This window comes from Nelusetta ayraudi, unplaced genomic scaffold (assembly GCF_046127955.1).
Source record: "Nelusetta ayraudi isolate G7.1 ecotype Tasmania unplaced genomic scaffold, CSIRO-AGI_Nayr_v1 ptg000048l, whole genome shotgun sequence".
Lineage (NCBI taxonomy): Eukaryota > Metazoa > Chordata > Actinopteri > Tetraodontiformes > Monacanthidae > Nelusetta > Nelusetta ayraudi.
Genome location: NW_027466098.1, coordinates 4,933,460 through 5,005,548, shown reverse-complemented (window position 1 = coordinate 5,005,548; position 72,089 = coordinate 4,933,460). Strand labels below are relative to the sequence as shown.

General features: G+C 45.5%; 1 protein-coding gene and 1 long non-coding RNA gene across 3 annotated transcripts; one reads left to right on the top strand and one right to left on the bottom strand.

The window, feature by feature from the left end:
• Positions 1 to 16,055: 16,055 nt before the first annotated feature.
• lhx1a (LIM homeobox 1a) lies at positions 16,056 to 24,331 on the bottom strand. Its single transcript, XM_076036052.1, is given in 6 exon segments — positions 16,056 to 16,527; positions 17,742 to 17,907; positions 20,005 to 20,288; positions 20,978 to 21,034; positions 21,037 to 21,173; positions 23,155 to 24,331. Coding segments are annotated over 6 exon segments (1,194 nt in total). The 5' UTR covers positions 23,325 to 24,331; the 3' UTR covers positions 16,056 to 16,147.
• Positions 24,332 to 24,385: 54 nt separating this feature from the next.
• LOC142895199 (uncharacterized) lies at positions 24,386 to 34,910 on the top strand. Of its 2 annotated transcripts, none has more exons than XR_012928190.1 (2): positions 24,386 to 24,741; positions 34,405 to 34,910. It is a non-coding gene; the product is annotated as an uncharacterized LOC142895199 (long non-coding RNA). The 2 variants fall into 2 exon arrangements; XR_012928189.1 differs by having other exon boundaries at positions 24,507 to 24,741; positions 34,402 to 34,910.
• Positions 34,911 to 72,089: the final 37,179 nt, after the last annotated feature.

Genomic DNA, 72,089 nt, shown 5'->3' with positions numbered 1-72,089 from the left:
CCTAGATTGAAGCGCTGAAAACGACAGGCAGCTGCAGTTCTTATGCCAGGCCTGATGTGGCGCTGTAAGGGTTTTAACCTGGATTTAACCTTTGCTGACACATTAACCTGTGTGAAAAAGGGGTCACCATTTGGTTTTCTTTTTGCGTATTTGTTTTCTTTTTCTTGCATTAAACGCAAGACCTTGGAATTAATAACGATGCATTTAATTCCACAAAAGAAAAACAGATTATATGAACAACAACCACATACTGCCTTTGAGAGCAAGGCAAAAAGAATCGTCAGTGTAGAGTTTTAGTTTAATTTTCTCAGCGTGATCTTTAAGCTTGTTCTTTTGTGCAAACGTGTGCAAGTCTCGTTTGAAACTGTTGCAACCCAGCCTGCAGCCTCAATGCAGGCGCACTATTCAACTCCGAACCAGGGCCCTGGCTCAGGCCATCGTCGTAACAGAGAGCAGCTCCTAATGCTGAAAGAAAGCTCACTTTGACTCAGCATTGATCACCACTCTGGAGTGATTGGAACCAATGCAAATAACGGGGAAATGATGGACACTGACTGCAGGTGCCTCAGCCCGGCCTGGAGGAATTAGTCTTCAAGCCTGCAACCTTACACAGACCCTTTATCAATGTCTGCGGACCCTGGGCCAATTTGAATGTGACTGAGGCACTCAGTGGACGTGACATTGACGAAGGAGGCCCATTGGAAGCCATGGTTCAATGACTCATTATGGAGGAGGCCACGGGCTGTGTTTTCCGCGTTTGATACAGCACCGGCCTTTAAAAGGACTAATTGGAGTGCAAATGTGTCCTTTTGTCTTGCATCTGTTTTGTTTGCTCTCATCGCATTGCAAAAATTAGCTGGCGCCACATCGGCCATTAATCTCAGTTTGTGGTACGCAGGCAACAGGTTACAGAGAGGAAGCAGCCTGCGCAGTCCAGGGATTATCGGGGTGTATCAATAGTTGGGGAAGTGATTCTAAAATGAGAAAATAAAATGTACTGACGCACTGATTGTGAAATATAAGACCGCGTCGTCATGACCTGCTTGTTAGGTACCAAACAGTCCCCTGCAAACAGCAGGGACGCACAACGGTTTTACACACCTGCAGTGAGAACCTGCCAATATCAATTCCGGGAGATCAGAGCCCAACAGTCACTCAAGTTGTTGTAGAATTAAGCGACTGTCCCAAGACAGATGGAGCACGAGGTCAAACAGACTGTCACAGACTGAGCTTTCACTTGAGGCACAAGAGATTTTATTGTGGCCACATTTCCCTGGTTTTCCTGAACACTCTCACTCCTTGTTGTCAACTGAAGGACCCTGTTTCCTTTTGGCTCCTTAAAGACACACTGGAACTGATTTGCTGAATATTTGCATATGCAAACACATCAACTAAGGTCATTGCGCATGCAAACTAATGATGAAGCTGGTCCACTAAGGACAGGCGCAACGAGAACTGTGTCTGACGCACGATATGAATATGAAGATACAGGCACAAAATATTGGAGGGAGGGAGAGGTTGCAAATAGATTATTTAGGGCGTGTAGTGTGATTTGCCAGAGCTGAAACTGATTGTGGCCGCTAGTATTAGTATTTAGTGGGACAACCGATTTGGACTGGATACACACACACACTCACACACACACACACACACACACACACACACATATATATACATATATATATATATATATATATATGTATATATATATATATATATATATATATATATATATATATATATATATATATGTATATATATATATATATATATATATATACATATATATATATATATGTATATATATACATATATATATATATATATATATATATGTGTGTGTGTGTGTGTATATATATGCATATACAGTATATGTATATATAATTTTGAATATTTAAAAAACGGTGTAGTAAAGCTGCCAATTGAAACGGTTAAAATGCATGAATGATAAAAACTAGAAGCCACAGAGTTCACAAGGGAAAGTGAACTGTCGACCACAGAAAAGAAGGCAAAGACAGAATATTTATAACAAAAATCTCTAGACACTTTAGTGATATGCCCTTTGTGGCTTTCGGATTTCTATGAAACGTTTTCTTCTAAATTCGAACAGCCGGTCTTCTTTATTAAAAACTTTGGCAAGGGTAAAAAAAAAAACAGGGGGGTGGAATTGCCATCTAATTAATTATTTCCAGCTTTTGTTTCTCATTAAATGCATGGTTAGCCTACTCTGCGAAGGTGGGTGTGTCGCGACAGTGCTTGTTTTACCAGAGCGGACACACTCAGTGAGCAGCAGCTCGAAGTGTCACATCCCTGCATCTACAAGACACGTGACGACAAGCAGAAGAAACAAAGAGAAGTTTGGTCAGAGAAAAAGTCTCGCAAAGTGCTTTAAAAGCAAAGATGCACAAACTGCAGCCGTTGGAAAGTGCAGCAACGGAAACGGTTGCCTTCTTATTGTTTAAGTGGTTTGTTTGTTTTTCCCCACTGCTGCCACGCAGTTTGAACGATGTGAATGCTGTTTATGCATGCCGCCATCCCGGCAGCCGCCTGAACCGCGAGAACGCCACGCTGAACGTACGCGACACATACCGCGAGCGAGGAAAAGAGACCCTAAGCCATGTCCTATCTTCTAACTATGATTAATGACTGCCAACTGTCATGCATGCATCAAGAAGGCAGCCATACATCATGCAATAACTACAGCTGGCAAACACTGACAAGTACACTGAAGCCGTGCCACGGCGCAGACCTAATAGCACATTGAAATGTTCAAGCTAGTTTGATTTAATATTCAAGTACATGTGTTGTAAAAATATTCAATATGTACATTTTTGGGGGCAAATTAGAAGGTGAGGGGGTAAAAAATACAAGCGTGCATGGATGCTTATACACACACACACACATACACACACACACACACACACACACCTCTATTCTCATGTAATCCGTCATCTTGCCTATGGTTTTAATTCCTGTTAACTGCATGGTTGCATGCCGCTGCATCGTTCATTCTAATGGAATTGAATAACAGAGCTGCTTGGCTGCACTTGCACAGGCCTCTTTTAATTGGAATGAATGTTTTTTTTTTGTTTTTTTTTTTTTTACAGAAATATTCAGGCCAATTTTTCTCGGCTTAAAGACAATGTGTGGCTCAAACTCAAGTGTGTTTTCTCCCACACTGCAGCCATGTCAAATAAAGACAGGAAAAATACATTGTGTGAATTAAATGTCCGCCTGGCAGACTTTTCCTGATAAGAAATTTAAAGTGCGGCTGCTTCCTGTATTTATGTTGTGCATGGCTTGGTTCACAGTTTGTACAAACAACAGTGTTAGATTTTTAACTTATTACACCTTCTCACAGACACTTCTCTTTACTTATCTACACAAAAAAATGGATGCTGCAAAAAAAAACAGTTATCAATTATTAGGCTTTGTGTAATGCAAGTAACACGATGACCCATCATGTGACCTTGAGTTGTGCACTCAAGTTTATGTGTTTTTGTTGTTGTGAAAACACCTATCAGCTGCCTGCATGGGCCAAAATTTTAAACTGGTTTCAACATGTGTATATTTGTTAGACTAGATACTCAAGTTTTTCTGAACTTCCATTTTCTGTCCTGCAGAACTGCAGGAAGCCTGTTTATCACTGGACCAACGTAAGCTATGTTTACAGGGACACAAATAATCGGAATAAATGCCCAAATCAGGAATCGGAAATTTCGGAAAGAAATTTCATTCCAAAAGTGAGAGGTGGTTTATGCCAATCATTATTCACACACACACACACACACACACACACACACACATTTACATATATAAATATATATATATAAAGATGTTCAGTTTTGTATGTGTTCCACTGTTTCCACTGCGAACATGTTATACCTCCCCTTTTAAGAGGACTACAGAGACTCCGGAAAGGTGTAATATCTGACGATCTATCGCGCGGTCAGGTTACTAGAGCGCAGTTTGTGCTTCTGACTCCTCAGGCGCCTCATTTCTGGGCGTTTTTGTGTCTGCATATCATTAGTACAAAAACCTTTGTGGATGCGATGCAAAGGTGGCGGAGATCACGGCCGCAAAGACGCCTCAAGTCGCACCCCAATTTACCGCTGCACTCCCTTCTTTGGGGATCTGGCCCTAAAAATGGAAATATTAATAAAATGGAAGTTGCCTCTGACTTGGTGCCATGTGCATATCAAAGCAATGGGGTTTTATGTTGCTGTCAAGCTTGTAGATTTTCACTCAGAAGACTTGACTTATTGTTTGACGCAACTGCTAGCAGCATCTCTTGTCGTGTAGACCTTGCTTGTTTTTTTGTTTTGTTTCGTTTTTTTCGTTGCGTTAGCATCATGTTTCTAAAAGGAGACCCAAGCAGAAGTGTCAAAAACCTGCATTCTATCATCTGGCCAGCAGGGGCTGCTGAAAATGGTTGCAAAAAGACTAAAAACAACTGTCTGTCAATATGGAAAGGAGCATTAAATTCGTACATACATTTTTGTTGGTCTGAATCGCTACCACAAACATCATTAAATAGGCTTTGGTGTGCATTTTTTGGTTAATCTCGGGAAAAAAGTCGTAAGAAGTTGTGGGTGTGGCTACAGTTTCAAGGGGTAGTCGGCTTGCCAGAAGCTGGGCGGGTGGCTATTGGGGAGCGCGCTGCATTCACACTCCAACCATTGCTCACCTCCGGTACCACCCACACATCCAAACAGTGGATCATCTGGTTTCAAAATGAACCTGAAAGCTAAGGTGGAACTGACCCAGAGTGGGTAAACCAGTGGGTGACATCATGATGACTTCACCCAGCTTTATATACAGTTAATGTTGTTTCCCGAGTCACTTTAGTGAATCTAAAAATACTAATAACATAAAAAAACATTAAAAATATATAAAAAGTTATCATTGTAATTTTATCACGGGTTTATCATTTGTTTGGAAGTTCAGTGTTCTACATTTCACACATTAAAAGTTTCCCTTGAAACGAGGCGCAAGGTGCAATGTGTTTCCCCGTGGCTCATGAGTCCAGGTGCTCTAGCCTCTATCCATCGTTTTCAAAGAGAAACTCACCCTGTGGGCCTTCCAGCAGATTCAGCACTTGCCAATGCCTGCTTGAGTTGGCTGCTTCTCACCGTAAATCAGGGTGTTACTTTGATGACTGATGTAATCCACTGAATCTATTGACCTGATGCTCAAACAGAAAGCATAATTTGTTTATTGCCTCTCTCTGCATGTTTTTTTTTTTTTTTTTTTGCCCATTCTCATTACTGTATATGTACACAGAGCACTCAATACTCATCAGTACACACAGTGACAACTTAGGGGCCAGATTAGTGCATGTGTAATATCCACCCTCAACCAAAGTGAATTAATTGTCTAATGGCTTTGAATTGATCAGCCATGTCTTTAGGTTTGGGCTGCAAATCTCCCTCTAATCCAGGTATTTCCCTTTCAGGATAAGCACGGGATTGCTTTAATTAGCAACATGGCCATGTGTGTTGGGCATAGCAACATGGCAACGAACACCTGGAGCTGAAGTTTCAATGTGTCTGGGTGATAAGGGCTTTCTTTGGCGGTGCATTTAGCCCCTTGCTCAAACACACACTATGCTTAAGTGGGAAATAAGCTAAGCTGGCAGAAAATAACTAAAATCAATTTGCCCTTGAGGTTCTGTGTGTCGTGTGCAACTCTAAAGCTAGGAGTGTTATAGCTTTGGTGTTGTGACTCGGGGTTTTCCTCGTTTATGCATGATATTGTATTCAATGCCAGAAAATTTGAGGATTTAATAATACAATTACCCTAAAAAGGTTTGTGAGTTAGAAATTATTTTAAGTAGCAACGTTGCTACGTCTCGCTATTTTGGTTTTTTCCTCTGAAGGACTATGTTATGATGTCTCAAAAATGGAAATTAGCTCTAAAGCAAGTCAAAATCCGTCTCAATTAGTTAATTTCTTTCCTGAGAACTGACCTGGATGAGCAGCAGGGAGGTCAACACGGTCCGTCAGGCTCTTATAAATAGATGGGGATGTGGGGGGGAAATAAAGCCACCACTGTAAACTATAGAGGTCAATTTGACCCATTCAAACATCTGCAAACAGGAACAACTGGTACATAACAATGAAAACTTCCAGGCTTATTGAAGTGACACAGGCAAGAACATCTGTTTTTCAACCCCGACCTCTTTACAAAGTTAAACTTCACATCCAGTTAAAGGATATTGACATTTAGATACTGGCTAAGCCTTTTCTTGCCTTTTCGCCTTCGCTGGCCTCTGCCGCCGCGCGCAAAAAACAAACACGCTTTGCAGGAGCGACGTCTCAGCGCCAAGTTCGTTTACAGAGAGGCAATGGACAGCATCGTGACTGGAAACGCTGCACATTGGCGGGGGAATGTGCGCCGCGCTGGACAGGCAGGCTCTGTAGCGAGTAATTAAAATTACCCCGAACATTGTTGGTCCACAGAGCCCGCTCATTCCGCCGCCTTCTGCTCGGTAATACAGGAGTATCTGCAGCTGCAGCGAAAGAGACCAGAGAGCCGCTTCTGCCGAGAGGTTCCTGAATTCATCCGGCACAATGGCTTTTTCTTTCTCACAAATGATTCGTAGTCGTAATAATTATTATTATTGCATTATTGCTATTGGGTAGCCACCTGACACAGTAATGAACGCATTAACTTAAAATGGACAAAACATTTTTCTCACGGGTCAGCCGCAACAGCTGCTCTGCAGAGCCGAGAGAACCCGAGACTCAGTGCCGTGTGTCTAAAAACATTTGGAATAAAACAGTTGAATATTTGCATCACAATGGGGGAACTCGTTGCACTCTCTGGAACAGAAATGCACGTCCGGCGACAGTGCAATAGCACATTTGCGCGCGGGCGTGTACGACGGCAGCGACCCACTGACGCGAGTTGTAAACAGATATCGGAATTAAGTGTGCATTCCGTGTGATATCATGGTCGGAAATTGCTGGTGCAATCATATTCAAACAGCTCATTGAGAAAACCCTTGCCCCCGGCGAGAGAAAAAAAAATAGAAAAGAAATCACAGCAGTTGGTCCCCCAATATGTGAATGACAAATGAATATCACTCAGAGGGTCAGATGGTGTAGACACACTCCATGCTCTGTGCTAATCAGGCCAACCTACAGACCCCACATACCATCAGGACTTCCTGCAGGGGAAAATTAGTACTTTCCACTTTGCTAAACGGGTATACTTTTCTCCCTGGGTGAGCGCATTGTTTGTTACATGGGCAATTTCTTTATGTAAATTGTTCAACAATGGCTTACATACCAATTTGAGGTAAAACCTTCCGTTTTAGACCAATTCGGAATCGCAAATGAGAGGCACATTTTCTCGGGAGCGAATGCAGAAATTATCTCGGCGTATATGCCCCCTCCACCCCCCACCCCCCACCTCATCCCACCCCCTTCCCTCATCAGTAAAAAGTAAAACTGAGCGAAAGTAAGGTCCGCTCAGAGTGCACAAGCGCACGCACCCAACATGTGATTTGATAGTGGAAGAACATGGAGATTATAATAGCATTATTATAGCATGAAATAAATGTCTTCTGTTCAACAAGCAACCTTTTGTTGCATGATTTTTTTTGTTTTTATTATGTGACAGTTCAAAGCGATTACCACTTGCATTATGAAGCTGCACAACTGACTTAAGAGCTATAAAAAAAAAAATTAAAAAAACATCAGGAGGAACCTGGGTTGAAAATGTTTTTATAAAGGGCTACTTTTAAATGAAGGATGTGCCATATAATGGGGGCACCGTTAAGGGAGGCCAATTTTCAGTCAGAGGGCCCAAAAATACCAATCACGCCCCTGGCCATAAGATGCAAAATACCCAAAAACTATCCGGCAATGGGACATATTTGCAAAGGCTGGCCAGTTTTCACTTAGTATCCAATCTGAAGTTCCAACACTGTTTTGAGTCATTGCTCTAAACAAGCAGTGCTCATTTCAGCTCATCCTCCCGGCATGTTGCCTCATCCTCATTTTCAGTTATGTCAGGGTTGGTGTCCAGTAAAAGTGACCGCAGTGAAAGGCCTCATTAAACAAGTACATCTCTCTACAAATCACTGTGTGATGTGAGAAATAATATGCAGCCTTCCGGCTATCGCGGGGGTCTGCAACCAAGCAGCTCTCGGAGCTGCATGCGGCTTTCTGCGCCTCTGCAGTGTCTCTCTTTAGCGTTGAAAAAAAAAACAAAACAACAACAACAACCTAATAACATGGAAATACATTTTAGCCATTTTATAGTCCCATTTACATGGACAGGACTTTTTTTTTTTTTTAAAACCAAGCATGTTAAGAAAAGCATTTGTAAAGAAAAAAAAAAGAGATTACACGAAGCCGTCTCCTAAAATAGTACACGGAAACGCTGGACAGTACTTAGGCCCTATGTGGCGCCGTGGTTTTAATCCATGAAGGCGGAAGAAGAAGAAAACCTGACGCACGGTGTGTTTACAGAAGTAGCAGCTCGCTAACATGGCACGGCGAAGACGGCGAAGAACGCACTCAAAAAGACGGTGTGGATAGACGACAAAGTTGAACTTCCGCTTCGAGTTATTCACTCACTCTGTCCGCCACGTTTGCGTCGGTTTTTGCGCTAACGATGTGCAGGCGCAAAAACGCCCAGAAATGAGTCCGAAGCGCAATTTGCGCTCCGTTAACCCTGCTGCATTTCACGACCTAGATCGTCAGATATTGTAACGTTGGTGCAAACGTCGGTCACCGCACACCAAGGAACTCACGCCAAGAAGAAGAGACAGTTGCAAAAAATTCCCACAGCCTCTTTAAAGGGCAGTATAATGCCTCCTGGCTCCATGTTTTGATGGTGAATGTTGCCGACCCCAGGGCTATCGGATCATACTTGACTAAAAAATCTGTTCACAGAGGTCGCATTGTAAACTACTAACCAGAGATAGTTTTCTCATGATCGACACTGTCATGGCCACGTCTAAAAGGTCTCCTTCAAGAAATTAAATCAACCTTAAAAAAAAACCCAGAAAACAACCTTACGGATATCATCATCTCTCAACTCACGTCATAATTATGTCCCAACTCAAACAGACCATCAGCAGTATTCGATTCTTTGGGCAGGTAGTAGATAATACTGCAGAAAGTATAAAGTCAATGCAGAATATATGGGAGAATCAAACACAGGGACTCAGGAAAGAAGTGTGGGTTCTGTTCTAAATTCAAAACAAGAATCCAAATGTTTTGCCAAATCCAAAATGGAATTACTTCTACACTGGTTATATATAAACACACAAAGTAAGGACATTTGTGTCTGGTAGATTATTTCTTGATTGTAACGATGCTTCATGGAAATAAGTCATGTATAGTTGGAAAGCCTGTTTATTCCCCTTTTAAATGGTGCCACACTTGTTAGGAACATGCATTTGTGGGGTGAGCAGCAGACTTAAGTATCTGTGTTGCGCCCATGAAAAATGTGACAACTCTTCTCTGAGTCAAACAGCTTATTCTGATGTTGCTATCGCGCTGGTGTCGACAACCCCTGCACTGGAACCTGAACATGTGGAGGAACGTTATGTTCCGTGTTGAGTCCAGATTCTGCCGACTGCGGGTGGATCGTAAGGTAAAAGTAGGTGGAGAACGCTATTCTGATTGCTGCACTGACACAGTAACATCTTTTGGTGGAGGCAATGTGATGGTGCGGGGTGGCATCTCCCTCACAGGGAAAACAAGCCGTGGCATCATTGGAGGTAATCGCAATGCAGAGAGACATCGAGATGAGATTCTGCAACCAGTGGCAATCCCATATCTCCACAGTCTTGGAATCCAAACTCCATCCTCCAAGATGACAATGCTCGCCCCCACACGGAGCGAGCTTTATCAGAGACTACCTCCAAAATTTGGGAGTGGAGAGGATGGAATGGCCTGCCAGCAGTCCCGAGCTCAACCCCATTGAACACTTGTGGGATCATCTTGGCCGTGCCGTTCAGAGTGACCGACACAGCCACGTTTGGCTGACTTGCGACAAAGAATGCGATGCCATCCCACAGCATGCGGAGGAGATGCCAGGCTGTTGTGGCTGTGTATGGTTCTTCCACACGCTGCTGAGGCTCCTGTTTGTTCCATGAATAAATTGTTACATTTCCAATGTGTTTTCTTTCTTCAAATTTCAATCATCCAAATCCCCCAAACAAGAGTCAATGGCAGAATGAGCTGTTGGACCCGGCAGGGAAGATTTGTCACATTTTTAATGGGCGCAACCCAGATACTCAGCTCTGCTGCTCACCCCACAAATGCATGTTCCTTACAAGTGTGGCACCATTTAAAAGGGGAATAAACAGGCTTTCCAATGATATAAGATTGATTGTTACAACAAAGAAATAATCTATCAAACACAAATTTCCTTGTGTTCTGTATATACTATACTGTATATATATATATTACATATTTTCTCCTTTTTTTTTTAACCCACTGAACTGTGTTTCTGTTGTTTTTGTATTTGTGTGAGGCTGTCTTTAATGCCCAATGTGTGTGTGTTTTAAATCAATAGCCGTGACAAAAGACACATTTCTGTTTTTACCTGAAACTGTATATATATATACGTCACAGATGTAAAAAGTCAACATATTTAGTGAGAAGAAATTCCTAGAAAATTCCAAATTGAGTCCGAGCCTTTTTCTCGCATCTTTTCTCTCACACTTGAACACGCTGAAGGGGAATGTGTCAGATAGCGGGACGACGCTGTGTGCGCTGCGTACACAGAATATATAGCCAATTAGGAAGTGACACCATCAGTTCTGCGCTGTTCTGCATCTCACACTAGGACGACATGGTCATATGAATTGCGTTGTGCGTTCATGACCAGAAAACAAAAACAAACCTCGGGTCCCTTGAAACGGAGTATGAATTGAGGTTATTGTCATTATTAAACATTATTCAGCATTAATCCAAGTGAAAGTGCTGCATTCCAGGAAATTTGCCAGCTAGGTGAGAAACAGCTGCCCCACGGAAAATCCCAACCTTTTTCTTTTTCTTTTTTTTTTTATCTAAACGGCAATTTACAGTCATTGTAGTGAAAACATGGCTTATGCTGGATATATTTTCTTCTGGGATGTTCACCAGGCAAATTTAGCTTTTCTCATTATACCTACAAGTAGAAAAACGAAAAGAAAAAAAGTCAAAACATTTTTTTTTGCATTTCTTAAACTGCTGATTCCAGTGCTTCCTATAGATAAAAACCATCCTTGTACATTTCACATGTAGAAAGACAAGAGAGCTAATATCATTTTTGGTGGAGGTGTACAGCATGGGAGTGCAATTACTGTATATTATATAACAATGTTACTTTCCCATGGTGAGAGAAAACAAGCTGTTTGCTTCGTTTGGCTGTATGAGGTGACATGTAAATTTACGCCAGAGTTGATTGCCTTTAGTGTAATGTTTCTGAACAGATAAATCAAAATTGATTCAAGATTCAACAGCCTACTTTATAGCTTTATAGCTGCTTGTGTGTGTTTTTTGTTTGAAGAAAACACAAGCGCAAAACTTTTGGACTTCCTGGCCCTTCATCACAAACATGTCATATTGACTTGAAGATTTTAAGAATAGTTTTTTTTTTTTTTACATTAAATAATGTATTCATCTATTCTAATGAGATAATTCTCAACACATATCCAAGCCATTGAACATTTTGTCTCGGACTTGTGCTCTGCGTGTGTAGATAATTTGTAAGAGCTTCTTTTTCTGATTTGGTTGCTGAGCACGACTCTACAATACTTTGCTTTGCTTCTTTCCAATCCTGCAACTATTTTCATTCAAAAGCTGACTGTGGATTTATTTTAACATCTATTATTTGGCTAATTCCTTTTCTCTAGACAAGAATTCTGATCAAAAATCTGAGGTAAAAAAAAAAAAAAAAAAACGGTCCCCGTTAAATTTGTTTTTATTTCATTCTCGTGTGAATTTCCCTGAGAGTCCTTGAGGTACCGGGCAATTTGGACCAACTCGGCTACACAGAGGCACCGATATTAATCTGACACTGTTCCACATTGTTTTGCTTTGTTTTGTTTTTTTGGATAACACTTCAGTTGTAAAAAGAAACGGTCCAATGAGTTAAACATCACCATCTGTCGGAAGCGGGAGGTGGGTGTGGAAAGAGCGGCGAGGTGCTAAAACAAACAGCTCCGCTTATCAGCCCCACTAGGCGACTCTGCGTATCACCAACTTGCTGAGCGTTGAGCCGGTGGCTCAGGGATCAGCCGGTGTCTCCTCACTCGTGGGCCAAGGAACTAACCCTCCCCTGCATGCTTTCTTCTTTCATTAAAAAAAAAAAAAAAAGAAGAAAAAAATAATAAAAATAATAATAAATCTGATGACAGGAAGGTACATTCATAGCTGAGCTTCTTTGCTGTCAAACCTGACAGCCAAATGCTTCTCTTGTGAAGGCAGCGGCTAACCCTGGCTAAATCACACGATTTGTTGTTTGCCTGCCGGGCTTGATCATCCTTCATCCTTTTGCTTGGATCAGTGTTTTAACGCCTATTTACACCCTAAACCATTTTGCCCACCAGTCCCTGTTTTCCTCCTCCTTTTAAGTATTTGCCCACCGCCCCTTTCCTCCCCACCACCACCACTAACCCCACCACTGCATGCAATCCGTGTACAGTGCTTGGGTCCCGGGGGGGGGGGGTTGTGTGTGAGGTCTCTTCAAAACGCCCTGACTCAGTCATTTGAAGCCCGCTCAGTTCTCCTTCGGCCCGTTTTATTTTATTTTTTTCCTCCCCGGCGCCGGACGACAAGGTCAGTTTGCACCAACAGCTGATGAGCGATCAATAGCAGATTTGAATTTAAAGAGCCATGGCCCCGGGGGCGGTCAGTTGCCGGTGCGTGGCCGTTGCCACGGGGGGTTGTGTGTGTGTGTGTGTGTGTGTGTGTGTGTGTGTGTGTGTGTGTGGAGAGGGAGGGGGCAAAGACCCGAGGCTCGGCAAAGACCTATATCCTTCCACAGGCCCCTCCCACACTACCCCACCCCCCTCCTCCACCCCCAAGCTTGGTTAACTCTCGAGACCATGATTAATTCATGGTGGATTAGAGTCTGGAAGGCCGAGGAGAGAGAGAGAGAGAGAGAGAGAGAGAGAGAGAGAGAGAAAAAAAAAACTGGAATAGCGAATACAGTCCTGACTGTGCGGCGCGCGGGGTCTGCTGAGATAAAGGGTTCCCCCAGATTCGCGACCGCAACCCCCACCCCCACCCTGACTCTTAGCATGAATCTATTTCCCGCAACCTCCAGCTGAAAGATCACGCTTCAGTGTTTAGGACACTTTGATCGTTATTACGATATGCGTTGGTTAAAACAAGTCAGGAGAGGCCTTCACCGCCCCCTCCCCACACACACACACACACACACACACACACACACACCGCAACCACGGACGCTAAGCCACGGGGAATAATAATGTCGGAGCGGGCTAATAAAAAGCATAACAAGCAGGAGAGCCGCGGTCACGGCAATTCCATCATCGCCCTTCACAGCCGCGCGGCTAACCAGCTCATGATTAGCCGACGACCTCGAGGAACCGGGAGGAAGATTCCGAGGCCGGAGCCGGGAGAGGGAGAGAGGGAGCGAGAGCGGCAAAGGTGAAAGTATAAGTTGTGAATTCACTCCCCCTTGTGTTGACTGCTGTCAGCCAGCGAGCCCGAGTGCCTTCACAGCCGAGAGAGGACAGACATCAGCAGCAAAGTTGTCGGGTTTTTCTCTCCCTCTTCCAGGTCTCGTTTGAAAGCCGTGTTCTGTTTGTCCTCTCACGCTGCGGCCCCTCGGTTGGCACTTTTGAGATTAGCATCGATTCAAAGTGCAAAGCGCAACTCGAGTCTTTGCATCCGTACACCTCTTACTCCGACTTGCCTTTACCCCCCCCGCCCCCCCGCCACCCCCGTCTACTCCATGGGTCTTTTCATCACTTCTGCGCAAAGCCGCACGTCTCGATTTCACTCGGCGCTCCTGAAAGACGCTAATGGGAATTAGGAAATGTTTACCTGTCATGATGTCTGCACGGGCCAATTATTTCACACTTGCGTAGACAAATAAAAGCATTCATTACCAGACGAGTGACAGTGGCCTGATAAGGACTTTACCAGAGAGTCCTGTGATGTCGGGCTGCCCTGACAATGCATAATAATGCATAATACCAAATTTATGTTTTGCTTTGTTTAGTTTTTTTTTTTTTAACTGCAACATAGCTGCACCAAAGAAAATCTGTTGATAATTATATTTTCTGGTTTTATTAGAAACACATTTTTGTCAACATGTTGTATTTATACAGTGAATGGTCTAATATGCACTGGAGGTCACATAAGCTTAGGTTTATTGGAACAATAAAAGACATACCATGAGGGCTTGATATTCAAAGAGATGTAGCAGCCGCTAGCCGCATATTCGACCATCAATTCTCAATAGTTTGGATTTTTCTCGTCTGAAGACACAAAAATAAAACCTGTCTAAGTACGTGATATTAACAATTTCATGAGTGTATCGCCAGTAGACAAAAAAAAAAAATGAAATAAATCCAGAAGTCAATTATCCCCTTTAACACTTACATTTCATCTCAACATGTTCTGCCGATGATGGTGCAAAGCACTTCACAATATTTGTGCTATTTTTTTTTTTTTTTAAATTTGGCAAATGTCTACTTAACTTATGTTTTTATTTTTTTTCCGACCTTTTTCTGTAAACAACATCTTGTACAAACTAGCACAGTGAACCACAACCCCAGCAAATTAGTCTTTATCTCCATACAATATAAATGAAAATCAATACAAAAGTTTGGTTGGTTGCTTGGAACATTTTTTTTTTTTTCAGTGGATTTGCGAGGTTCTAAAACACGGTTTATCGAGACTTCTGGACTCCTGAATTAAATAGGTTACGTAAACAGTTGACTGTTCTAAGTCCATTTCAGAACCCCAGTAGAAGATTTTTTTTTTTTTAGAAGGTAGACTTCATTTCGACATTTCAAGTTCACTTCCGTTTTTAAATAAAGGGTTTGCAATCCGTTGAGGGTTTTTTTCTTTTCTTTTTTTAACCGTTTGCCTTTTGAAGGCGGCCTTCTTCTTCAGATTTGGTGGCAATACTGAAACCGATGCGAAAGGAAAGGAAACAAATAGTCTCAAATAGTCCGGACGGAAAGGGAAAAAAAAAAGAAAAGCTGTCGTTTCCTCTGGCCTTCGGTAACGTGTAGTGTCGAAAAAAGTGTCAATATGGCAGAGCCTTGAGAGGCAAAGAGGTCTGAGGAGCTTCGGAATAAATACAAGGGACGAGTCTTGTGCCTCGAACGTGGTTCTGAACGCCCGCTCAGCCTTTTTTTTTTTTTTCCTGTGGTGCCGGATCAGCACACAACCAGCTGTCAGCCCCTTTATTCTCTCTCTGTAAAGCTATTGAAGTCTTTGACAGTAGCTAATGATGTTTTCTGTGTTTGGGGACGTACTATGAGAGATTTCAAAGGGGGGGAGGGGAGTGTTGGGTCGGCAGGGGGGGTTTGGTCGCTTACACTGGGCCACTGACAGGAACCGGATGGGGCGACAGGGGGACCAGTTGCGGGGGCAAGAGGGGCAGGAGGGGCCGGAGTGGTGGGGGACGGGGGGGGGACGAATGGGGGCAGTTCAGCAGTCTCACCCATCCTTTTTTTTCCCTCCCTTTCTCAGTTTCTCACCTCAGTTCTTTTTTTTCGGGGGGTGGGGAGGGTGAACGCCCAAACAATACTGAAGACGGTGCACTCGGACGTGTTCCGGCGTCGGAGGCCCCCCCCCCCCACCACTTCCCACCAGAACCCCACTCCCCCAAGCGAGAGAAAAAAAAACCCACCAAATCACCAAATCAAGTGGAAAATTTCAATAAATAAATATGAGAACACCCAACAGAAAGCGACTCGACGCCGCCGTTGCCCCTCTATAACCCTGTCGATATCTGCGTCCCCCTCCCCTGCTCACATCATAGCAGCCCCTCCCCACCCCCCACCCCCACCCAGGGGGGCTCCAACATCAACCCCCCCCGCCCCCCCGGTAAAGAAAGGACGGCCTCCCTCCCTCCCTTACCGGATCTCGGAAAAGTCCCGCTCTTGTCGGGGGGTGGGGGGTCGGGGGGGGGGCAAAGAAGACAAAAAAAGCTACCACACGGTGCCCTCGTTCATTTCTGAGGGCGGGTGTGACAGGTGGTTGCTGTATCCGCTGCCGTTTAGCGACAGTGAGGTAAAGGGCGGGCTGGGGCCGAACACCTCGGACGAGATGCCGTGCAGGGGCCCCGGGATGCCGGGCTCCGGGCTGGGAGAGTCCCCCGGGTGGTGGGACATGATGTCAGAGAAGCGCTGCACGTCGCTGGAGGGGTGGTGCCCCGGCAGGGGGTGGTCCATACTTCCCAGCGGGGTGCCCGTGGGGCCTGAGGAGGGCACGAAGGGGAGATCGACCGGGGTCTGGGCCTGGGAGGACGGAGGTCCCTGAGGGAAGAAGTCGTAGTTCGCTCCCGGGCCGTAGTACTCACTTTGATAATCTGCAGATCCGAGAGGGAGAGAGAGAGAGAGAGAGAGAGAGAGAGAGAGAGAGAGATAGCGTTAGCGGAAATTGTTCTGAGACACCGAAGGATTCGTTGGAACGTACATATAAGCGGGGTTTGTGTTAAGAGAGGGGGTGTGGGAGTAGTGGGGGGGGGGGTGCCCTCGCCGTGCCAGATTAGTCACAGAGCACGTTACACTTAAATTCAAACTGCAGTTGGGTGGGGAGAACAACGTGGCGGCGAAATTAATTAAAACGAGGGCCATTTCACCAGCGATTCTACCTACTGAGACAGGTTTTTTTTTTTTTTTTATTCAGCAGAATATTAATGAACTTTTTTTTTCTTTTCTTTTCTTTTTTTTTTTCTGCACCGAAAAGGACAAAGCCTGAACCACAAGGGAACTTATCAGATATTTTAAAGTAGAGTGTTATCAAATTACAGAAACATAAGCTAAATGTTAACACTTGCTCTTTGGAGAAATAAAAATGACAGTAACAGGAAATGTGCAAGGACTACATCAAATATTAATAATGGATATTCATTTAATATAAACATTTCTTTTCAAAAAAAAACGTGAGTGTAATTAAACAGGTGGTAAGTTAAGGTAAATTAAGTCGGAAAAAAAGTTTTATCACGCATTTCATTAAACATTACAAGCTGCATTTTGCCAACATTTTAACTCATTTCCACGCCATCTTTTCTACACCTGACTGCTTCAGCGCTCCTCTACCTGGTGCTCGTATTTTCTTCAGTTTGAACTCATTTATTTTATACAATGGTCCGTTCCCAAAACTGAACCCAAATGAACGTTGCGATTGTGTTGAAAGAGATTGTGTAATTAGATCGGCTCGACTACCAACTGACCAACACAGGCAACCTCAAGGCGCTCGCAGCACCCCTAATGGAACGCCTCAGCTGGTGAGACGCGGAGAACACAAAACGAAACCGAAAACAATTTTTTTTTTTTTTTTTTTTTTTTTTTTAAGCAAACAAAGAAAGTGCGTGACGGACTGTCTGCCATCTGAAACTAGAAAGCGGGGAAATAAGAAAAAGGGGGAAATGGAAATACTACAGATATGATTTCTAGAATGCGAAAAAAAACAAACAAACAACCAAGACGATTCAACGTCGTTCTTTTCTTTTCTTTTCTTTCTTTTTTTTTTTTTTTTAAATATATATAAATAACTGTATATTTCCAGACTCGGGCCTACCTCCGTAGTAAGAGAACGGGCCGTTCGGGATGAGCTCGCCGGGCTCTAGCCGGTCCACCAGCGTCCTCATCCGCCTGGGGCTCCGGAAGAAGGCGTGTCTCCGGGCGCCAAGCGCGCTCAGCTGCTTCATGCGCCTCTCTTTGGAACGACGGTTCTGGAACCAGACCTGGAGCGAACACGCACACACAAACGTGCACGGTTAATATTAAAATAGTAATACTAAATAATCGTGGTGGGGAGATGAGAGGGACGGCGTTGGGTGGGGGGTCTCGGTCATGTCGCACGGGAAACGTGCAGGGGGGGGAATAGCCGCTTGACGCCATTTTGATCAGCACGTCAATATTCCGGAGGGTGGGGGGGGCTGTGAGGGGGGCGGGGGGGTGGAAGAGGAGGGTGGGGGCGGGGTTGTGAGAAATGGAAGCGATGGGGAAGAGCGGGTGAAAGAGTGCGGCTATGCAAACAAACAAACAAGCAAACAAAAACCGGCGCACCAGCCCCCGTTGTGCAAGCCCCCGCGGCACGAACACACACACGCGCGCACACGCACACACACGCACACACACACACCTTCCAGATCCCACCACCACCGCCACGCGAAAAAGAAGAAGAAGAAGAAGCAGGAAAAAAAAAAAAAAGAGCGCGTAATTAGGTGTCATATTTACCTTGGCACCTGCACCGCACGCTCCTTAATAGGGTAAATAGCTGTGTGTGCGCGCGCGAGCGTGCGAGCGCTCTTTCTTTTTTTTATGTGGCGAAGGCGCGTGAGCACGAGCCGGTGCGTTAAATCCGCGGCGCTCCGCGGCTGGAGAGGAGGACTGCGCCCAATTACCGTTACAGGAGCGAGCGTCACATCTAACCTCCCTAATGATCCTTTAACCCTCCATTTACTCCGACCGAAGGCGGCGGCGGCGGCGGCGGCAGCAGCGGCAGCAGCATCAGCGGGGGCTTAAAGTCTTCAATTAATACTTAATAGGAGGGTTGTTACCAATATATTACCGGGCCGTGGGAGGTTATCATTTCCTAATCTATAGGCCAGCTTCCTTTAATTACGCCCCCCCCCCACCCCCCTCTTTTCCCCCTCCCTCGTGTTCATACATATTAGATACCTCTGCCCCCCCCTCCTCTCCCGCCCCCTTTTACTTTATCGCCATAAATCTGCCGTGATCAACCTTTCTTTACCTTTGATCTGGCCCGCAACCGTATGTCCACACGGTGGAACTTTGACCGAGAAAACAGAATTATTAAAGGAACCGACGAGGAAAAACCGCAAAAGCTCGACCTTTGACCGTACATAGGAAATGTATTTCCCTTTTGAAATAAATGTGGCTGGATTGCTAAAAATAATAATAGCGACGACAGTGTAATAATAATAATAATAATAATAATAATAATAATAATAATAATAATAATAATTAGAAATCGCTGCTCTTTGTTCAACGCGGGCGATGTCACTCGGGGTTGTGGGGAGACGGTCCGAGGAGCCTCGAACAGATTTCTGCCTTTCCACTTGGCTGGAACTGCTCACAGCAGGACTAAATGTGGTCGCAAAACGTGACGGCAGCGCCGTGCCAGCGTCCCCCCCCACCCCCCACCCCCCACCCCCGATCCCCCCCACCCACCCCACCCACCCCCGCGCCCCCTCACGCGCCAGTTGGCGAACTTGGCCCCCGCTCGCGCGCCAAGAATCAAAAATACCCATATAAATTACCCCGTTTTCCAAATCAACCCCCGTGCGTCCGGCCAATCTCCGGCTTAATGAATTCAATGTGATATCCACGCGGTTTTGGGAAGGGGGAATGGAGGGGGTGGGGGGGATCCTCTAATGAGCGGGTGAGAGAGGGGGGGGCAAGGTGTGAGCGTGCGTGCGTGGGGTGGGGTGGAGTAGGGGCACTCAAGATGGGATGAGGCCTGCGTGGCGTTGACGCCGTCAGAAAAAAATAAAAAATAAACAAACAAAAAAATACATAAACTATAAGCTGTTCCATCACACCTTTTTAATGGGCGCGTGCCAGACCTGTCAATATTATTAATGTATTAGATCATTCAACGATATTTTTTCCCAACCAGGAAGCTTCAGGAATGTTTCGGTGATTTACTTATTTTTTTTATTTTTTTTGGAAAGGTGGATCAAGTTTTTAATTGCTTTTTTTTTTTTTTTTTTTTTTTTTTTTTTTTTTTTTGTTTTGTTTTAACACACTAGGCAATAATGGCGTCATCTCCAAGAACACCCCCCCCCCCCCCCCCCCCGCCTCCCTGTCCCTACCTGGATGACCCTCATGTTGAGGCCGGTCTCCTGCGCCAGCTGCTCCCTGATGTGTCTGGTGGGTTTTGGGGTGGCCGCGAACGCCGCCTTCAGCGTCTCCAGCTGTTTGGCCTTGATGGTGGTCCGAGGGCCGCGCCGCTTCCCGCCCAGGTTCTGATCGTCGTTCTCGTTGTTCACCGTCTCCTTGTCGGACAGCGCGGCTATCTCCGTGTCCTTCAAGACCACGTCGTCCTGCAGCGGGTCTTGGGAGTCCGGCGATAAACTAGGGTCGCTGCATGCCGTCACTGCCCAGAAAAGAAGAAGAAGAAAAACAATAAGCATTACAACGAATTATTTTTGAACCATTCCGGAGGAAAAATAGAATCGCGTTTGTGATTTAGTTTTTTTCTCTCTCTCCGCTGATTAAGTGCAGCCGAATGCAAACGGTAATCACTGTTTAATACGTCCGCGGTGGTCAACTGAAATGGGAATGAACTATGACCTCATTATGGCGCAAAATATTCAATCATTCTAGGAAATAGCGGGATGTTTCCTGAGGGGCTTTTGCCGCTTTAGAAGACCACTTACGGACACGAGCCTCAGTTTGAGACGAAGCCACGGTTCGAATTAAACGTTAATAAAATACACCCCCACCCCCACCCCCACCCCAAAAAAAGGGGTCAAAACTGCAATTGCGTAACAATCCAACTTCCAGATTTATAATCACAGCTTCGACTGAAGACCTTTATCCCAAGACTGTGATGGAATATATATGTATATATATGTATGTATAAAGGCTGAAAGTGAAAATAGTCGGCTTTTGAGGAACGAATGATCAATAGATGATATTCTGTGGGAGCCGTCTAAGTCCTGGTCATGGAAATGATGAAGCCACTGCGGGGCTGAACACATCACATCCATCACAATTTATCCTGCCGCGCACAGGCGCGCACACACGGGGCAACGCAGCGCGAGGGGGGCTTCCTCGGCGTACCTGAGAGGAGGTTTGTGTCTTTGACAGCGGTGTTGTTCATGTAGTCGTCTTTGCACACTCCTCGCCGGTGGAGAGCTGCTTATTGCACATCATGCACGTGAAGCAGTTGAGGTGGAACACTTTGCTGCGGGCTCTCCGGACCAGGTCGTTTGGAGAGATGCCCTGCGAACAACCGCCGCACTTGGTGCCGAAACGCCTTGCACAGGAGAAAACAGAAGGAGCGTCAATAACGTGTGTGTGTGTGTGTGTGTGTGTGTGTGTGTGTGTGTGTGTGTGTGTGTGTGTGTGTGTTATCGTTTCTTTTAAATGTTTGAGCAGAGCTCAAATATAATAATAATAATAATAATAATAATAATAATAATAATAATAATAATAATAATAATAATAATAATGTTGGATGGAAATTGTTTTTTTCTCTTTTGATTAACGGTCTTGCATATGTGTTTGTTTTCTGTTTTTCGCATTTCGCAGGATGCTTCATTATTTATTTAAATAGACTCCAGACTTTTAGTAGCAATGTATATTAAACATAATTTTTTTTTTCCCCCTACAGAAACCAAATTAATGTCTTTTCAGTACACAAACGCGCACATTTTCAACACTTACCGGGCATTTAAAGCGTCTCTATTTTAGAAGAAATTGCTCTGGTAAATAAGATAGTACCACCAGTGAAAATAAAGGGAAAATGTCCAGATGTTTCATTACAACGATTCCGAGAATTATGTTACCTTCAGCAAATGTATAGACTTTTGATTATTATTATTATTATTATTATTATTATTATTATTATTATTATTATTATTATTATTATTATTATTGTTGTTGTTATTTCGTCACTATTTTCATTTTTATCATTGTGTTGTCGCAGTTGTCTTTTTTTTTTTTTAATTGTCTTGCCATTGTAGTATTTTTCTTTTGATATTCTGTTTTCTTGTGCTGTGTTCAGTCTGAAACACACATTTTCACAAACACATTTTAGGATTTGCAGTGGAAGAAAACGCTTTGGCTTATTTTTGTTTGGTTTTTCTATTATTATTGTTTATCCATTAAACAAAAACAGAATACTAACATGTAATTGCCACTGCAGAATTATATCACTATTGTACTACTTACTGAACAGTCAAGAATTCCGCCCCTTCCGTGTTTGTACATTTCCGAGAATTTTGCCTCTAACAGTCATTACTTCCAGGCTGGAATCACTAAATATCCATGTCCCTCGGTACCGGGGCCGATTCGGAATTATATACATTTCAGGTGCCTGCCACCGTGTTCAGCCTTAAACAATGTGTATTGAGGGGCGCTGCACCGCTTGTTGACAGCCCGTCTGTGATTGCATTGTCTGCGGACTTGATCTTTTCAGCCAGTTTACTATTCAAATCCACTTATCACGTCCACCTCAGTCGGCCTGTGTAAACACACCGGGCCACGGCTCCTCTGGCCGGGGTTTGATCCTGGACGCTCCCCCCCAGGGCTGCACAACACGCCGTAAAGACACAAGTGTGATTTCCTCGATTTCCTCACCCTGCACACCCCCCTCACCCTGCTGAGAGCGAGTACACACGCGTTTTACGTCGCTGCCCCTCTTTTGTTGTTGTTTTGCATAAGAATCCAAATTAACAAGCTTTTAATTACTCGCTCCTAATCAAAGCTTATCGCCTCCAAGTCCTCGCTCACGCCTGCAGGCACGGATAGGTCGATTTATCCATTTATTAACTCGCTGTTGGTCCATCCTGAGTAGAAGGAGCTTTTAGCTCTATAAACAATTTCCAAAGTAAATAACCGTAGCCTTTGTTTCGCCATTCATCTGGAGTCACTCCCTGCTGTTATGCTTTACTTTTTTTGCCCTGGGGTTGATGTTGAATTACGGATAATTTAAAAGTTTTAGCTACGACTTTAAATGATAATTATCCAATGCTATATATCCACACTTATGCTCAACGAACCTATTTTTTAAATAATCGTTTTAAACACATTATTATTCCCTTTTCTATTTACAAATTTTCCTTAGGGTAAATTTATTTTTTCTAATGCTCTGGCTGGTTTTTAGTCCGAAGAAACATTTGTGAAATTAAATTCAGACATTAAAAATACATCAAAAAAAAAGAAAGAAAGAAAGACAAAAAGAATGAAAGAAAGCAAGAAAAAACGAAATCGAACACAGCTCTCAAGCAGCTTACCTAAAGAAGTCGTTTTTGCAGTAGAGTCTTCCTTCTCGGGAAAAACATTTCTCAGTCAGATTGCATTTGCACTCGCAGCACTGCACGCACTTGACGTGCCAAGCTCTGTCCAGCACGTTGAGCAGAAAGCGGTCCAGGATAGGCCTCTCGCAGCCGGCGCAGTGGACCATGGCTTTGGCTGGGCGAACAACACCGCGGACGAAGCGCGCACGATCAACACACAAACGGGATCAACGGCGTAGGCCGAGCATTGACCGCGTACTTTCGTCTCTCTCACTCACTCTCTCTCAATTCTCCCTCCCCTCCCCTGATTCGCCTGGAGCTCCCGGGTCAATGTGCTCGGAGAAGCCAGTCGATCAGGTGTCACCACGGATTTCTCCCTGCATGCGTAAAGCGGATCAGCGTCCAGAATGATAATACGCACAAAAAACGAGAGAAGAGAAGAAGCAGGCGGGATGGGATATGGTAGCGGCTGTGTCCTTCCTCTCCCACAGAGGTGGGAGAATTACAAAAAAAAAAAAAAAAAAAAAAAGCCAAAATTGGAGAGAGAAAAAGAAGAGGAAGAAAATAAGTCAGTCCTTTATCGGATCCTTGGGGGTGAAATGCGGATATTCAGGTCAGGAAAGCAGCGGATCGGCTCAGGCGGCGAAGGAGACCGGAGCCAGCTCGGTTGTCCCGGCGCTCTTGGAGGTGACGCATCGGCCGGAGAGGAGAGTGGCGCGCCGGTCACAGTCAGTCAGTCAGTCGGTGCTGCTGGATGAGACGTCGAAACTAAAACGCTTTCGGGGATGAGCTGTCACACAGCAAGACACGCGCGCCCTGTGAATAAATCGGTGTACTTTGACATGGCAGCGTATCCACTGGAAAAACAGGGGAGGGGAAACCGAAGCAAAAAAAAAAAAAAAAAAATCAAAACCCACAAAGCCTCATAAAAAGAAGCTTAAAAAATAAAAGTGTTTCTTTTCTTCCTTTCCGCTCAGTCCGACGATCCTGGATGTCTTTGCACGCTGTTTTCGCGGATGCGCAGAGGATGCTGGGATGCGCCGGCGGCTCCAGTTAGCACTCGGTGTGTGTGCGTGCGTGCGTGCGTGCGCGTGCGTGGGTGCGTGTCTGTGTATGTGATGGGATGACCCCCCCCTTCAGTCTCCAGAAGCACCGTGTGTGTACGCTGGGATGCGCCGGTCTCTCTCGCGCTACACTGTCTCGCTCCTAAAGCTCGAGCCCCAGCCTTATTTCCAGCCTCGTGACGTCAGGCCGCGCGTCGACCAATCAGCTCCGGCGCCGTGCCAGCGAGCCATCAAAGCCTCCCCACATCCCTAAAACCCGGCGAGGTGCTCTGCCTGCTATTTATGCCACATACTCAGGGACGCCAATTGTCAAGAATTTTCCCCCCGCAAACTGTCATATGTTGGCGAATGTGTTTGGAGGAAGAGAAGCGGCGGCGGCGGCGGCGGCTGCGGAAGAGGAGGAGGAAGGAGGAGGAGGGAGGAGGGCGAGCAGCGCGGAGGGAAAGAGGCTCCACATCTCAGGCTGCTGAACAAATTGTCTTCCAGGCATGAGGGGGGCGTGGAGGAGGAATCTGAGCAGGTAGATACAGTCGCGTCTTTCCCGATTAGGAAGAAGAAAAAAAAAAAAGGAAGCAGGAGCTCGTGGTGGTTGCTGCACGGCGCGCTCCCCGTGTATCCGCGCAAAGCCGGGAAATTACGCACAGATTTGTCGTTGCTTTACGAACCAATAACTGTCGCCCCACTGCCATCCGTCCATTTTCAATACCCGTTTCTTTCTGCACTCAGGGTTGCTGGAGCCCAACACAGCTGTCATAGGGCGAAGTTGCCAGTTCATCGCAGGGCCACATAGAGAGACAAACAACATCTACTCTCTCTCTCTCTCTCTCTCTCTCTCTCTCTCTCTCTCTCTCTCTCTCTCTCTCTCACACACACACACACACACACACACACACACACACACACACACACACACACACACACACACATGCACCCACACCAACAGAGTTATTATTTAATGTTTTTTTGGACTATGTGTGAGGAACCTGGAGAACCCTGCAGAGAACCCTCTGACATAGGGAGACACGCAAACTCCACTCAGAAAGGTCCCAGGCCCGACCCACGACCTTCTTGCTGAGGTGGCAGTGCCTATCACCGCACCACCGTGTCGCTCCACTTAATATCATTATTACTTTTTTTTTTTTTTTTTTTTTTTTTTAAATCACCAATAAATGATCTCCACCCGCGTTGAAAAGAATCTAACGCCTCACGCTTTAAAGCACCCGTCGAAATGTTTGATAGGCAGCGGAAAGTCCACCTCGATTCCGCCCTGCCAGCGCGTCGTGGTCGTTTTCGTGCGGCCCCGCTTTCGGAGAGCGGCGCGCTGCTTTGGAGCGACGCGCGGCGCTGGGAAGTGTGGAGGTGAAAGACGGGGAGGCTCGAAAGTTGACAGCCTGAGCGGAGGTGCAATCCACTCTCCACTCCACGCGCACCTCTCGGGGCAAAGGCTACATAACAACAGCGCCGTGACACCTCTGTGGATTATTCGCCATTTCCGGCCAAACAGAGGAACGTGCGTGGATGACGTGAAGCTTTGCCGCTATTTCAAAAGTGTTTGTTTGTAGCGACTTTATTCGACTCGGCTGCTGTGTTGAGAGGAACTCTTTAGGTGTCTGACTAATGTAATTATTAGGGGGGGTGGGGGAGGGGGGGTACAGGGGTGTCAACAATCTGCCCACTGTGAGCAGCAGTAGCAACAGAAAAGCGTCCCATGCAGAACAACCATCCATTCTGTATCAACCGACCGCCAGCATCCTTCATGCATATGGACAACTTCTCATGCAAAACGCGCGCCTGCCCCCCCCCGGCCCCCCAGTCCAGCTGCCTCGCGGCGTCTGGGTAGCGCGCACGGAGGAGCGCCCCTTCAACGGGACATGTGTTACTGGCTGTAGGACAGAGAGAGAGAGAGAGAGAGAGAGAGAGAGAGAGAGAGGAGATAAGGGTCCCACACACACACACACACACACACACACACACACACACACACACACACACACACACACACACACACACACACAGACCTCCCGCTTGTCTTCTCTTCTTTCCATGTCTGCATTTTTCAGCTTCCGCGGCCATTTATTTATTTGCTTCCGGTTCTTTTACCGTCAGATCAGACGGACGCAGTGACATCAGGGTCATTTGCGCTCCCTGACAACTGGGGGCGGCCCGCAGCTCTGCATGGAGGGACAATCAGCGATTGGAAATAGAGCGTTTTCGAGCCCAATGTTTAATTATTTCCCACCCGCACCACGCGATAAAGAAGGAAGAAAAAAACTTTCCGCAGCAAGCTTTAATATATATATATATATATATATATATATATATATATATATATACATATATATAGCCACAGGCGGCGAGTCTTTAGTCAGCGCCGCCGCGCCAAACTTGTAAACGCAGAATGTAAACAACAAAAAGTTGTTGTTGTTTCTCTGTGCGGAAGATGCCTTGATAGTCTGTCAACGGGGATAATCTCCGCCTGATTTAGAATAAACCACAGAGGAGTAAAAGGAGGAGAGGGGGAGAAAAAGAAGGCAGCTCACAGAGGCAGATTAATCCACGAATAGAAGGAAATCAAAATATAGGCTACAGGCTTAAAAATATCTCAACTCCCCTCTAGGCAGAGACACTATTAAATGCAGAAAAATGGTTTTAACCTTACCAGTGTAATCCCCAGCGAGCAATGGATTTTATTCTCACGCATTCTCATTCTGGTGCAGGCAGAGGTTGCGAGTTGGAAAACTATCGCTGGCCGACGTCCTGCATCGTGGTGAACTTGGAGGGGGGGAAAACAAAACTTTCTCTCTTTTGGAAACGCGGGAGGCTCTTTTTTTCCTCATCGTGGGGCCTGTTGAGAAAATGAGAGATAACAGCGGCCGATGAAAATTGGGAAATTAAGCGTTGAAATGAATTCGAAATGTGACTTCTCCCCCCCCCCCTCTCTTTCTCTCTCTTATTCCTCCCATTCACGTTTTGCTATGAATAAAAAACAAACAAACAAACAAACGAACAACAAGCTTCTGGACACTGCCACGGCCCCTGTTAGGGATTAAAATAGGTGGAGACCGAGGCGCCGTGGAGCGGCCCAGGAGGTTTGTGCTTTATGAAGTGCACACAAGTGAACTGGTACACGTGCGAGATAATTAATCTGAGATAATGAATGAGGCTGTGAAGATGCGTGCAATCATTAATTCTAATCATGACACGTTTATTTCTCTCTCTCTCTCTCTCTCTCTCTCTCTCTCTCTCTCTCTCTCTCTCTCTCTCTCTCTCCCCTCCAGGCTCCGGTAAGAGACACAATGTCGCCACAACAATGCGGCGAGGAGGTGTGGGGGACTGGCGGGGAGGGGGGGGGGGCTCGAGCAGGTGATCAGGAAGAAAAAAAACGGGGGAAGGGAGTCGGCTGTTTGTGGAGAGAGGAAAAGGGGAATACTCTCTATTCCTCTCAGTTCAGAGCTGGCCGGTGTTGGGGGTAGGTGTGTGTGTGTGTGTGTGTGTGTGTGTGTGTGTGTGTGTGTGTGTGGGGGGGGGGGGGGGGGTGGTAGAAATCGGTGATTCAGACAGAAATATCAGGCCGGGCTGTGGGCCGTGATCGACCGAGTGCACCGAGGAGGAGGAGGAGGAGGAGGAGGAGGAGGACAAGGAGGAGGCGGAGGATTGAGGTTGGGGAAGAGGAGGAGGAGAGGCTGGGGTCCACTGCTCCCCTCGGCTTCCTCTCCTCGGCCCCTGTTTGCACAGAAGACCGTTGCAAAAGTGGAACTGGCGCTGATTCATAATTCATAATAGCGCAACGCGTCGAACATTGCCTACCCGATCACTTTATAGTGTGTGTGTGTGTGTGTGTGTATATATATATATATATATATTATATATATATATATATATATTATTGAAGCATTTTGAAGCAAATGCATAACCAATTAAATACATTTATTCATTTATTTCATTTAGCTTTATTGACGTCTTATAAAAGTTACGAAATAAGTGTGAAAACAGGAAACCATTTTATCATTTGCACACTTTCACGTTTGCAGCGAATCATATTACAAAATCAAATCTGCCCCTCAAAAAAAACTTTGCGCCACCCCCACCCCGTTATGTCGGTTTTGTGCTTGTTTAGGCTGCAGGTGTTCCCTAAGCGTTCGTTCCGCGCGCTTCCCTAAGCCTGTCAATCATTCTCTGCTCTATTATCAACACGCACTCACACGCCCCCATCCTCTGTCCATCCATGCCCACTGCGATGAGTAGGCCGTGTATTCGCTAGGGTTTGGGAGAGGAGCAGCAGTGTAGTCTAGTTGGGATACTGCCCCCCCCTCCCCCTCTTCCAACCTGGTACACATCTGTCCGACAGCAGCTGCTTCAAAACAACACAAAACAAGAAACAGCACCCTCAGTCATGACAGACTGATTATGGATTGTGTAATTGTACATGTAATGTAAGCAACTCAGTCACAGGACAAATTTGTTAAAATAGAAAGAAAAGAAACGAACAATTAATAAATAATGAAAACACTTCAACAAAAAAAAATAAATAAATAAATATAAAGCTCCAGCAATCAAGTGCAGAAAGTGGTGTAAACACGCAAATAGATTCTCTGAAGCGGCACTAAAGCAATGGCTGACTCTCTAACAGATCACAACATAAAACATCCTCTTTTTTTTTTTTTTTTTTTTTAACACAATTTGAAATGGGAAAGTCAACTGATACGTACCTTTTGGGCGTTTTTTAGTGGTTGTACCTTAATTCGGGACCTAGTGGTTACACTGTACGGCGTATACCTGCGTATCACGTAGACTACACCACTGCCCCCCCCCCCCTCCCCTTCACGGTGTTGGGGAGGTGAGAATTGCAAGCGTGGGTGGACCGCGCGACTCTAGAGAAGAGGTTGTCGCAGCAGCCCCCCTCCCCACAACGACCCCACCCCCCCGACCCCTCCCCACGAGCGCGCAGAGTCCAGCGATCGACTGGCTGAGCTGTGTCCGCCCCTGCCTCCTCCTCCTCCTCCTCCTCCCTCCGCCCCGCCCCGCCTCCTCCTGTGGACCGGCAGCCAAACATATGCCGATGTGAACCCGACGTGGATTATTGAGCACACAGCAAGTCTACGCAAACATTTTCCAGACTTTCCAACTCCGGCCCTGGCCTGTGCTGAGAGAAATCCAATGGGATTTATAGATCATCTCCCTACAGCTGTCCCTTCTCTGTCAGTCAACCCCCCCCCCCCCCTCCCCCCACCACCACCACCACCACCACCACCACCACCACACACACACACACACACACACAGACGCGCAGCCCGATATTCAGGGCCAGTCATGAGCCAACCCCTACAAACCCGCGACAGCCCCACAAACCGACCAGTGACCCCCTCCTCCCTGCCGACTGTCTGCGGGCTGGGGGCTTTGGTATCCGGAACGACTTTGCATGACACCTATGAGGTCAAAAATAAAACAAGGCCAACACACACACACACACACACACACACACACACACACACACACACACACACACACACCGCCAGAGTCCCGTTTACTCCTCTAGGGGGCGAATTCAGCCTGGACTATGAGAGACCCAATCATATTATTATTATTATTATTATTATTATTATTATTATTATTATTATTATTATTTTGGATGTAACCATCTTATTAATATAAAACGATAAAACAATGTAATTTTGTCGAGGATAAATTTTGATTTCGGTTTGTTTCTATTCTATTTCTAAAATAAGTCTGAGAAGCAACGTAGACCGTTTAGAGGTGGCTGAGACCATTGCAGGTCTTCACTTACATTTAAACAATACATCAAGTTTAGAGACATTATCATTTGTACAACAATGTAATACAAAATGAGATTTTACGAGTACACTACAACAGTCAATCATACATTTCAAGGATATGGAACTATAATGTTTTACGATGAAAAAAGAACGATTTAAAAATTATAACGTTAAATGGCATTTTAACAAACTATTAATGTGTGATACTAACATCTCTCTATATAAGCCAATGTTTCATAATGATCTTATTACTGTTATTATAACAATTAAAAAAAAAAAAATCTTTAAGTCACACCTCTCCCTCCATCAAAACAAAGCCTTTTTTTTTTTTCTCACGCCGAGTCCCAGCGAAAATGAACTACACGACGTCGCTGCATGGGAAGCAGCCTCGAAAGCAGCTCCCCGAATTCAGATTAATGGTGCTCCGCGCTTATTCTGCAGTCGGGGTGAAAGGGCTGGGATCACTAATGATTATAATATAATGTGTTGCGATAACCACTCCCTTTGAGATATTATCGCCCGCTGGCCAAAAGCTCTGGGGACGAGGCTGCATGCTGCAGAGCAGCAGATAGCTGCTGCAGCCACCGCAGCGGATTTCTGCGCTCTCCAAATATATATATATATATATATATATATATATATATATATATATATATATATATATATATATATATATATATATATATATATATATATATATATATATGTACATACACGTATGTGTGTGTGTGTGAGTGTGTTTGTGTGCGTGCCACATATGGCCTGCAACCGTGGAAAGAGGGAAAGCTGCTATCTGCGGATACCTGCGTTTATATGCAGGATAGCAGGAGAAGAGACTGGCAGGGCTGTTTTCCTTGCATAATGATGGAGACTTTAGACGGGTAAACGGAGGGCCTAATTTCTGCCTACAATAATAATAATAATAATAATAATAATAATAATAATAATAATAATAATAATAATAATAATAATGATAATAATAATAATGTGGAGGTTTGGAATAAAATATGACAGAACAAAAACATACAGAAATGGGTTAAAAACAACAGCTATACAGTGGTAAAAAGAGGAGCCTCCACTGTGTTTTTCTAAATGTTATTAGATGATGAACTCTAAATTCAACTATTTCCTAAATTGACCAAACTATTTTTGTGAAATGATTTATCCCCTACATTCCTGGCTGGTTGATTCAGTGACAACGATTTCCATTTAAATGTTTCGAAACAAACATTTTTGTTAACCGTGCCCTCCTGAAACTGAACAGTCATGCACCCAGAATAGTATTTTTTAAATTCACATTCCGTTTCGAATAATTGCAATCAATAAGAAGAAAAAACCCCCCGCAAAAGGGCATTTATTCTCCTTTATAACGTTGAAAACAGCAAACGGCGAGGAATAACAGGTGTCCGTACCTAGAAATAATCTCCTGTCGCAAATAGAAAGAATAAAACAAACGACATCAAGCTATGAAAGATCCAGAGGAACCTGATTATTCTCTGATGTGAACGCTGCGGATTTTCCCAAAGCCGATTAGCCTGGAAATCCGTGCATAATTATCGACATTGACTGATCAATAGCAAACAGCGCCGTCCTCAATAACGTCTGAGCAAAAAAAAAAAAAAAAAGTGTGTGAGTAAGAAGTTGAAGGGGGTGTGGGGGTGTTGGAGGGGGGGGCGGGGGTGAAGCGAGTGAGTGATGCCGCAGTTCCGGACGCACAGTGGCCCATCCCGCACCATCCGTCTTCATTGGATCTTTTGTGTGCGCAAAAAGCAAAGGCGCGCATAAGGTAAAGCCCGCATCAAAGCCGCGGCTTTATTTTTATATCCAATAGATCAGCAGACAGACAAAGCTTTATTTTCGCCGGGAGAGAGATATTTTACCTCTGCCTTACGGTTTTATGTTGGAGAGGTGTCAGCCGGGGGAAATGGATGGCTAATGCATAAGCAAAGCGCTGCTCGCCTCGGCATGCTGCACGTCAGATAGGGGCTGCAGGGGAGAGCGTGGCGGGGATTTAGGGCCCCTGGAGGCCCCAACATGGTGGGGACTGAACGCCGGCCTGCACTTCTGCTGTAGCTCATAACGGAGCTGAACGCATAAGCACACGGTCTAAGAAGGAAGGAAGCGGAGGTGAGGGCGGGCGGGGGGGGGGGAATCAGAGCAGAAATCACACCGCCACCGCTCTCTCCCCCCCGAAAGAAGAGCTGAAAAGTGACCCCCCCCCCAGGATAAACAATAATCAATTATATAAAATCAGTGAGATGCAATGTGAAAGAGCAGAATATAGTGTCCTGCTTGTGCCAGCACTCTCCTTTATTGTTTAGGGATATTCAACGCCATGCTGGATTTGCAAGAGATGTTGTTATGTAATTAAAAAAAAAAGAAAAAAAGCAATGGCAGTAAATCAGTGGAGATCATAAAATGTTGCAAAACCTGAGCTATTTTCTGTAAAAACAAACATACAATTATTTATTTGAAATATCATTTTATATTTCCACCAGGCCGGATTATTACCACAAAACCAAACAGTCTGTACGGTGAGACATCATTCATTGGAGTAAAAAAAAAACAACAACGAAAAAAATCAAAACCTCCTTATCAAATACTTCTTAGCTCACTTCCCAGTTCAAAGACTGGAGGGTTTCTGGCATGTAGCGCCCAACATGACCTTGTTGTCAAGTTTTAAACGGCCCAGTTTGTGGCAATTGGGGTACCAGAAACCATCCTGAGCTACCTGACTACATCAGGGACACAGTCGAGTGGCACGTATATCAACATGCATGCATACATACAGTATACACACAGCAGCGTGGCCAGAACAAATATGTTGGAATCGGCATGTAAACCTCCACACACCCAATCCACAACACCGCCCCTCCCCAATAGAACTATTAGCCAGTTGTTAAAATCTCGTGCACTGCTCACTCCCTGACACGGATGCAGATTCTTTGCAGCCGCCGCAAAGAGTTAACGAGATTTACAATGGCGCTCAAAACACAGCGCTTCCCTGTCACATTTCCAGCCCCTCATGCTAAATAGAAATCTTAAGAAGTAATTGGAATTTACTGCATACCTGAATAACTGCATATAAATAAGCGCACATTTCATCGGGCTCGGGGGGTGGGGGGGGCGCTGGTTGGGCTGCTGGTGGTGGTTGTGGGGGAGGGGGGGGGGTGGTTCACTGACACTGTTTGGTCGCATTAGAACTGCAGCATACCATTATAAACGCGCGGCGGCAAAAATAATCTTATTTTGCCGGAGCCTCTGCCGTACATGCTCGGGATTCTGTCCAAATGATGGAAGGACTCAAACGAGCAGTTTTTTTTTTCTCTTCAATTTAATAAACCTATATGGGCAAACATTTCATTTTTAATGGGACAATTTATTTGCGGGGGAAGGGGATTATCAGGGGTTCGGTTGAAACCGTAGCGCTGTGTAAAATCTGACGGCGTTTATCTCATTTAATGGTAGGGCAACAAAAACCCCCCCCCAAAAACTGAAGAAAACAAGGAACCTTTTGGCTCAGTGGATGGACGGAGGGGAAGGATCCAGGTGCCCGGCAAGGCCGTGGTGACCCCCCCCCACCACCCCTCGCTTGTCCTGAAAAAAAAAAGAAGAAATCTCACTCATTGACTTTGACCATGTCTCCCAGACAAATTCCTCAATCCTCAACACCTTTATGAGCCTGCATGTGCTTACTGAATTTGGCAGAAGGGTCGGGTGGTAGGAGGGTGCGGCGGGCGGGCGGGCGGGCGGGCGGGGGGGGGGGCCCAAATCCTCCGGATGGGATTGGCAGTCATGCCCTCGGTCTCTCGGCCCGACACGCTCAGGATGTAAAGTGGCCATCTACGCCGCTCGCGACCCCCCGGTCGAGAGGGCTCAGCGGATTTGGAGATAATGACATTGCCGCCTCTATTAAGATTCACATTAACCATTTCACCGCGCGACCCCCGTTTCCCCTCTTTGTCCTAGCCCCGCGTGTCAAAAGCCTCGCAAGTCTCATGCCTCGCCCTGGCCGCGGTGTAATATTCCGAGCTGGCCAAACAACGCCGGCGGGCCGCGCGGGCGCCTTTTCACAGCAGAAGGACAAAAAGGGGAGGTTGTCTCTATGCATCGAGTACAAGGGGAATAAATCCCACTTGTTGAAAGCAACCCTTAACATTCATGAAGCAAACTATTTGGCTGCAAAATAGATCCCCCCCCCACCCCCCCCACCCCACCAACCCCTGCTCTGCTTGTAGCTGACATTTTCCATTTTGGAATACACTCCGGTTTAGCGATATGCCTTGTCTTTTATTTATTTATTTGTTTTTTTTCACTGACAGGAAGACAGCTACACTGAGTGACCCATCTCTCTCTCTCTCTCTCTCTCTCTCTCTCTCTCTCTCTCTCTCCCCCTCTCTCTCCAGCAGACGCCATCCTATGTGCCTCCCCTGCTGGCTCCAAGAGCTCAGACGGTGGGAGGCAGGCCAAATTATGTGTCTCTCCCGGTGTCAAGGCACAGCGGCGGAGATGGCGCCACGAGAACAGCGGCTCCTCGCCCGGCTCCCGGCTGATGGCTCCATCAGGTCGACGCGACAGGGAGCCCGCCGCTGGATGAGGCTGAATGCGAGCGTGCGTACGTGACTGTACGCCTTCTGGAAGAGGCAGGGCGCTATCATCGCCGGAGTCGCGTGCGACGCCGTGTATACAGAGTGAGCAGTCGGTGATGGGGTGGGGGTGGTGGGGTGTAGCACCACTCTCAGAATGGGGGAAAAAAAAACCCACCATTGACGTAAAAATGATGGAAAATTACAAAGCGAGAGGCATCCGCCAGCAAACTTGAGATTTCCGGCGACGCATCACGAGGAGTCTTTTTCTGAGAAATGGACCTTATTTGTTATCAATGCTTCTTTGCTGCTGAATAAACAGATCTGGTCGCATGAGTGTGTCAAGTCACAAGTCCATCTTCCATCTACTGGAGCTGCAACACTTCCCTAACCCACACACATCATATATTATAGAACACATAGTTTGACAAACGTCATTAAGACTTTTTTTTTTTTTTTTTTTTTTTTACCAAAGCCTAATTTCCAAAGTGGTCTTGATTTCTTAACCTTGCCTTTGATGTTGTCAGAGACAACATGTTCCAATGCAACATAGCAATGTTATGAAGCAACTTCTTTTGAACTTGATTGACCATCAGCAATAAAAAAAAAAAGAAGAGAAATTCAGTCTAGGACCGGACACTGGCAGAGTCCAGGAGCTTATGGAACCAGTCTAAATCCTGGTCACAGAGGCACACCTGGCAATGAGCACAAGGTTGAAAGAGTCTTGAAGTGCCTTGGATAGGTTGCAAATATGAAAGTTCTCATTGCAGGTTGCCAGCGCACACTTTTGCCTTCTACTGGTCAGTGGTGTGAAGTAGCAACACCTAATGTGCTGCAGCTCCACTCTACCGTCTTCGATACACAGACTTGCCAACGCAACAAAAACACGGTGGCAAACCCTCTCAGGTCACTTCCCAAGGTACACCTTGCTAATATTGGGTACCTGCGGCACTTCTTCAAGGTTGGACCTGTGTGCAGACCTTGGTTGGAACCAGTGGTTGTTTGAGTTGCTCTTGCCTTTCATGTCCTCTCCAACCAGGCTGCCCGTTCTCTGATAACCTCTGGCATCAACAAGACATTTTTGCCCACACAACTGGATAGATTTTTTTTTTTCTTTTTCCAGGCCTTTCTGTGTAAACCCCAGAGATGCTTGTGCCAGTGTGAAAATGTCAGCAGACACTCAGGCCAGTTTGTCTGGTACCAACAACCAGGCCACATTCAAATTCATTAGCCTTTCCTCCCCATTTCTGATGCTCAGTTTGAAACTCAGCGAGTCGTCTTCACCACCTTCCTAAGTGAGTCGCTGCCATGCGATTGGTTTAGCTTGACGTCTTAACAAGCAGTTGAAAATTGCTAACAAAGTGGCCGGCGAGTGCAGGTATGCCATTCCATTATGTTGAATTTGCATTAATAATTTACCTGAATGAATTTTCTTCATCGGCAACATAAATACTGGAGCAGGAAAACTGATTTTTTTTTTTTCTCTACAAGAATTGGTCTCATTTGTGTCTTTTCCTGGATTTTATCCCCACCACCCAACCACCCCCCCGCTGTGATAACGTGGACTAGGTAGTTATGCCGCCGCATGGAGAGCCCTCCCCGCTTGGCTCGGCCGCCATGCCTGCAGATGAGTTGAAAGGGTGAGGAGGTCACAACCTTCCTGTGGGATGTTTTACGATGACACGGCCGGGAGGGTCTGATTTGTCTCCAGTGGAGCGTGCTGCCAGGGTCTTTACACCAAAAGTGAGGGGGATAGAGATAAATAGAGAGGGGACGGAGAGAAAGAGAGAGTGTGTGCGCAGGAGCGGGGGTGGAGTGGGTGGGGGCGAGGGCGGCTGTTTGTCGGGGGGCGGCGGGGTGTGCGTGGGGGGGGGTGTCGGACGGGGAGGGGAGGGGAGGGGCGGGGCGGGGAGGGCGAGCTGTAAATTAGCTGGCTTTGGCAGACTGATGGTCAGCAGCAGTTTCAGTGAGCGGGACCCACCTTGACCCCCCGCTTGGGACGTCCAGCTGAGCCCTCAGTGGGGGGAGGAAGACGAGGGGCACGTGAGAGGTGGGGGGGGGGGGGGGGGGAGCTGTGGGGAGGGGGGCGGGAGGCACTCTGAGCTGACTCTGAGCTACTGGACCTCGGATTTGACCGTGTAGGTAAAATGTCTTATACATGTAAACACACACATAAAAAATATGTAAATACTGCATATCCAAGTGATCCCATTGGGAATGTGATTACTACTGACTGAAGTTGCACTTTGTTTTATAGCTTTACTGAACAGCGCAGCTGATAATCAGGGAGTTGCAACACTGGAGGCGCATCGCTGGGCGGGTGCATTTTGTGTCATCCACATGCCATCTACCTGCTGTATCTACCTGCTGTATCTACCCCTTTTCTGGATGGAGAAATACACAAACACATACCCGTGTTTACGCTGGTCCGAGCTAAAGGTCACAGCAAAGCTGATCAAATGTTCGCTTTCACAGTTTTTAAATGATGCACGCGATGTAACTTTCCCGCGCAGATATTAGCAAAAGGAATGGCTGAAGGTCAGAACATTGCAGCACTTGTCCCTGCGATTAACTGGCGACTTGTCACCTTGCCTTCGCACTGTGACAGCTGGGATAGTCCAGCAGACCAAAACTCATCAGCAGATTAAACTCTGAACTCCCTTTATTGGATATTTCTACCCTTTTGCATTACATCTACTGTATCTGTATATAATGCAAGGACATGTGAAGCTGTCTGCAAATAAAAATAGCAAGAAATATTTTAATTCCCCATCAGCAGAATTTTAGTTATACACAGAAGCTCACTGTGCTCCGTCCCACACTAACAATTAGCCACTCTTTTTTATTCATGTTGATGGGTGTATACCAGACTTCACTGAGAAGCCAACTAGCAAAGGAATGACGGTAAACTTCATTTGCATGGAGTTTGCGGGAAAGCGCTGGCCCTGCAGGGCGCGGGTGAGAGAGTTTGCACCCTGCGTCACGCAGCCTCAACACCACCGCAATAAATCATGTAATCCCTGATACTGCAAGACAAACATGGGAGCAGACCTCATCAAGACTTGGCAGAATCCTTTTATCTGGGCCCATCTCTGCCTGGTCACACACTGCTCCATGCACCATGCAGCTCTTTGGACAAACACTAAGGGAAGGTTGTGGGCTACCGATGGGAACTGGGGGGTGGGGGCGGCTGTTCAGGCTTCAGTGGGAATCCAGTGGTCTTCAAAGGATGGAGACAACTAAATCTTACATTAGGAACAGGGACAAGAGGTTTCAAAGAATACAAGGTCACAATGACAGCTGAGGTCCCATGGCAGATCTTTATATTTCAGTCCAGACTCGCTAAAATATACATCTACAGACTACAGCATGATAATTATCCCTCTGTTTGCAGCCTTCTCCAGCAATTCATGAGTTGGCATTCAGCTACCTGTTAAAACTGGTAATCTGATGAACTCTCCACTTGTTTAGAAGGGGAAAAAAGTCAATGTTAGACTGCAGAGCAAACTCCTAGTGGGGTGTTCACGGGCTGTTGTCTGTACGAGTTATCTGATTGCAATATTCATTCTCGGAAAAATACGAACATTACTTGCTCTAGTGTGACAAAGATTATTTAGATGATTTGAGAAAAAACATTGGGGAAGCATTGTAGGTCATTCAGTGTGACACGTAAACATAAGATAAATATTTAGCTATAAAAGACAAATGAACCATCGGTCATTTATTTCTTATTTAATCATATCATGGCTCGCACATGTACAGCTTTAACACACAAATATATATATATATATACACATATATATACATGTATATATATATATATATATATATATATATATATATATATATATATATATATATACATGTATATCACTGTTTCCGCCATAGATAGGTGACAAGCTCACCCTCCGCTTTCTGTTGCAAGGCAGCCCACCATGAATCAAAACACGCAGCCAATTCACAGGGGAGCCATCATTGGGAATATATAGCGGCTCCAGGGTTACTTTGTATTGTAATACATGCATTGTGCCGCTAAAGAATATCCCAGGCTGTATTCAAGCAGAATGAACAAAAAGGAGAAGCAGAAGAAAGAGTCTGGTGCAGATTCGGGAGAAAGTAGCGTAATTAGAAAGCGATGGGATTGGGGAGGGAGGTTCGCTTGCTCGAGATGTGAAATCAAATTTCTATATAATGTCATTTAAATCCTGTGATCCAGGGATTGTATTTGAACTCAGATTATCGGAATCATCAGCCCGTGAATGCCTAAGATCCCTGCCGAAGCGCGCAAGCGTGTGTGAGTGTATGGAGGGGGTGGGGCTGTGTGGGTGGGTGGGTGGATGGGTGGGGTGGGGTGGGGGTGTGGGGGGGCCAGTGGATTTAGTGTTCCCCAAGTTCACAAGTTGCAAGCTTTTTGGGATTACTATAGTGGTGTAAAGAATAGATGAAATCCATTTAAAGTTGAATGAAAAGATGGTGCGCTATGAAATAGAGGGAGGTTTTCAAACACCACAAAACTGCAAAAAAAAGAAACAAATCTGCAGACATAAAATGAGCAGAAACTTGTTTTTGTGGGCAGAACTTTTATCTCTCACTTGCAACGTTGAATATTTTGTGAGCAACAGCAAATTGAAAATGATTTCTTTGTTTTCGTGCATGTTGTTGCAGGTTCACACACACACACACACACACACACACACATGCGTGCACACACACAGTCGTACTATTTTGACTAATTTGCTTCTTTTTTTCCCTTTAGGTAAAATGTCCCATCAGCGTGTCTGTTACAGACCTTTGTTTTGTTCTGGGCAGCTCTCTGGGTGAAGAAGACTAATTTAAAGCCTTTTCATTGCATTTGGAAAAATGTGTCAAATGGCCAATTACAGGATACAATAACATTTCTAGGAAAAAAAAAAAAAAAGAAGTTTGTGAGCTCAGGTGTTTTTGTCTCTTTTGAATCAAGGCAATATTGCAGTTATACTTTGTTTGATGGAAACAAGCTCATGTGCATGTGACTGGTGCGATCTGTCTCTCCTATGTGATAGTGCATGTTGTTGTTTGTTGTTTCTGCAAAGGCCATTGCCCCCAGGCCTGGGACCTTCCTGTGTGCAGTTTGCATGTTCCCCCTGTGACTGCGTGACTTCTCTCCAGGTCGTCCTGCTTCCTGCCACAGTCCAAAGACACGCGTGCAAGGCGAACTGGGAACTCCATGGACTCTGTACAAGTGTGTGTGAGCGTGACCTGGTGTTCATGAACTGACTTGTCCAGGGTGTCACCCTGCCTTACCCGGCTGGGATTAGGCTGCAGCAAACCCCAGCGTCCCTGAGTGAAGGAGAACAGATGGATGAATGGATAACTGTGTTTGACTTTATCGAAACGTATACAAAGTATGAAGTAGATAAACTGGCATGACTGGACTATGAATAATAATGAATAAAAATAAGTTATTAACAAAAATATAAAGACGTGAAGTTCATGGTCTGTTTATAAAGCTATTTGATGTGAGAAAAAAAAAATGCAATATTGTAAGGTTACAGAAAAAAAAAAAGGTAGTGTGGAAACTGGGAGGATGTGGTTTGATCCCTGCTCACTGCTCCCTCAGGGAACAGATCAAATGCGCAGGACATGTGATCAGTGAGACTTTAACATTCTTATGAATGTCATTTCTATTAGGAGACTGTGTATAATTACGAAATTGCTGGATTTCAAATGGTTTTCTTTATTTTATGTTCTTTATTTGTTCTTATTTATCTATTTACATTCACAGTTTGGCTTTCAACGAGGGGATGGTTTTGTCTCACAGACCTGGCAGCCTTGTTGAGAGGGAAATAGGAAGAGGTAGGCCTAAGTCATGCACAGATGTGCATCAAAAAGGTTGGTGGCTGGTAAATATGATTAATCTAGTTTATATCCACTCAGCTCCAAACTTCTATTTTTGAGTGGCCTTCGCTGCAACGCTTGGGCGCGCGCTTTCATCACGGGTCCGTCTAGACTTCTGTAAGGTGTCGGGGAGTATCAGGAGGGGCGAGCAGCAGCCTCAGTCTGTGCACCAGGCTGACAATAAAACAGAGGAAGCTCTCCACGGAGCCAACAGGTGTGCTGCATTGTCTTTCCTGTGTGACAGCCCTGAAAGGAGAACATGCAACTCACTGTGGCGAGCCTGATTGTAGTGGCGTTATCGACCGGCTCCCCGGTGTAATTCCCAGATACAGCGCGGCAGAGACAAACGCAGGTAAGAAGAAGAAGAAGAAAAAAAAAAAAAAGCCCACACACACACACACACACACTCTGAATCTTTTATCTCCGGCAGGCAGCTGACGGCAGGGCGAGAGTTCTTCTTCTTCCCTCCAGCCAAAACAACCAACGCTGGCAGGTAATGTAGCCGTTATGTCCTCCTTCCAGCCGGTCCAAAATGCAGCGCTTCAAACTCAGTCAGCCGCTTTGGATAGCGGCGCTTCAGAGGAGGATATCGAGGCCAGCTTCAAAGCAAATCCAATTTAAGACAGAGACCAGAACGAATCGAGATCACAGCCGACGTAAACACTGCAGATTAGAGGCTTCAAGGTGCACGCAGATATGCGCACATCTTCAAATCTCCTCAGTAAACCCGTTGCACGTGAATCTAATAATGCAGCGGGATATTCTGGCAACCATTTTTGTCATTTATTTATTTTAATGCCACATTTTTTTTTCTCTTTTAACATTTTTTTTTAACATTTAAATCTGCAGTTTACTTTACGGCTGTACAAAGGTAGAGTCACAGTCGGACGTGGCACCGCGAGTGACAACATGGAAAAGAAAAAGTGGATGATGATGTGGGAATTAAGGGCTTGGCAGGCGGACCAGATGAACCCCCTGTTCATGCATTTGAGGTGTATTTTAGGGTTTTGGAGCAGGACTTTGGAGCATTGATGGCAATCACACAATTTATACCCATGGCGCAAGACGTGAAACACAACGTTGTCTCTCTGTGCACTGGATAAAAGCGCAGTAAATACCTGAGATAAAACACAATCCATGCAGCAGTTCAAAGTCAGCGAGAGAAATTTCAAATGAAGGAACTAAACTGACTTCCCAGATCAGAAACCAGTTTGCTCTGATAAAACAAGGTAGTTAATGAAAGCGGAACTTCCTGTGATTAAATGAAGGGCCAGATCCACAAAGCGATTGCCTGTTTTTTTACGCCAGAAAATCTGTGTAAATAGCACCAAAAACAGTGCATCCTGTGCACAGAGCGGTCGTGATGCCCTCCTGAGCAGCAGAGTTTCTCTCTTTCAAATCAGACTCATTCAAATGATTTGAAGGTTTGGGTTCGTTCTTGCCGTACAATCAACCACACTCTTATTCATGTCGTAGCATTCCTGACTTCTGTTCAGTTTTATAAATGTTCCACTGTTTAATGTTAGTTTTGCTGTTGGTAACATGTTGTACTTCCCCTTTAAGAGGACGACAGAGACTCCAGAAAGGTGTGTGTACTGTGCACAAGATTTCTTTCCCCTTGTGAGGAAATAGGGATAACCACGCCCCAAACTCACCCGAACTCATTTGATTGGTCGCTGCAAAGTCTCTCACTTCTACCTCGAGAGCGCCACCTTTGGTGGCTGTAGGATAATCATTGATTATCTGTGCTATCCGCGCTAGAGTCAAGAGTTTAGCATTAACGAAAAAAAAAACCTTTGTGGATGTGGTGCAAAGGTGGCGGAGATTACGGCCCTGAAGTCGCCGCAAAATGGGCCGCAATTTACCGCCGCACTCCATTCTTTGTGGATCTGGTGCTAAGCCAATATTAATCAACAGTCAGTGACATGTTAGGAATGTATGTGTGACTCGCTGGCTCACAGCTGTTCATGTCAATATCAGAATCAAACTTATCAAGGGAGATTACAGCAAATGATAGAAAGATTAATTGCAGAAACAAATCATTTTTTACTTTGACTTGAGTTCAGGAGTTGACTGGGTGGACTCCGTACTCACTACCAAAGTATCCGTACTTTCGCCGCCCATGCAAGAAATCAAAACAAGCCTTGCATGACCAAAGCCTCTGCGACGCAGTGCCAGAGTGCAGGTGAGTGACCGGGGTGGGGGGCAGGGGGGGAGTGTTGCGCGTTCAACTTCCGTCACGACTTCTAACAGCTTTCTGGCCGCTCTCCATCCCCTCACCTGGCGCCGCCACCGCCCTGCTCCCGCTGCTCCTTCCTCAGCTTGTTTGCCTGCCTCTCTCTGCTCCTCGGCTTTCATTTTCTCTGCCTCCTTCCCCGAACCTTCGTCTCGTCGCTGCGCCCCCACGCTCCAGCCCACCGCCGGAAAAAGAGAGAGGGGGAAGAAAAAAAAAAAAAGAAAATGGGAAAGCGGCAAATCCCACAGCCTCTTACAGCACCCGTGTTTACCGACCCATAATGCCGTTCTCAGATTTGTTCAGCTCCCAAGATCGCTCCTTGTGTGCATGTATACCTCCACCCCACCCGCCGCCCCGCACCTTCCTCTTATCGCCCAACAAAAGGCCGCCGGCTGCCGTTATTTCGGCTGCGGGAACCTTGCGCGACGTTACTCTGCCGCCACCAGCCTCCTCCCCTGATTGTTGCAGAGGCAAGTGCGCAACACGGCGAGACAGACAGACAGAGAGATGCCTGTCAATGCCGCCTCACCACCCAACTCAAGATTAGGCGGTGCTCCGTGGCTGGGAGGGATTTCAGCGAGACACCTTCTTTTACCTTGATGGGGTTGGTGGTAGGGGGGCTTAGGTTGAGGGCGACGACAGAGGAGGCATCGCACAAAAAGAAGAAATATAATCTGCATCTATTCATCATTAAAGAAGAGCTGGGAAAGTTGCGGATGCCACCGCTGAGTTCCTCATTGATGCCACGCCAACGCTGGATGCATAATTGAAGCCTGGGGTCTTTCAAAAAGGGCACGTGCGTTGGCAGTCGGTGGGGCTGGGGTGGGGGGAGGGCGGGTGTCTTTTTTTTGGGGGGGGGGGGGTTATAATACCTAGGTGGAATGAAAGGATGTGTGTTACGTCTGCCAAAACACTCAAGCTAGTGCTTAAGGTCTCCTCAGGAGCTGAGCACAGAGAGCAGACAATAGAGTTTTGCACATCTTTGTAGACTTCACTCTTTCAGACAGGCCTTGCAATTCGGAGAGCGAGAGGAATGAGAAAGGGTGTGTGTGTGTGTGTGTGTGTGTGTCATGTCTGCTGCAACACGGTCAACCCGGCCCTGCAGAACAGTGAGCAACTCAAACAGCGTCCGCACTCAGCAGGCATAGAAGTTGTTTTTTTTTTTTTTGTTAGTAGGTAGCTTTGATTTAAGTTTTTAGACGTGTTTTTTTTCTGAGTTTCCTTCCTGTTTTAATTTTTCAAAAAGTGTACAAAAACACTCAGAACAACAGAATTATATTTAATATGACGTGCATGAAGCACAGGTACTGACCGCTCTCCTCCTGTGGCAGATACACTTTGTTTTATTGTTAGCACCTTTGAAAATGTTCACTTGGAAAATGTCAATTCCGTCCAATAGTTTGGCTAATTCATCAAAGCTAATCTGCAGGAGTCCATCAGTGGAAAAGATGACCCCCCCCCCCCCCCCCCCCCCCACCTTGCAGCGCCTGCATCACTCTTAAGCAACTTGTTAAGGTACCTACATTAGTAATTTCCATGTCCTGAACAAAAAAAAAAACAAGCATTTACTCTGATATAGCTGTGTAGCTCTATTATACATAGAACACTGTAATAAACATACAACTCTAATGTAAGTGGGATCAAAATCCCACCATTTACCATACTGGCAAAAAACAAACAAACAGAAAAAAAACAGACTAATTTTTAACACTACGTTTACATGCGCAGCTTAATAGAGCTATGCTCAAAATGTCCTTGTCTCATTGGACTTCTCTCCTTGTCCCAGTGTCCATGCAGCTGAGAAAATTGAATTATTGGCGGGAATGTGTCCTCCTCCCCAACACTGGGGGGGCGATATGATTATTTTCAGCATGTTAGTTTTAGGTTAACCTCTTTCGTCGCAGAATAACAGAACAATGCTACACTGGTCTAATGTCCGCACTGCTCTTCAATTTAACGAGTTTCCTCATGGAACAGCTGCAGAGGTGCTGCGTCACCGCCAGTGGATTGGTCACAAAGTCACAAACATACACAACATATTACTGGCCATTTTACAGTTGCAGCCCACATCTACCACAGCGAAAATACTCTTGTAAGTGAGCGCTGACGTAAAAAAGGGAAGAAATATGATATATGGAAATTCGTGTCCGGCTGGACTTCATTTCAACCAAATAATAAACTCAGTAAAATATCTTCTGTCTACCTCTGTGAGCCGCCGAAACTCACGCTAGCACGGCTTTCTTCGGGTATCAGTAAAGGAAGTCAGCATCCGGGTAACATTTTGATGTGGGATGGCTGAGACAACTGGTGTCCCTCGGCGATCATGTTCTCTTTTACTTTCATTAAAATTACCAGTAACGCGTTCGTTTGTGAATTTTTTTGACGATCCGCTGACACCGGCGCAGCAGCTGTTTGGTAAGGAAAGCGTTGGTGATTTGGAGAGGCAGCCAACAAGGCCATGTGCTGTCGGAGGGCTACAACAAAGCCATGTCTTCCATTCTACACTTTGTGCCGTCAACCGCGGGGAATGCTCCGGGCCCTCCGCTCTTGGTTCATGCGGGTTTGGAGAACAGACTGACGGGACAGGGTTTGTAATTGTAGTGTATCAAATTTCAGTAAAGGCAATGAAATATACCTCTCAACTCCTTTTATTGGGGAATTTGTTGATAGATAGAAGTAGAAAACACGATGGTCATGAAAGAGTTTTAGACACATAATGGAGAGACAATCTCTGAGTAACACGCAGATCATTTGAGAAACTTTCCTGGACTTGTGAAGGTGTCTAGAGCCTCCAGGAAGTAACTCCGAGCACCAGCGCCAATTCCACTCCAGGTGAGAAGCGCCATTGTTCTGCATGAAATGGCGAGCTGTGCAGAGCACCGTGTCGTTGCAAACCCCCTTTTTTTTTTTGGAGAAGACAAATTAACTGAAAAGGTTTGCGTACTGCCTCTGCAAAGGAATTGTGTCCACAGTTATACGTAATAGCGCCACGCGTTGAAGAAGGTTGTGTCTTGATTGTTTTTGTTCCGGGGGCACACGCCAGTGCCGGGGGGGGGGGGGGGGGGGTGAGGAGCATGTGCACATGCGTTGTCCAGCTAAACTCCGATTAAGGCGTATGCATGGCAGAGAAATTCGAATTCCAATCGCATTATCTGGGTGTCTCAATCGGAGTTCTCCAACTCTGATTATAGTCCGACTAATGCGTTCACATGCACTTCAGTTGTCCAGTCCTATAGTCGGACGAAGGCAATCATTTGGTTTTCTTGAGTGTCATGTAAACGTAGTGATTGTTTCTGGCGCTGGGGTGCTTTGATAAATTCAACAGCCAACCCTTAAGGAAGAACAAGGCAACATCTTTACTGTGACCGTACAGCTCCGGAGCTGTTGTGACGGTTAAATGATGTGTTGGGGGAGAGTGGAGCTCTCTGCACACTCATCACAGTGCCCCGTGGCTGAAAACCAACCTTGCAAGATTGTGACAAGAGAAACTATGACAAGCACTGGACTGCTGATCGTAGATGTTATGCTTCAGCTGCTGCTGTTGCATTTGAAGGCATCGTTGTGAATGTGTTTGTATTTAATTACGTCTTTATCTTTGTGCACTCTCTAAATAAACTTATGTGAGCACAAATGACCACAACTTCTTAATTTCTGCTTCATGTCTTCTTGTTTATTTGAGATAAGGCTGCCCTAATGTACGCTTTGTAAAAAGATATGTAATGCTACACACCTTACTAGACATAGTTTCATCATTGGATTTCTTTCTTGCCAGTGTGCATATAAAACGAACCTGTAGGGGGAGCTCTATAGACGAAAACAGTGAACGAAACAGCGAAGAAGCGTCTGACTTGCGCGGTTCCCATTTAAGTGTGTGAACCTAAAGTAACCCAACCCATGTACTGTGGACAAGGTATTCACTGAGTGATGCAATTCATGGATTTATCATTCAGTGGTGAACTCAAACATGATGAACCTGGGAACACCGCCCATTTAAAGTAGCGTCGATGTAGCCACGACTTTCACTGTAACCACGACTTTCACTGTAACTTTAGTGATTTCATCTAAAAAAAAAAAGAAGAAGCGTATGTGCCAAAATCAAAACCCGAGCCAACCCCACTTTTAATGGACTATGTTGAGATGCCATAGATGCTTGAATGACTTCTGTTTATTTTCCATCTCCTCCCTTGTTTACATCTTCTCATTTCCTGGCAATTTTCCCTGTGTGAGATTACTCTCCACACTCAGCACGGCTGGTGGTTTCTTAGACCAAAACAAGATGTGCCGTCGACTGAATTTCAATTAATACACCTCCGGGATTTTCTTCACTTGATAGGAAGGTCTGTAAAACAAATTAGTTTGGCAGCCCACCCCCACCCGCTCTAAAAATAGGAGCGACGCCGACGATGTGAGTGGGGGGAAAAAAACAAGGGAGCGGAGAGGTCCTGAAGGGACAAATGGATATTTGTTTGTGCTGAAATTACTTTTTTTTTGTTGTTTGTTTCATCTGGGCTTTGCGAGAACACACGCAACTTGCCATGATCGTATGCACGGAACACACACACACACACACACACACACACACACACACAAAAACGCCAAACAAAAACACAGGGCTCGGGTGCAACACGAGGGGAGCTGGGCAGCAGCCCGCGTATACACACACTGTTTGTTTTGGACTCAGCGCCGTCTCATTTACACGTGTTAATTGCAGCTAATTGCCTCTAATTAGATGAACAGGGAAACCCTCTGGGACCACTCATACCTTTAATTTGAAGTAAATATCATTAATTAACATATGCTAATTCCCAGCCAATTAACATTGATTAAGAGATGCCAGCAACAAGGGGAGGAGTGGAGGGTTTGGGGGGGTGGGGGGTGGGGGGGCCCTACAAACTATCAAAAATTTACCAATGACTCAGCAAAGTGAGTTGGGTGGGGAGGGGGGGAGGGGCAGGTCACGTTGGACGTCGGTGAGCGGCTGGGCGCGTTTCCAGGCCCGAGCGGCGACCTCGGCCTCGGCCGCCCCGCACGAGGTCACGCTGCGACCACTGCCATGGTTACCGTCCCCTCCGCCGCTCGCCGTGCCCAGAGTCTCTGCCGAGCGCCGTCCTCGCTGCGCCGGCCATCTGGCCGCCGCCATGGCCGCCATGGCCACCGCACCCGCCATGGCCACCGCACCCGCCGCCAGCTCCCGGCAGCGCCTCGCAACGTCATTTTTTTTCCTCCCGCGTCTCCGCCGCCACCCGAGGGTTTACTCGGCACACTTATCGCGCGAGAAAACCCAAACGGGTTTCTCGCAGCCGGTGTAGCTCCCCGCCTCTGCCGCCGCCGCCGCCGCCACCGCCGCCATTGTGCCTTCGCCGTGGTGTACCTGCACAGGAAGCGTTCCCGCTGGCTCCGCAGACAGAGGGCATGTGTCTGCCAGCCGATTGAACAGGAGAGATTAGAAGGCTTACCGCTGAGAGGGGGAGCGGAGACACAGCGGGGGGGAGGGGGGGGAGGAGGGGTCGGTGGGTGGGGGGTTGTGTGGGAGCGATGGAGTGAGACGGCGACGTGCGAGAATTGAATTGGAGGCTGCGGGACGTTCGTTTTCAAAATCTTGGAAACAAACGAGTAATCAGACAAAAAGAAAGTTTGGTGAAAGTGGAGGTACAGAAAAGAATCTACTTCACACCGCCATTAATGCTTTATTTTTTTCATTCTTTTTTTTCTTATTCAAAAGCATTTGGGATTTTAACAAAAGTTAGTACCTCAAATGAGGAAATGATGCATCACACTGTCATTGATTACATAATGACTACATGATGTTCTGGATAGAGCAGGGACAGGGTGAGTCAGGCAAAAACAAAGGTATGTATGTACATGTGTACATATTTACTGGACTTACTAAACATAGAGTGATTAGAAGGTCAAGCCGGAGCATGTGTGTGTGTGTGTGTGTTTGTGTGAGTGTGTGTGTGTGTGTGTGTGTGTGTGTGTGAAAGATTTAGAGGCTTGTGTGCGTTGCTCCCTGCAGGTGTGGGCACTGGCGCCTGCCAGGCTGCCCACCAAACCATCTGACACACATTCACACCTCATCCACCATAGCCAAAAGCACATGCAGTCACCGCGTGTGTGTCTCCGCGTGTGTAATGCGCGTGGGTACCTCAACGCCAATGTTCCACTGTCCTTCAATCTATATCCATAAATGCAGTTTTGGATGTAGCAGCCACTTTGCGTCAGCTTTGTCGTAAAGTTGTGCTTTGGATGAGTGTCACTGCGGTTGTGTTTTCATTTTCTTGACCATAAAAAAAACACATTAAATTAGCGTAGCATAGCTTTGTTGTACAGTTGTGTTCATATCCTCCCTACCAAAATATATGCTCTCAACTGGCACTGCACTAGTTGTGCTCCAATGTTTGAGACAAGTGATGTTTTATTGACATTGAGCAAATTATTGAATTTGCATCATAAAATTACAATAATATTACCAAGGTAAAGTAGGAGAATATTTCACACTGGGCCTTATCTCACCTAAACACCTAAAGTTGTATTGTAGTACTGGTGAGTAGCATTGAGAATTGTAAAAAGATGAAGAGGTAAAGCGAATCAGTAATAATTTGCTGTAGTAGTTTTCTTTAAAAAAAAAAAAAAAGAATCTTTCAAAAGATAATCTAAATTTAATGGGTACATGTTTTCCCACTTGTTATGGAAACGACTGGGAAGACACAAGTGCCGGTCACATGGGCGGAATGTTCACTGTGTCAGAGTAAATTAGGCAATAGGTGTTACCATGAAACAATTTTCGCAATAGCTCTTATTAGACAAAAGACATAAACTACCTCAAGTGAATGTACCAACTCGATTGTAAATTGAAGGAAGCTGTTTCCAATTATACAGATTCCATAAATACCTAATATAATATTCACCTTAATGTGCATTAAACAGTTTTATGGAAATACATTATATCAGCTACAGCACAAGAACTGAAATAAAATCTATTTTCTAGCAACAACCCTTAATTCTGTGCTGCTGTTTTGGTTATTAAAGGACCTCTCCCAAATCCTACAAAGGTCTACATCCACTCGTGTACAGTCATGTATGTGTTAGGGCTGTGAAACATTCATTTTTTTTTTTTTTTTTAATCGCGATTAGGCTCTGAATTTCCATTTGATTAATCACGTTTCGATTTGCATGTTTAAAATTCTGTTATTTTGCATTTCCAAACAGTTTTTTTTTTCCCATATCAATGTAAAACAATTCTTACAAGAGTGTCTTAATTGGGAACCAAATATACACAGAGAAAGGATTTCCTTTTTTGTTCTTTATTATTTATAACAGTCCATCTACACCTACCTATTACATAGACATTTTACAGGAGTTCCATTTTGGTTCCGTGTCATACAGCACCTGTAAGCATGAACAACTGTTCCCTTCGATAATTAGATGTGCGACGGGTCAGAGCATTCAGTTGCAACCCATAAGTCGCTCTGGTTAGCTTCTTCGATGTTCTTTCATCCACAGGTTCTGCGACTCCCTACACTCTCAAATGGTGCTTTTAGCCAAGCGGTGACTCACCAGTCTGAAGGTCGCTGGCTACAGCTGGATGTTTAGTGTGCAGGTGTTTTCTGAGGCCATCACAGTGGTGGGAATAGCATACGAAAAACACAGCTAACGTTAGCAGGGTGGCAGTGTCAAAACACAGTGCAACGGGCTTGATGACCTGACTACGGGTGAATGGAAGGTACGAAAGGCCTGCAATTAAAATGCGGTCAAAATAATGACTGCGTTATTCCTTGTATTTAATCTCACTGCGATTAACGCAATAATCCTGACAGCCCTAACATGTGTAAACACATATATGAGTAGATTACAAAATTGTAAAAATGAAGTATGCGGAAACATGCGGAAACACACACACTAGCCACATTGGCCCGTAGAAACCAAACTGGGGACGGGAGAAGTTACTGTTGGTTTTCATGAATATTTAGCGAGACTTGTTGAAGTGGAGTCAGAGGTTAGCACGCTAACACACAACTGCAAACATTTCCCAGGAGTGTACGTCTCTCTCTGCCTTGCGAGCACTGTGTCGTGCCTGCGTGCGGGAGACAGAGGGCCAAGGGCTGGCACGTGGCTGCTCAAATTTCTCATGAATTTCTTTGCTTTTAATGGCGGCCAAGTGACACCCGTTTGACCGTTTCCCACAGTGACGGTGACGTCCAGGGCCCCCTGAGCTCTGCTAACTGCACCGCGTGCGCACGGAGGCACGTCTTTGTGTTTATGTAAAGTTTATCAGCAGGTCAAGCAACGTGGGGGAGGTGGAGGTCCTTCTGTTGAGCCGCTTCCTCTGCAAGCGGCGGTGCAAATGGATGCGCGGTCGGGGGCGGTGGGGTGCGTCTGGGTTGTACGGAGGGTTTGTCGGGTGGACGGGGGTGGGGTTCTCAACGTAACCAGTATTTTGTCAGGGCACACTTGACAAAACAAAGACAACTCACTTTTCTGGTCCTCCGCCACATTTGGTATTCAGGAACAAGACGAGGCTCTGGCTGCGAGGGCCCGATAACACCTCCTCTCTCCCTCCTTCCCTCCCTCCCTCCCTCCCTCCTTCTCTCTGGGGCCCTGGTGGTGGTGCTGATGGAGGGCTGCTGGTGGTGGTGGTGGTGGTGGTGGTGGTGGCGGCGGCGGGGGGGAGGTGATGGGGGGGGGAGACGGGGGGCGTTCACTCCAGACGACCCTGCCATTCGAATGCAAAGCCTCAGCTGCCGCAAATCCACCGCGTCGCCCCCCCCCCACCTCCTCATCCCTCCCGCCATCCCTCCCACCGCCCGTCGCTCCAGCCGCCGCCTCTTCTATTATTTTGTTGGATTTCACAGCTATTTTTGGACGGACGGGCTAAGCCGTCCGAGGATCTCCACTGGAGATATGTCATCAAAACCCCAAAGCCACCTCCCCGGCCCATCCATTAACATGAAAATTAAAGAAATTATATGTGGAGGAAAGAGCGCCGGGAACGAACAAACGAATGCATGAATGAATGAATGATAATAAATTATTAACATGGAAAATACGTCCATCTCATTCCAGTCAGCCGTGGCTTCCCTCTCCTTCCTCTTGCTATTTGCCCAGGGAACGGGAGCAGAATGAGTCTGCGCACGTCTTAGTGGATTATTTGTTTTTCCAACTGATCCTAAATACATGCTTACACATATCTTACAGGACAGGACGGGACCTCTGGGGGAGCAGGGTGGGAGAGCGGCGCTCGTCCGTGTGACCTGGAGAGGTTGCAGCAGCTTGTCCAAAAGCAGGCAGGTTCCCCAAAGAGTCATTTTTTTTTTTTTTTCTCTTTGCAAAAGCTCAAAGGGAAATGCTGTAACCGCACGCTGCGCAGCTGGGGCGAAGCACGGGTCTGACGCAATGCTTTCAAATATAAAGCAAAGGGTCGTGAGGAGCAGACACTCAGCAGTTCAATTGGAGGTTATTTTAAAGCGGCCCCCCCAAACGTCTCGGGACTGGAAAGTCCACAGTCACACATCAAGCCGCACGACACTGGCCTCCACGTCCCCCAGCGTCTTCAGCGTGGAGAGCAAACTCCACAATAAAAGCAGTGAAATGCCACCATGTTATCTCCCAGAAACTATTATTGAGTCGTTTAGGTCCATTTGATCTGGGTTTATGCACCTATTGTGGCGTCTACTCGGGGCTTTGGCTGGAAAATTATAAAATGATATGCATTTATAGTAGGTTTTCCGCGTATTTGAGTGGCTACTTGGACAAGCTTTGTGTACTTTACACAAATTAAATGACGTGACCTGACTTTCCAGTGAGTCACAGGCTGGCATAAGCTGAGCAGGGACAAGTGAAAGTTGTACAGAAGTGACAGGATAGGGTAACTGTAAACAGTATTATCAGAAGCATGATAGCAGGGCAAATCTCAGAGACGACAATGTGAATTAAGTCGGTCATTTGGAAGCAGAGGCACAGGTAAACCATGTCCCTCGCATTCAAAGAGCAGCTCCATGGCCCCAAGGCAAGGGGGATCATTTGACACGTCCACACTTCAGCGTCTTCAACTGATGTTTTTTGTACAGTAAATTTTTTCACGTTTATTTTTGACTTCATGGTGTATAGGCTGATATATAGGTTTCTTAATATTTACATTGATAAAGAATTGCTGTCTTCTAATTCATTGGAATGCGACAGGCCGACTTCGACATGTTAGGTGTTTCCAGAACTACAATATTGTATTTGAGCTAACTAATATATAAGCTTTTTGTCTGTCACTACCTCAGTGGACACTGATTATACGTTACGTTTGAGGGAAAGAGCACGGCCTCGTCACGTTTCCTTGATTGTATTCTTTACTTTTCAATTGTACATTTTTAGAAGATTTGTCGTGCACCAACTCCACTGAAACACGTTTCTTGTATGTGTAAAATTATACTTGGCAATAAAGCTTTTTCTCATTCTGATGGTGAAATTTAAATGGACATGTTCTGCAAATATTGAGGTGAAAAAAGAAACGAGCTGCCTAACATTTTTCAGAAATTGTAGACAACATTTTATGGTGTTTTGCAATAAATCTATGTATATGTACAGACATGGTGTTTAACCCTCTCTCAGAGGGACAAACAGGGAGCGAGTCAGTGTGGACCTGTGGATGCGCTGCTGCTGCTTGCTGTGGCTGCTGAGGCTGTGTCATCTTTGCTTTTATTTGCAAGGTGTTTATTCTGTCAACGACTTGAGTGTTTGCCCAGCTGGCACCGACTGCGGCGCTGGCAGCGTCAACGCACCACCTTCCCCAGGGGGGGTGCGAGGGATCTAGGGCCCCACGGAGGAGAGAGGCTGTGTGTGTGTGTGTGTGTGTGTGTGTGTGTGTGTGTGTGTGTGACTGGCAGGAGGAGTATAACGAGAGCTAAATCGAGTGAGCGCGGCCCCTGCTGGCCTGCTCCGCCCCCGACCCTCGTCCCCACCCTGCTCCCCCTGAAAGACGCCATGTGCGGCGTCTGCTCGGCCGACGGTGGCGGCCGCCGACCTGCGTGAGCCGCCGCGGCGAGATCGGTGCCAATCCGATAGCTGCCACCGCTACCGCCAGCGCCGCCACGGAGGGCCCCCCCAGCCTGGCGCAGCCAAAGTGGGGCGGCTTAGCCCCAACATAATCCCTATTGACTGCCTCTTGCTTTGTCTGCCAATTCCCAGCATTGGATTTGTCTCACTCGATGATGCGCTCCACTCCACTTCTCCCACATTAATCCATACTGTTATTACTTTTCAATACCAACACTAATTATTGCCCCCCTCCCCCCACACTCCGTAAACACACACTCCCTCCTTCACACCTACCCCCCTCTGCAACCCCCGCCCCGACGACGTCTAACTCGCGTCCCGTTTTTGGACATAAAACCACGACAAAATGGGAACAAATGAGCTGAGAGCCGTTGACTGGGGGCCAAGGATGACAGCAATGGAGTTAATTCCATCCTTTTGCTGCTGACACATCAACCAGCGGCTGTAAAGTGAGTGTGAAATGCCGCGCGGGACACGGCGCCGCGTGAGGTGCGGTGGTGGTATACAGCCTGGCGGCGCTAGCCTTTAAGAATCGGCTGCGACGACAGGGCAACCTCCACGTCTGTCGTTGTTGTTGACCAGCGTTCTCAACTTGCCTTTGATTTGTCACTATGGGAATTCCTGAAATGCCTTAAAAAAAAAAAAAAAAAACTGTTGCTGTCGTTGACTGTTTTTTATTTCCAATTGAATAAATGTAATAAGTTATGCGCTTTATCATTCTTAATTTAAACACACTCTTTATATTAACAGTCCTAACGATAATACATACATACATACATACATACATACATACTGTACATACACTGTATATATTTAAATGCAAGCTTTACTAATATACATGTATTTTTTGTTTGCACCTCAAAGTAAAGCCAAGGCACCACAGAGCCTTTTGGCTTCAGTCTAAAGACACAGTCCCCCTTGTTGTGTCTCGTCATGTGGCTCCAGAACTGACAGTCAGCGTTCGTCTCTGGGTGTGTTTGTGTGAAAGTTCAGGGTGGGCGAGGAGGAGCCACCTCCGCTGTTAAATCTTGAGATTACACTTTAAGCGTCCCGGAGGCTCTGACCAGGTTTACCTGTCTCCTGGAGCTCCGGTGGTACCCGGGTCTCCAGGACAGGTTGTCCATCTGTCATTGATCCCAGATGAGTCCTGTTAAGCAGCTTTGCATTGGGCCCAGCCAGTAGCCGTCGCTAGGAGCTGCTGCCTGGCCAAATTTCTGCTGCGTGTGCCGGTGTGTGCATGCGTGTCTGTGTGTGTGCCTGTGTGTGCGTGCGTGTGTGCGTCTCGCTCTCTGTCCGCGTGTGTATGTGTGTGTGTGTGAGGTCAGGAGAAGCTGGAATTTTGCTGTTTGCAGCTACATGCCCTCACATCACTGCTGGCTCAGCTTGTTTGTGATAAGGCTAGAAGCCATAAGCTTGAAGGCCAACTATAAGTCCAACACATCTACATACATTAACGTTCTGAGCCCAAATATTAATTGCAAATAGGATTAATGTGTGATTTGAACCTAATCTTAACATTGAAAACAAGAAGGAAATAAACAAAATTGAATTTAATAATGAGTTGCTTGTGTGGTTTATTCCAAGGGCTACGTTTGAAAGAAATGTTATGTTTATTTTGTTTGTTTTGTTTTGTTTTCCTGGCCAAGTATCCAGTGCTGGCTAGGAGGTGAATTGTGTTGCTCGTAAAACATGAGGGTAATATGAGGTTCACTTTTTCTTCCAAGTCCTTGGTCACAACAGAACTCCAGTCGTTGCTGTTTCCAACTTGAAACTCAGAAATGGTTACATATGAATGTATATATGCAGACTATATCTGTAAGTGTATGTGTGCATATGTATATATGTATGCATATGTATACATACGTCCATATATTTATTCTATGCTTGTACAGTAGAGCAAACACGTACATGTACAGCAAATGATGGGTCTTGTTCCTTCCTTCCTTGTCTCTTGCTTGTTTATCGGTTGTTTGTTTTGTTTCTCTCCATTTTGACTATTTTTCAATTCAATCCTTTTTGAAAAGGGTAGACATCAAATTCTATGGCTTAAGTCTATACCTTTTTAGTCATACGTGTTTTTTATCTTCAAGTGTTGCTTTCTTTGTATTTACTTTGAAATTTGAACAATGATACGGCAAAGTTGACTGCAGTAAACATAAAACAAACAAACAAAAAAGAAGTCAGCAGTCACGATTGTTGACGAGCTTGAAGCTTGAGCTGAAATAAAGCAGCTGTGCATCATCGCTCACCATAGCCCTTCATCATCCTCCCAGGACATCGCAAAGATTTCGACTTTTAACTAGTGTAAAACAAATTTCCAAAATCCATTATTGGGTTTTTGAAGCAGTACGAGATGAAATGCAGCTTATTAAGTTTTGCCAGTGGTCAGGATCATGACCTGAGCAATGGCCAAAACATAAATAAATTAAAAAAAAAGCCCTGTCTCGGGTTGGTGAGTTTCCGTCGACTAGTGCCACAAGAGAGGGCAAAACCAGCTTCTCAGAAGGATGCGAATGGTCGACTGATCACAGAAGACAACAGTGACAACGACGGAGGAAACTAAACTGCCTGCTGATTTCGCGGCTAGCAGCGTCAGAAAAGGTGCGCTGGGTGAAAGATGAAAACAGATCAGATATTCTGTTCTACGGATGAAAACAGATTAGGGTAACAAGGCATTAGAATTCACCACCATCATATGAAAGACAACCCGACAGGGTTTTTTTTTTTCAGCGTGATGCCAGACAACCCGTGACAGAAATAATAGGCCGTCTGCCGAACCCTCCCTCGTTGTTTACGCCGCAGAGTTTCCACACATTGAGGGGCCGTGCAAAAGCGAAGAGAGCGTCTGATTCTAAACCCCGGCGGATTGCGGCGCATTCATGAAGGAGGCCACATGAGTGGCCGAATTACTGGCTACTCGAGTTCGGCACTGGCTGGAGGACTAAACAGTGGGAACAGACACGGATGCAGTGTGGATGAGACACTTGACCGGTCGGTGCAAAACAACAACAACAACAACAACAACAACAACAACAACAACAACAACAACAACATGCAGCCCCTCACTGGGAAGAAAACAAAGCAATCGTTGCAGAGGGACGGCTGACCGGGGGGGCGTTTACAGCCAGTTATCAAGACAAAGAGCTCACAAATGCACAAATGTGTGTTTTGAGAAGTGACGGCGGCAGAAGACAGACGGACGGACGGACGGACGGACGGACCGGAACAAACAAACAACCAGAGCGAGTCCACTCGGTGCGTCCACTCAGAGTCCAGCCGGGTCTCCATCAGATAGGAGGAGTCCTTTAATGGCCGAGGAGCAGAGACAGAGACGGCCAACAACCTGCCTTTGTCTTATCACCAGCTGCTAGCAGGCCGCACTCCGCCCCCAACGCACGCACACACACACACACACACACACACACACACACACAACGCGTATCCCTCCACGTGACAATTCCAATTTACTCTGCTGTGATAAAGTTTGGTCTTGACCCGTTCAATCATCAAACCAAACATGGCTGCAGACTGCCATTCTTCTTCGTCTGGCTCACTGCTCAAAATAAGTTGTATTATTGTGTTGTCTTTTAACGTGGAGACAATTTAGACAATTTGTTTGCCTGTTATGTTGGGTCTAAGTAGAGATTTCAGTCAGGTAAGAGATCCACTCTGTATGTTGATTGCCATGTTTGTTTTTTTTCTCTCTCACTTTTAGCTGGGTTGCTATTACAAAGAGTCACCCCCCCCACCCCCAACCAGCATACAGCAAATTATCACACTATAACATTTTGATTAAATGTTAAGCTTTTATTGGGTGAGAAACTATAGGGTCATTTCCAGAGGCATGTTATGACATAATAACATTGTAATAAATACAACACAGATTGTTTTCTTGCTGCTGTTTTCAGTCACTCCCATGCAGTTGCTTGCTGAAATGGTTTTTAAAAAGGATCGTATGGGGGAGTTTTGCAAATGAGAAGTTCCTCAGAACTTATGTCTGAGTTGTCCAATTAAAATAAATGTTCTTATCATTTCATTATTATGATACATATAAAAACAAACAAGCAAAAAAAGTGGCAAAAAAGAAATCCTAGATCGGCAAGGAACTATATTGTTACTTATTTGATCATATGTCTTTCTTCTATCCTCTACTCGCTGGACTCAAGTATTTGAGTTCCCGATAAAGGTTTAGAACACGGGTCCAAAATGGTCCAAGGAGATTTATGTTTTTGTCAAAGAAATGAATGAAAAATAAAGAAATGCTGCAATGCAAACTCATTTTGGCCAGTGAATTTCCTTTGTCCGGTGGTCCATTTAATTTCATTAATATTTTCTGATCCATTTCAAAAATAAATGGAAAAAAAAAAACATGTTAGCATGGATTCGAGTCTCTGTCTTTCTGCAATTTCCAAGCCATTTGCGGTTGTTGCAGTTGCAGTTGTTCTGTATCAGCACACTATGTCATCACTTGTGTCTTGTCTTGATTTTGACAAATCACCTTTGTCCGTTTATTTCATTTGGATTACGTTTGTCCATAGGTGCTCTCATTGGGTTGGGAGTTAAGTCTAAATTGTCGACTATAGCTGCAGTCATTCCATGACCCCCATATTGTCTCTTGCTTGGGGTGTATGGTTATAGCGATCGTATGTGTATCGTGTATCGTAAAAATAACCGCTAACCGCTAATCTGTCTTTGTGTCCTATTTCAACAACACGTGACGAAGGGTTCCTTCCCTTTCATGACCACCTAATATCTCATCCCCTCTGAGCGGCCGATCGCGCCCTCCGAGTGGAAGCGCGTGGCTTCAGAGGGATGCTGATTGTCAGCGTGGGCAAGTGTGTGTGTTTTTGTTGCAGCGGAGACAAAAGGAAATAAAAATTCATGCTATGGCGGTGATTTGTGCAAAAGGTTTGGTGATTTTGTGTGTTAGTTTGGTTGTGTTTACGTGTGTTGTCTGTGTCTGTGTGTGAGAGTGAGAGAGAGTGTGTGTGTGTCTGTGGTGGGGGTGCAGTCAAGGTGCAGTAGAGCAGATAGCTCAGCTCTATGCATACTAAAACCAACCATCGCCACCGGCGGTAAAGATAGAGCTCGGGGGGGTGTGTGGAGGGGGTGGGGCGGGTTGCTGATGGGGGGGGTATGGGTGGCGGTGTTGGGAGGAGGGGTGGGGGGGTGGGGTGTGGGGGTGTGGGAGGGAGGAGAAGGAAGGAGCGACATCGCACCCCAGGGAGCACCCTTCCTTATCGCGCCTCTCGCCTCAGTTTATCTGATTAGACATGACCAGCAAAACAGAGGTGGAGAGAGGAGGTGGGATGGAGGGGGGTGGAGGGGCAGAGGGCCGGGGATTGATGGCGCTGGTCAAATTGGGTCAAATTTCTCCGCCACTCCTCCCGGAGCCGGCGCGGCATCGCGTCACATACCTGGAGCAGCGTAGACGGTCGATAGTTTTTCAGTCCTTTCTCTTTAGTGAGACTTTGTATTGTTTTATCAGTGTTTTGATTTTTAGTTTTCTCTTTTGCCACGCTGATTTGGATGGGACAGCCTTCAATTTTCACATTATGTGTAAGAATGAATGATTTTTAAAGAATAAGGCCACTTGGGTGTGGCTGGATGGCTGAGATTTCGAGGGTCAGCCGTCTTGAGAAGGTCCAGTCTAAAGCAGGGCTGGGCAAACATCTTGACTGGTGGGGCCAGAGTGGGTTCTAGAGTTTGACAGAGGGGCCAGAGCAGCAGCAGACGGATGGCGTGTTTTGCTCACCCACCTCATAGAAGTAAAAAAAATTGTCATGGAACATTTAGAAAACGTGTGGCCCCTGCGATGAACTGGCGACTTGTCCTGGGTGTCACCCTGCCTTCGCCCTAAGACAGCTGGGAGAGGCTCCAGCAGACCCCCGTCACCCTGAATAGGAATAAGCGGGTATAGAAGATGCATTTAGAAAACATGAATGTCAAAGAAACAAAATATGTGTCTTTGAAGCCCCAAAGTATTCAGTTCTTTGCTGAAATGACTCCAAAACACTGAGAAAAAAAAAAAGATGAAATACAGCTATTTTATTACTTACTAACTATTAATATCATTTCTTCAAGTTTGGCGGGTCAGATTTAAGAAGCCAGGCTGCATATGGCCCCCGGGCCGTAGTTTTCCTGAAGTGTTTTCATTGGGTCTTGGCACTGTGCAACCAGTAAACATCCTGTTAACCTTAACAGAAGCACAACATTACTGTTGTTTGCTGCCGTTCTGTAATAACGGTTGCTCCTTAAGACAATCACACAGATGCAACTGCTTGCTTTCTTTTTCTTCCAGAACGATATTGCTTTTTCTGGTATCAGGCGATGAATGATCAGAGTGTTCGGAAATGAGAGCAGACGTCCCACCACATCGCAGCAGACAACTTACCGACGTGTTAATCGCGTGTTTTAAGAAACACAGGAGGCTGCCGCCATTGTTTGCTCTGACTGGGACACTTAATGGAATCGAGCCATTATAAAGTGGTTTTTGTTTTGTTTCCTTTTGTTTTCTTGCCCCCGTTGTGCCGAGTCAATCTCCCTGTTGCTCAACCTGTCCATTATTGCTCTGTGTGAGGACAAACAGCTTTACGATGAAGCGCAGCCTAATGTTTCAGGATGGTCGGGGGCGGCGGCGGTCGCCGGAGGTGAGCGGGTTACCACCCTCACGCGCACCGCTAATCGAATTGTGCCATTTTCTCTTTACCGTTTCTTTACCCCAGAACAGAGCGAAAGACAGTGAGCTCGTCATTTTCTGGACTAATATTTGGTGGTGACGGTCGGCTTTGGAACATCTTTGCATTTAAGCTTGTTTGGCTGGAAGTGCAGTTGCAAAAACAACCTCTGTTGACAAAGAGTGGAAAAAAAAGAACAGTTTTGTTGTTTTGAAAATCCAGTATTTTTCTAAATAACCAAAGTTTTATGGGGTATCCATTGGATTTGTGTAATTATATCTATCTATCTATCTATTTATATGTATATATACACACACACACACACACACACACGTATATATGTATGTCAAGGCAACGTTGTCCTCCATCTCCCTGTAAAATACACTCTCCTAACATTTTTCTTTGTGCGAGACGTCTCTCACAGGCAATAAAAACTCCATCACGTCGGCGTGACACACAGACTCGCTGTCAAAGTCTTTGACAAAATTCATACGGATCTCTTTGGGAATATAATTATTCCCGGGTACACTTTGAACATTTGGAAATGATCCAAATCCAATTAACAAAGAAGGTAGGCACATGAACCCAAAATGGAAATGAATGTTTGCCATGCAAATACAAATTGGCTTAGAGGGGGAACAAGATTGTACAAAGGATCCCAAAGAGAGGAGGAAAGGAGAAAGAAAAATAATAAGGCCCTCAAAGTTGGGTTGTGCGCACATTGTACGGACTTGTTCTCTCTAATTTTGTTGAATAAAAATAAATAATCAAAAATCCAAGAAAAAAAAAAAAAAAAAAAAAAAGCCTCCCTGTCTTTATTCTCACATTTCCCCCCTTTATTTCCCATCTGTGTTGTGTCTGGCCTCATCCACCGCCCAGAGGGGACGGAGCATGTGTGTGCGTCCGTGCGCGTATGCGCGTGCACGAGCGTGCGTGTATCTCTGTATGTGTGTGTTTGGCAGAATGATAAGGTCTTGAGGTTCCCTGTGACTGAGTGTCTGTATGGGAGAACAGAGGGCGGAGCTGTGCGTGCGTGTGTGCGTGCATTGCACATGTATGCGTGCGTGCGTGCGTGCGTGCGTGCGTGCGTGTGTGCGTGTGCATGTGCCTGGGACATCCTTGTCAGTGAGAGGGCCCAGGGGACAGCCTGGCCTCCTCAGCCTCCTCATGATGATTGATGCTGGCGGGCCTCACACGCCCCGGCCGCCCAGCTAAATTAAAAGCCTATTTTGTAAAGTTGTAAAGAGAACAGAATGGTTGGAGGGTTGGTGTGTGTGTGTGTGCGTGTGTGGGTGGGTGGGTCACAGCCGGGGCGCTCTCCAGTGTCTTTAGTATCATCAACTCCTCAGAGGATAGCCAGAAGGGGGTCTCCTCCATGCCTGATGCTCCCTCCATCTCTTGTTCTCTGTCTCAGTCACACACACACACACACACACACACACACGCGCGCGCGCACACACACACATACACACACACACACACAAGTGCGCGCGCAGCCACAAGCATTCATACACGGGAACTGGAACCAGACACACAAACAAATGCACTCAGGTCTGAGAGATGGTTGTGTCATTTCAATCAACTCAGCTTTTGCAGAGCGCAACACACACTCACAAGCGGTTGTTTTACAGTAGCCGCCACCTCGGTGCCACTTGCAGCTGTTTGGTGGCTGATCCGATCGACTAAGTGCAGGTTTCAAGTGTAAGTGACTTGTCAATGTTTTGCGTTCTTAAGAAATAAATAATAAATAAACGAAAGGCTACTATTATAATGTAGTAAGCTTTCTTTCAGCCACAGTTTAGTAGGTTATTTATTATCCAACTTAAACATAGCAACATAAACCCATCACAAGCAGCGAGTTCATGCTCCTGCATGGAAAAGTCCAACGGCGTACCTGACACTCCATTTGAAATCTAGACTAACTCGAGTTGCCAACAGGTCCTGGTACACATCAACATGACAAATGTTGTCACTTGTCTGAACCTCATAGCATACGTCATTTACACATATGCTAGGCTTGCTTAATGGGCGATAAGGTTCGTAATCAGTTCAAACTAATCTCAATGAATCTCAACAAGTGAATACTTTTACAACAATGCCTGCAATATTTCTAAAGATGTAACTGAAATTTAGGAGAAAAAAATAAAGTCAAATCAAAGACAATCTTTGCTGTGCATTATATGGACTTACTCTTTCCCTTTTTCTCCTTTCATTTCTAGATATTTAGAAAGATGTCTTAATTGCTTGTCTATTTTTGTATACGCACAACGTGTCAATTCTGAAGTTCTTCAGCCACTCATGGACGGGACACTCACTTATTCACAATCGTTTGCAAATCATTTATCCTCAATGCGTATTTAATTGACCACATGTCTCCAGGAGGAGAGGGCAGACACAAGCACGCCCATCCACACACACACACACACACACACACACACACACACACACACACCATAATGTCACCCTCTGGCCACCTTCCCTCTCTGCCTTCAAGCAGGGTGCCAGAGATGCCCTCCCCTCCCTCTCCTGCTATTGGCAGTGAGAGGTAAGTGGAGTGACAGCCCCACCCCGAGTGTGGCCGAGCAGCCAGACTGGCGCACAAAAAACACACACAGGCAGACACACACAAAAACAGAGGTCAGGCCCGTGTCAACTGGGGTGTGGAGGCCAGCTGAGGTGGTCTGACTGAGTGTTGTGCTAATTTGTGGATGGGTGTGCGTGTGTGTGTGTGTGTGTGTGTGTGTGTGTGTTGATGTGGAGCAGCTATTTAAGGACATTTAACCAGGTCGTCCAGGTCACTCTAACAGACGTTAATAGAAATGAACAGTAGCTAAATGAGACCCCTTGTAAATGTATACGGTCTCATGTTCACATTCACCGTCCCAAACATGATTCTGTGTGTCACAGGTCGGGAGACCACAGACTCATAACGATACTGAATACAGATAAATAACTAATTATGAATCACAAATATTGTTCCTCTCAGCCATCTTGTTCATTCTTTAATGTAGAGTCATTTGCCGGCCAACGGACATCATTTGCAGCTTGACTTAACAAAATCTATTTTTTGGCAGCAATAGTGGTGTTATTATACTGTAGTTAAATGGCGTTGCATGAATTGTCTCGGCATTCTATTACAACTTGAAGTTCGGTACAGAACAGAATTGTACAGAACTAGTCGTGTCATGGCGTCTACAGTCCAAAGTGACATCAGACGGCCTCCCTGTGTGTGCTGTGTGTGTTGTGTGTGTTGAACATCCACTGTCCTTTCTCCACACGCAGGGTTTGTTGTGGCACACATTGATGCAAAAGCACAATAACTAGGAGGTGAAGATCAATATTGAGCCTCTTTGTCTGATGTTATGTGATGATCTGAAATTTGTATGTTTCCATTATTGAGATTACATAATTATTATTCATTCTTTAATAATACATTGTTAATGTCAATGGGAATAATCCCGTTGACATTAACTATCTCTTTCATGAGGGCAACATGAGATACGAGAAATGATTTATAGAATTAATACTACTAACACTAACATCAACAGAATTGTGCAGCCCAGTTCGTGGTGGAGACCCTGACTTATGTTAAACCTCAAAGATCTTTTCATTTTCTGCAGATGTGAGGAAGGAGCAGGTGTTGTAACAGTATGACTCGGCAGCATGTTAGCGAACATGGCAATAATAAGAATAAAAAGATTTTATTTGAAAAAAACCAACAAAAAACCAACAACACAACAACAACAACAACAACAACTGAGCACTTAAAGAACTCATTTGCAGAGCATGTACACGTTTTGACTTCATCCTGACTCACGTTCCCAAACAGTCTCTGACCCTTGTTTAGTCAGCTCTTAGCGCTTAACAACAGGCATATATCAGTGAAAGTGGTGTGACTCAGAGATGTGGAGCAGACCTTAAACGACTCTTTGTGCTTAATACCCGTCTGCCTTCTTGTCATCATCGCGTTTGTGGCTGGAAACATCAGCGTCTTAATCAACCACCTCATCGTGGACTTTTTCTTTTTTTTTTTTACTGTTTATTTTCCTTATTCATAAAAAATAAAAAAATAAAAATCTCAGAGTGTATGCCCAACCACACACACGGCCGCACACCCACACTCCTCCTTTATGCTGTCAGGCCATTTACACGGAGGTCACAACCCCAGTGAATGATGGGAATGCTGAGCTGGAACCCATCAACGCTGCCAATATGACCAAAAGCACCTCTGTCCTCCACACACACATGTACACACACGTGTACACACACACACACACACCTGTCACTATATAGGTGAGTAGCAACTGGTGCTTACAAATGCATGGAGACCATCGTGTGTGTGTGTGTGTGTGTGTGTGTGTGTGTGTGTGTGTGTGTGCTGTTATGACCAATTTCTTTAGGAGAGGTGAGGAGCTGCTCTCTCAGTCGCCTCGCGGTGTATTGTCTTTGTGCGTTTGTGCGACCGCGGCTCCACGCAGCGTCTGTGCAGAATTTGTATGGGCCACGTGTTGTCCACATGGCGAGCCTGCCGACATGTGTTTGGTGGATGTTTCTGCAGTGTGAACGGCACGTGCATGCAAATATATATATATATATATATATATAAAGAAAATGCTGGAATCTTTGCAGTCGCCCTCGGTGCGCTTGTTTTTCAAAGGGCTTGAAATGCAGAAAAGCTCCATTTTCGCGGCAGCGCATCGTCGACAGCGGGCACTTGGAGATTCGGTAAAGGAAGGTCAAAGGTCAAAGGTCTCATGTGAAACAAAACTGACTTCACAATTATTTCTGAAAACAACGCGATGTGTTGCCTTCACTTCTTCTGCGTGCTCCACTGTCCTGTAGGTGGGTGTTTGAACATGCAGTCAGCAATTAGTGATGTCACAGAGGGCGCTGCCACCCTCTGGCATCAGTTCACTTGTTTTCGTGCCCTTACAGACGTGGAAGATTCCTAAAAAGGGTCAGTCTCAGCAGGAGGCTAAAGTGTACGTGTGACACTTTAAACGGAGGGTGAAATTTACTGTGTTCTAAGATTTGTAGTTTTTAGAATAATTATGTGTCCTTCTTCAAAGTATCAAGATAGGAAAATTAAAAAAAAGATATATATATATGATTGGTTATTTGTTTATTTTTTCTATTTCTAGAATGAAGTTGAAGAATGAAGTACTGCTAAATGTTAGCACTGCTACATCAAAAAATAGTAACAAAGAGGAAAAATAATTAAATAATGCAATGCTTCCGTCTTGATATATTCTAGTCAGTGCAATTCAATTGTACTTTCTCTCTCTTCACTTTTAGGGTGAATTCCAATTCCTCCTTTAACCCTCAATCTCAACCCTCAATCTCAAAAATGCGCACTCCCGCGAGGTGCAAGTGCTGTCCCGATTCTAAGAACGCCAAGTTGAGGGAGGAGTTTAAGGGCTGTATCGCCCCCAATATTGAGATTCTCCGGCACCACCCTTGGCAGTAAGGGCTACCCAGAAGGCATTGCGTATTTTCGCCAAGACATCTTTGAAAAAGATCGCGATGTAAAAGCGAGCTACAAATGGAAGTATTTTCTTAGTTAATAAAGATATAAATATTACGAAACCATTTTATTGTCTTAGTTTAAGACTTTTATGGATTATTGACATCGTTGTTGCGTAACATTTTTTTTTTTTACTTTACGAGGTTTGTCAACCGGACCGGCGGTCCCGGCTTCACGTTACTTGTGTACCTCATTGTGTAGCGACGGAGGACTTCTTCCTTTTTCGCCGTCTTTTTCTTTTTCTCCTTCTTCTTCGTCGTTGTCGTCTTCTTGACAGACCTGGACGTAGCTTTGGCGTAAGGCCGCCCCCCACAGTCTGAAGACGTAACTGCACTTAAGGGGTGTCCCATTTCTAAGCCCTCACACTTATTTTTGAGGGCCAAGATTGAGGGCCAAAGACTGAGGTTTAAGGGCGAGGGTTGAGATTGAGGAGTTAAGGGAGGAATTGGAATTGGCCCTTATTTTAATGCACAACACCAAGATAAGGTGCAATAATAATATCATATTCCGTATTCTTCTTGGGAAGAGATACACTCTATGTTCACCATGTGTAATGCTTATTTGGTGATTAAAATTGGTCTTTATGATTTCTTTTTGTAGAACTGATTGTTTTTTTAATCTTTGGCACACGCAGTGCACATCCACTGAGATGCAATGTTTTTATTTGTATAGTGAAAAATAACAAAACTTTAAATCTGAATCTTGACTGTCCTGTCTGTACGCTTGTGTGTTTTGTGATGTCCCAAACTACAGCAACAAAAACAAAAGTGAGAGATGGGAGGTGTTGAAAAGGGAGTGGCCACACTGTCGTCCTCTCCCACACCCTCCCTCTGTCTCCGGGCCAGGCCCGATCTGGGGCCCGTGTGTCACCAACAGATGGGCCTCTCACAAAAGGACATCTCGGGCCCGCCAAGCCGCTCGTCCTGCACACCCGATTAAATCTCAATAGCAAAGTTAGAATTGATGCACTGAGTCCGTGGTGATTCAATTAGGGCAGGGCGGCATGAGGAAAAGACAGAGCGGACGCAAAAGGCGACGGGAGACAATAAGCGGCTAGTTAGAAAGTTCATTTACCTGGTGTTGTGCTTGTTCTTCTCGCGGGGGTGGGGTGGGGGGGGCGCGGGGGTCAGAGTGATGGGATAATGTGCTGGTGGCGGGGACACATCAAAGCGCACTTGGGACCATCCAGACTGACTGACTGACTAATGGTTCCATGATATCCGAGCATGACACCCACATGGATGCACACACATTATTTATGGAGCTTTGCGTTCGCACTATGTTTCAAATAGGAGCTAAGTAAGCAGCTGTTTGGGGGGCTGCAGCTGCAGTGTGGGGGGCACAGTGTCAGATTGTGACCTGTCATCTGGGACCTTAATCACAATGATGATATTTTCATTGCCTTCCGAAGCAGATATACAATTCCGGCGACTTCCCTCACTGCCGTTGATCATTGGGGATTAACAGCATAAATCTAATTCCTTCCTGAGGAAAACACAAGTCAAACGAAAGGGGAATATTTGATGAAAACAGGTTCAAATGATCCATACTGATGTAATCACATCATCGGTAATACACAGAAAGATTCCAGACGCTTAAAGGTTAAGTGTGTAATATTTTGAGATATTGAGAAGAAACAACAACAATAAGTGGTCACAGTTTAGATTGTAGCAACTCACCCTCTCAGCCTTCCTCTCCGGAGCTTGCCAGTGAACTACAGTGGGTTCGGAAAGTATTCCCACCTCCTTAAATTGTTCACACTTTTTTCCTCGTTCAAGCACACACAGCACCCAATATTGCCAGAAAAACACAGACTTGTAGGATTGTTTTTGCAGATTTATTACAAAATGAACACTGAAATATCACATGGTCATAAGTATTCAGACCCTGTGCTCAGTATCAAGTTGAAGCACTTTTTTGAGTCAATCCAGCCATGAGTCTTCTTGGGAATGATCCAACAAGTTTTTTGGGGGGGATCGTTTGTCATTCCTCCTTGCAGGTCCTCTCCAGTTCTGTCAGATTGGATGGTGAATGTTGGTGGACAGCCATCTTCAGGTCTCTCCAGAGATGCTCGATTGAATTTAAGTCAGGACTCTGGCTCGGCTGTTCAAGAACATTCGCAGAGTTGTTCATTGTCTTGTTGGAAGGTGAACCATTGGCCCATTCTGAGGTCATGAACACTCTGGAAAAGGTGTTTGTCCAGGATATGAATGTACTTGGCTGCATTCATCAATTGCAACCAGTCGTCCTGTCCCTGCAGCTGGAAAACACCCCCACAGCATGATGCTGTCACCATCATGCTTTACTGTGGGGATGGTATTAGGCAGGTGATGAGCAGTGCCAGATGTTGTCCACACATACCGCTTAGAATTAAGCCGAAAAAGTTCGATTTTGGTCTCATCAGACCAGAGAATTTTATTTCTCAGAGTCTGGGAGTCCTTCAGGTGTTTTTTTTGGCAAATTTGATGCAGGCTTTCATGTGTTTTGCACTGAGGAGAGGCTTCCGGCGGGCCAGTCTGCCATAAAGTCCGGACTGGTGGAGGTCTGCAGTGATGGTTGTCTTTCTAGAACTATGTCCCATCTCCCCGCTCCATCTCTGGAGCTCAGCCAGAGTGATCTTTGGGTGTGTGATATCTCAGGGTTTATTTTGTAATCAATCTGCCAAAAAAAATTCTACAAGTCTACGTTTTTCCGACAATATTGGGTTCTGTGTGTGCATGAACGAGAAACAAAAGGAAAACCTACTGATGAACTTGGTTGATTTGAGGACGCGAGCGTGGGAACTAACTGGGAGCAAGACCCTTGCCGAGTGTATATTCTTATATATAAATAAGAACCGTTCTACGGGTAGGAAAACCAAATAAATTTTTTTGTACTACGAGTATACACTTTTATTAATGTATTTATTGACAGTATATTAAGCTTTTACCAATATAACAATCATAAAGTCATCATAATTTAGGCCAAATATTACACACTGGACCTTGAAAAACATCCGCACCCTGCTCTTCTAAACCCATGTTCATCTCCTGTTTCCAGCTCGGCAATCGCTCGACAATCGCACGATTGACAGCTTGGAATCAATGGCTGACTGACAGATGGATTCAGCCGCTGATTGATCTTCTGGTTGACCCGCCGGCGATCCACCGCACAGAACGAGTAACCGATGGACTGACTCCCCAGCGTTCTGCAGCGAGTGACTGGCACTTACACACTCACCGGCCGGCCCAGCCACAGATTGCCGGGGGCAACGAGCGACGCGGGTTCAGCTGTGCATTTAACAATGGGCGCGCGAGTTGTGTGCACCGATGGGACGGAGCGGCAGCGGCTGCCTCTGTGATTAAGAGTAAATAAGCCAATAAATATTCAATCAGAACGAAAGGAGGCGTGATTGAAATGAGCGCAAGAGCGCGATGAGACGAGGGTCAGCGCCGGCTCGGGCCGGGAAATGCGCGGAAGGCAAACATAGCGCGAGCAAATCTCTTTTTGATTCCCTCATTTGATAATAATGGGTTTCAAAAATGATGCGAGGATGACAATGACAACAAATGCTGCTCCATTTAAACCGTGATGGTGTTTTAAAGATTTGATCATTTTGGAGGCCTCCTTGAACAAATGGGATTCATATTGCTTCCAATAAATTAACATGAAGTCTTGATATTGTGTACACACCAAATACATTTTCCGCACGTGCGCAGACTCAACACTCAACACACTGGACTGTACTTCAGTCCAACCCTCTCCTCATGGTGTGTTACACATCTGAGTTACCGCGCTTTATTTTGACTTCAATTGAAAAATCCCAAATAAACCTTGAACCTCTCTTGAACTTTTTTGGTCTAGGCAGCTATTCAATCTCTAGTTAAGAGGGAACAATCTACTTCGTTTTAACAGTACAGAGCACGACCTCAGACTTTGAGGCGCTGAACTTTCCTTTATAATTACTCACAGGTGGAGTACACCCAAGTCAAGGTTTTCGAAGCTGTGAATTTGTGAAGATGACAAGAGACTGTTCAGGAGGCAGTGAAAAACTAAGCGAAAAAAATAATAAATCACATTTGACTCTTGACACTTTTTTTTCAAACATCATGACTTTGGTCAAGTGCGTGTAGTTATATAAAACTAACACGACACTTACACGTGTTCATACGTTAGGGGTTTAAATAATCGATTCCATTTCATTCCTCAATGGATAAAGGGGCGGGGGACACCAGGGCTTCAACTCTCAGTGTGTTTCCATAAAATATCAAGTGAATTGCAAGTGAATTTTTGAAAATACATTGTACAAAAATGAAAAAAGAGAAGAAAAATGCATGGGAGCTAGGGTTGGAATAGGAATGCCACTCTTAGCATTAACAGCGGGAACAGCTTCTTGGTCATGTAAGCTAAATTTTAACAACATGAATGTTTTTTTCAGCAAGCCCGTATTGGTGAAACATTTTGGTATATTAGCGCTGCTTAAAAAAAAAACATAACTAATTAAGAAACACAGCGAGCGATGTGGCTAACTTTTTTTTTTTTTTTTCTTCCCAAATTTAAGGTTGTTTTTTTCAAATTATACTGCATCAAAAGGCTTTATGGATATGCACCATGTTACTCTTCAAAGCTGCTCTGGAAAGCCACAGCAAATATCGGAACGAGAAGGTTAATGTGAGTTGCAAACGATGTCATGGTAGCAAGCTGCTTTATCGGGCCCTGGTACTATTTTCTGCAATGCAGAGAAGAATTAAAACTTGCACTGACGCTTCTACTGGCAGGCAATATTATTCTGCCCAACTCCTGCCTGACTGGCTTTTGCAAGGTGCACAGTGTCCAGCCTAGCTGACATGCAGCCAACAGGTCTGATTGGTCAGCCTGGTATTGCGCTCTAGTCTAAACAGTTCAGACGTTTTTTTTTCCCTTTCCCTTGACAAAACACTTTCTTTGGAGTTTTCACCAGAATATGTTAAGGATACGAACCCCCAAGAACAACACCAGCAGTCCTGCAGCCATAACAAGGTTGTCCACTGTACCAGTGACATCTGCACTGCTCCTTCTTGACCCAGCGCAGCAGATCGACAAGATCAGATACACTCCCCCACTGTTTCAAAGCGGAACCGTCGCCCGTATTGCCACTGCTTGACCCTCTTTTCAACGTCAGCGATGCAACATTGCAGAGGCCGCGTGCGGGAGGGAGCGCACGCGTGAGGGATCCATCCTCTCGGCCCCAGAGTGCATTAGTCAAATGCGCTCTCCACAGTGGGAGTATTGGCAGGACGGAGCAGATAGGACACGGAGGCGGACAGCAAGATGTATGTACTACACCGCGCGCGGGATCGCACCTGTAATGGATGGCGCTAGCGTCCGTATCGGGCGTCGCAGCAAATGTTTCAGTCATGTATTGTGAGGAGGGATATTAGCCACGTGTCTGTTTTCCCCGCGCGTCAGCTAAAATGCCAAACTACCTGCGCCGTCGCCGCTGCCAACGCAGCTGCTGCTGCTGCTGCGTGCACGTGGCCAGGGCAGCATCTGGTGCACGCGCAGTAATGAATGATATGTGTCGCATGTGCCGTCGCTCCGGCATGCCGGGCACGTCAGTCCTGCTTAACACCGGCCCGGCCCCTATAGAGATGGCTTATCATGGGAGGTACATATGGAAGAACAGTTTTGCCCGTGCAGCCTGCTGCCACCCAGCCCCTCCTCCTCCCAATCCCCCCCCCCTGTCACACGCAGAAAAAAGAAATCCTTATCGCTGAGGCCCTCGCCTTCCCCTTCCATTCTACCCTCCCTCCCTCTCCTACTCCTTCCGCTCTCTATCTCTGTCTCGTCTTGGAGATATGCTAATCGCTGTGTAAGTATATCCTGTCAAATAATTACCATATATTAAGCTCTACTCATCTTGGCATAATTTCCCCCCTTCCGCATAATCGTATTTGGGCTTCTTCCTTCTTCTGAGAAAAAAAAAAAAAAAAAAGAAAGAGAAAGGGGGAAAAAAGAAAAGAAAAAGGCAACGGACAGAAGGGTCTTACCTTGGGCAAGTTAAGCAAGTTAATCTTCATTGATTGAATATCAGGCTCATCAATACGTTAGCGGAATGTGTGTGCGTGTGTGTGTGTGTGTGTGTGTGTGTGTGTGTGTGTGTGTGTGTGTCAGGGAGAGAATGCGATTTATG